Source organism: Micromys minutus, assembly GCF_963924665.1.
Source record: "Micromys minutus genome assembly, chromosome: 1".
NCBI lineage: Eukaryota > Metazoa > Chordata > Mammalia > Rodentia > Muridae > Micromys > Micromys minutus.
Window position 1 is genome coordinate 218,025,474 of NC_137969.1, and position 72,089 is coordinate 218,097,562.

General features: G+C 38.0%; 2 protein-coding genes across 2 annotated transcripts; one reads left to right on the top strand and one right to left on the bottom strand.

Annotated features, from left to right (window-relative positions):
- Nucleotides 1-11,828: 11,828 nt before the first annotated feature.
- On the bottom strand, nucleotides 11,829-46,410 carry LOC308416554 (protein SIX6OS1; the record flags this gene model as incomplete). Its single annotated transcript, XM_080911591.1, has 17 exons — nucleotides 46,359-46,410; nucleotides 46,201-46,257; nucleotides 44,428-44,554; nucleotides 42,540-42,629; nucleotides 39,209-39,396; nucleotides 39,074-39,116; nucleotides 37,330-37,450; nucleotides 35,892-35,980; nucleotides 33,540-33,664; nucleotides 32,661-32,737; nucleotides 28,496-28,581; nucleotides 28,273-28,319; nucleotides 24,716-24,777; nucleotides 22,135-22,310; nucleotides 20,100-20,238; nucleotides 15,957-16,014; nucleotides 11,829-12,025 (listed from the first exon to the last, which is right to left on the bottom strand). The coding sequence occupies exons 1-17, from the start codon at nucleotides 46,405-46,407 to the stop codon at nucleotides 11,829-11,831; spliced, it is 1,731 nt and encodes a 576-aa protein (XP_080767717.1). The 5' UTR covers nucleotides 46,408-46,410.
- A 15,766-nt stretch (nucleotides 46,411-62,176) lies between these two features.
- On the top strand, nucleotides 62,177-63,903 carry SIX6 (SIX homeobox 6; the record flags this gene model as incomplete). The annotated part of the gene is made up of 2 exons (XM_080921092.1): nucleotides 62,177-62,748; nucleotides 63,735-63,903. The coding sequence occupies 2 exons, from the start codon at nucleotides 62,177-62,179 to the stop codon at nucleotides 63,901-63,903; spliced, it is 741 nt and encodes a 246-aa protein (XP_080777218.1).
- Between the last annotated feature and the right edge of the window lie 8,186 nt (nucleotides 63,904-72,089).

The following is a 72,089-nucleotide window of genomic DNA, read 5'->3' on the forward strand; positions in this document are numbered from 1 at the left end:
GTGTCAGGATAATGGGGGAAATTCAGTTAAATAGTGAACTGCCTTAATACCCATACGGAATCAAGAGCTTAACCACAATCAAGTCAAGTGGTTTCTGCATGGAGACCATATGGTTTGGAAACTCTAAAGAAAGTTAATCCAATTGAAGTGGACATACTTCAGTCTAAGAGCCTCAATGTGACATGAAGTGTTAATGTCAAAGATAAATATTTCCAGGGATAAAGAATCCAGGAGAGCACAGCAGAGATCATAGTGAACATTCAGCTTTGCTACTGAGCACAGCTCCAAGTCCACTTCAGTGAACCCTGGTTCCAGGATGACTTGGCAACCCCACGTTCCATTCCAAATCCCAGGAATCTGAGCTACAGATCTATCCCAACACCTGCAACCCAGGTGGCCTCAGACTGAAAGCCTATTATTTGGGATCCAGTCTGCACATTCTCCCCAGCATCAGGCCAGTGCCCACAATCCGAGGCTCCAAGTCATCCGAGGCTGCTCCAGCCTGAATATTATCAAAAGACGAGATAAAAAATGTTAGCAAAATTGTGGGGAAAAAGAGAGCTTGTGTCCACTGTTAGTGTGACTGTTATGGAAAACAGTGAGAAAGTACTTTTAAAAATTAAAAATAGACCTACCCACTAGAAATGTCACTTATATATGTGCACAGAAAACGAAATCAGGATTGAAAATATATCAGCACACAACCTTCACTGCAGCCCACCAACAACAGACAAGACACGGACATTAAGTGTTCAAAGATTTGAATGGCTGAAGCAAGCAAGCATGAATGTTTGAGAGAAGGAAATTCTTCCATTTGTGACAACTGGAAGGCAATATGCTAAGGAAAATGGACTAGGCATACAGAGGCAAAACACCTGGAGAAATTTTTGCTTTTTCATCGAAAGTAAAAAATCCAAGTCATAGAAGCTAAATGAAGTGTTTGCCAGGAAGGAGGGAGACAGAAAAATAGAGAGATGTTGGATGAAGGATACAAAGTTTCGGTTTAATAGGAAGAACCATCTAGCTGCAGTAAATAATAGTTTGCTATGTATTGGAAATTGCTAAAGAGAGAGATCTTGCTAAATACCTAACAAACAATTATCAGAATCAGTTATGACACAGACCTTGGGATTGTTAAAAAAAAGTTAAGGTGCAATGATCAGTGTGTTAGGGCTAACATTTAAAATATAGATAACATGCAGCACCTAGACCCCTATACATATGTAGCAGATGTGCAGCATGGTCTCTGTGTGGGTCCCTCAACAAGTGGAGTGGGGGCTGACTTTGACTATGTTGTCTCTCTTTGGATTCCTTTCCTACCTGGGCTGCCTTCTCTGGCCTGTGGGTGAAGATGCCCTTAGCTCTGCTGTGACTTAATGTGCCAGGGTGGGTTGATACCCATGGGGAGCCTTTCCTTCTCAGAGGAGGAGAAGAGGGAATTGGAGAAGACAGGGTGTAAGGATGGGACTGGGAGAAGTGGGGACCCAAAGTCAGGATGTAAAATGAATGAGTAAATAAATTAAGGGAAAAATAAATAAAATTTAAACACATAAGATCAGGTTAATTATTTCAGAAAAGAAAGAAAATCTTTTAGAAAGAATAAGGAAATCGTTAGGAAGGGTAGAACATGGTAACAAAGAAGAAAATACTTTTTTCTTTCAAAATATCCATCCATCCACCCATCCACCCATCCATCCACCCACCCACCCATCCATCCACCCACCCACCCACTTATCTATCCATCCATCCATCCATCCATCCATCCACTCACCCATTTATTTTGAATAGAACATGTTGCTTTGTAATCCCGGAAGGCCTGGCACTCACTGTATAGACCAGCCCAGCCTCAATCTCACAGAGATCCACCTGCCTCTGCCTCCTGAGTGCTGGGATTAAAGGCATGTGCCATCTATCCCAAGGCTTTTCTTAAGTGTACCAATTACATTTATTAAGATACCAGGCCATAACGCAGTCCCTAACAAATATAAAAAGAAACGTGAAGCCGATGACAAGAAAATCCCGTAATTACATGAAAATAAACAATAAGCCTTTACATAATTTAAGAGTCATGGGTGCTCCCAAGGAAAATGTAAACATACTTTAACAATTATTATTTTATGTGTATGGGTTTTTGCCTGCATAATGTCCATGCCTGGACATCAGAGTTGACCGAGGAGGCTGCCGGCACCCCTGACAAACTGCCCGTAACCTCGGGCTATGGTGGAGCACCTCTTGGATATATGCTCAGGAGCAGTATAGTTAGGTCTTTAGGTAGAACTATTTCCAATTTTTCTGGGAAACTGCCAGATTGATTTCCAGAGTGGTTGTACAAGTTTGCACTCCCACCAACTATGGAGGAGTGTTCCCCTTGCTCCACATCCTCACCAGCATGTGCTGTTGCCTGAGTTTTTTTTTTTTATCTTAGCCATTATGATTGGTATAAGGAAGAATCTCAGGGTTGTTTTGACTTAAAATTCCCTGATGACTAAGGATGTTGAACATTTCTTTAAGTGCTCTTTGACCATTTGAGATTCCTGTTTAGTTCTGTTATTTTTTTTTTTGATTGAGTTATTTGTTTTCTTGAAGTCTACCTTCTTGAGTTATTTATATATTTTGGATGTTAGTTCTGTCAGATGAAGGGTTAGTGATGATCTTTCCTAATCTGTAGGCCGCCATTTCGTCCTGATGACAGTGTCCTTTGCCTTACATAAGCTTTTCAGTTTCATGAGGTTCCATTTATTAATTCTTGATCTTGGTGTCTGAGCCATTGGTTCAGGAAATTTTCCCCTGTGTGAGAGGAATGGGGGGTGGCAGGATCAGGCATAGGGAGAGACAGGAGAGAAGCCCAGAGGGCCAGGAGAATGAACAGAGATATGCAGTTCCCAGGGGTGTAGGGAGGGTGTTAGGGGGTTCTCTAGGAAATATTAGAGACCCGGAATGAGGAAGGCTCCCAGGAGTCAATCCAGGTGACCTTAGCCGTGGGGACAGAGCCTGAAGCAACCACCTCCAGTATCCAGACCCCAAACTGGTCCTGTTTAAAAGAAATGCAGAGACAAAGACGGGGCAAAGACTGAAGGGTTGGCTGACCAGTGACCAGCCCATTGTGAGAGCCATCCCACAGGCAGGGACCAGTCCCTCAAATTATTAATGATACTATGTTCGCTTGCAAACAGGAGCCCAGCAGAGGAGCCCTCTGAGAGGCTCTACCCAGCAGCTGACTGAGACAGATGCAGATACTCACAGACAAACATTGGATGGAGGTCGGGGACCCTTATGGAAGAGTAAGGGGAAGACTTGAAGGTCTTCAAGGAGATAATACACCCCCACAGGAAGACCAACAGTGTCAAGTAACCTGGACCCTTGGGAGCTCCCAGAGACTGGGCCACTAACCAAAGAGCATACATGGGCTGATCTGCGCTTACCCCAAACCCCTGCACAGATGTACCAGAGAACTGCCTTGTCTGGAGAGGATGAGCCTAATCCTGCAGAGACTTGATGCCCCAGGGTGGGGGATGGCCAGGGGTGGGGGTGGGGAGGAAGAGTCAGGACAGCATTCGGGATACAAACAAACAAACAAATATAGTTTAACTGGAACAAAAGAAAAAGATTATAAGACAAGGCAATCTCTGTGAGTTCTAGGAGAGCTCTGAGGTCAGCCAGAGCTTCATAAAAAAACTCTCTCCCAACAAACAAAAATTAAAAGAAACTAAGAGAGAAAATTAAAGCTAAAGCAAAGAGAAGGTAAGAAATGATGAGTATAAATTTCTAAAATTAAAAACAATATAAGTCAGAAACTAAATTTTCATAGAGTAACAATAATAATCTTGTAAGACCCTTAACATTAAAAAAAAAAAAGTCAGCTGGGCTTGGAAGGGAGAGGCAGGTGGATCTCTGAGTTCAAGGCCAGCCTGGTCTACATAGTAAGTTCCAGCACCAATAGAACTTCATTGAGGGACCCTGTCTCAAAAAAATAAAATCAATGTCACTTATAATATATTAAAAGGAAAAGCAAAAGGATTGGATTCATACAGAAAAAACAAGATCAAAGCCAGTCAAAATAAAAACTCAGCAAACTATGTCGTGAACTCTGTATGTAGCCCAGGCTGGTCAGGAATACATGACCGGCTGCTTCTGGCTTTTAAGCACTACATACATCACCACATCTAGTCAAACAGCTTTGAAAACATTTCAGCTGATAATACTAACTGCTGTCAAGGCTGGAATGCTCAGAGTGCTGGCGGGATTATAAAATGATGCGATCCCTTTAGAGAACACCCCTGGCCACTTATATATGTGAAATAAACACATATTGCTTTAGTCAGGAGCCTTGTATCCCTGTAAAGTCTGTGCACTGACATCTTAGTCCCAGAGGTGACAGGGTATGGGGGCCTCATCAGATCAGAGTCCAAAGAAGACAGATTCTGCCTACCATGTAATGGCACAGCCACAAGTTAGACATCATTAGAGGGCCAGCCTCCACCAGACATCCAGCCTCTCCATGTTGAATGTGGTCTTCCCGCCTCCAAGGCTTTGAGTAATACATGCTTGTGTATAAGCTACCTAGCTGATGGTAAGCTTCTAGAGACAAGGTTTTGTCCATATGTTGCCCAGTTGATCAGCTTCTAGAACCCATAGACTAATCCAGCACACACAGACTAAGATATCCACATAAATCCTGAACATGGGTATTTATGAAACTTTGTAATTATCAAAAGTTACAAAAGCTGTGAAAGTAGCCTACCTATCAACAGGCTGACAGATAAGATATACTGTAAATATACAGTGGACCAAACCTAGCTATAAAAATGACCTGTCTATGAATATGCTAGAACTGTAGAAAGGCATAAATGCATTTTGCTATGTGAAAGAAGCCAGATACTGAAAGATGCATATTCTATATTTCTATTACATGACATTCTGAAAAATATAAAACTAAACAGACAGGTAATAGATACATGGTTTCCAGGCATCGGAAGTGGAAAGAGGAGTTGATTTAAAGGGTTTAGGGGATTCTGGTGTGATGGAACTGTTTGCTGTGACAGTGGATAAAAGATTCTTTATCAAAATTCATGAAACTACATGCCACAAAGAAAAAAAATTGACTGTATATAAAGAACCCCAAACTGGAGCTGGCTAGATGGCTCAGTGGTTGAGAGCAGTAGTTGCTCTAGCAGAGGAGCCGGCTGGGCTGGAGCACACTCATGGTGCTCACTACTATCTGGAATGCCAGTTCCAGGGGATCTGTCTCTGGCCTACATTGGTATACATGTTGTACACATACATACAGGCAAACATTCCTAAGAAAATAAAAATAAAAATAAATCTTTCAAACACAGGACTGGAGAGATGGTTCATTCATTAAAGGCTAATACTCACATCAAAATGATAAAAATACATAAAAAATCTAAAGTCAAACAGGAAGTTGGGTAGACAAAGGTGGGATGTAGAGAAGCAATTAATCTACCCACACATAAGTCAGTGACATAGTCATGCTTAGAGAGTTATGGGGCAGGAGTTAACTTAAACAGTAGAAAACATTTATTTTTCACAAGACTGAGGACCAAAAAATATTGTGCTCTAGGCTGAAAAGTGGGTCCCTCCTCTGAGATAGACACAACCTATTTCCTGGAATTTGTGAATGTTACTTCATATGGTAGTAAATATCATTAACTTGAGGATCTGGATCTGGGATGATAGTTTGAATCACTGTCAAACAGATCCTAAAGGCATTGCCCACAGCCTTATAAAAGGGCAGCAAAGATTTCATACACAGGGAAGACACACCAAGGAAGAAAGCAATCTGAAGATGCCAGCTGTGATAGGTAATCTTATTAACCAAATATAACAATCAATGGCCAAACACCTCTCTAATTTGTTGTTAAGAGTTTTTTTTAAATGAGATTAACATTTGTTTTTCTTTTGAGGCAGTCTTATTATGTAGCCCTGGATGGCTAGAACTCACTATGTAAGACACGCTGGCCTTGAACTCAGCCATCTGAAGAGATATCCCTACCTCTGCTTCTATAATGTCCAAAGTGCTGGAATTAAAGGCCTATACCAGCATGCATGGCCCCTTCTTCGCACTTTTAAGAGATCATGTCTTGTGATGTTTCCCAGGCTCCTCCCAAACTAGGCTGTAAAGTGATCTTCCAGCCATAGCCTCCTGAGAAGTTGGGACTGCAATTGTGAACCACCAAGCTTGTTAGTGATAAATGTTGATCGATACAAGTTCACATACTATGTGAGTGGGCCTTATCCAGTCAATTGAAGATCTTAAGAGCAAACTTTGTCCTTTCCCATAGAAAGAGATTTTAGCTTCAAGAACACAGTATAGAAACTGGGCTTCAGTTTCCTGCCTGTCCTGTCCTGTAGGTTTTAAACTTGATCCCAGAATCAGATTTTACCTGAATATTCAGCCTGCCAACTCACCCTACAATATTAACTTTCCATTTCTTCAATCCTGACCTCTAACTCTTTAACATAAATCCAGATGGACATGTGAAGGAATGCACGCCACTGGTCCTGTTTCTATACAGTGATGTACCACAAGCTGAATGTCAGCAGCGATCAGAAGATCAGGAGGCACAGAACAGATTCTCCTTCAGAGCCTCAAGAGAAATCAAATCCTGCTGACTAAATCTTGATTCCAGCCCACTAAAATCAGTTTTTGTACTACAGACCTCAGAATGTTGTTTAATTAAAAATTGCTGTGATAATTTACTACAAGAGTCACAGGAAACTAATATGCTCTAGTTAACACATTCATTAAAATATTTTATACATGAAACATTAAATATTAAGATTGAACAGGAAAATATACATTGTAGATAATGACATCCAGTAGTTACAAATATCAGAAGACGGCTCAGAATCATGAAATGGCTAACTCAGAAGAAAGGGGTTATTGAGTTCAGTGTGGAAGGTCTACGTGCAAGCTCGGGCAGGCACGTAGGAGAACTATTTCATTCTCTGGTGAGGAAGCAGATGGGTATACCATGCAGGAGCGTGTGTAGATACAAATGAAAACATTTTCATTAAAGCACAGTAACTCCCATCACCTCATATAGTATCTACCCTGGGAACTAAGCCTTTAGCATATGGACCCTCGGGGTTTAACATACAAACTCTCAAAATACAAAGCACACACACAGGATAAATGCATGCTGCTGAATTACTTGTATAATTCATGTTTCCTCTCATTTTTATCAGACACTGACATGTACACACATAGGTAGAGGTGTGTATATGTGTTCCTTCAGCAGTGATAATCTAGAAGCTGGTGTATGATTAGACATATATGTACTTCGAAATTTAGAGTCTTGACTACTTTTAGGAAGTATTATATTGTTATAAAATCCTTCCTAACTAGAGACTAGATTATCCTGCTTCTATTAAAGTAGCTTTTTCCTCCTTAAACAAAATTAAATATATAGTGATTATTTTTCTTCCAAATGTATTAGCAGACTTTGAAATTTACACCTATGTTTCTGAAATTTTACTGACTAAAAACAGGGACACTCGTTGAAAGTGGTAGCATATGCCTATATTCCCAGTACTTGGGAGATAGAAATAGGAAGATCAGGAGTTCAAGATCACCCTTGACTATCTACCAAATCAAGGCCAACCTGGGCTAAGTAAGACTCAATCTCCAAATTGAAAGCAAGTTTGCAATTTTAAGACAACAACAGATTATTTTTTAAGAAATAAAAATAAACTTCCTTTTAAAAATTTATCCTAAGTGGACAGTGATTAGGAAAGATAACCAGCACTAAGCTCTGACTACCATAGGTATTTGCATACATGTGCATGCACATAGGCATGCACACAATTATTTTTAAATTAGAAACACTGCTTTCCCTTTCTCCTTTACTGATTCAGTCCAACTCTATTGTTTATTAAAATCCTGTTAAACATTAGTCACTAGAGTTGGCCAACAAAATAAGCAATGCCAAAATGCTATCAATTGGGGCCTGGGGGATAGCTTAGTGGCCAAGAGTATTTGCTATGCAAACATGAGAATGGATGTAAGCTCAAATCCCCAGCACCCATGCAAAAGGCTGGGGTGACTGCATATGCCTGAGGATCCTGGGAGTTCAGTGGCCAGCCAGCCAGGCTAGCCAAAACCAAGAGCTACAGGTTCAGTGACAGACCCTGTCTCAAGACAATTCACTAGAAAGAGATTAAGGCACATGCATGGGCATAAGTACCTGAACACTAGCATGAATGTATCATACATATTACTCATACAACACAACAAAGAAGTAAACAAATAAAAATGCCAGAGATTCAGAGTTGTAGATGTACAGAGTAGTAAAGTCTATATCAAGCCTCTAGATCCAATCCCTGAATTGAATGAAGACCTCAGGTGGACTGAGAAGCAGTTGACTTGACTGATGGCCCTTGTGGAAGCTTTTGATCAGTAGATTAAAACACCAAACCCCACTGGGATCTACCATAGCAAGACTGTAGAGGAATTGACCTACAGACGGACATTTCCATCCTCAAAGTTCCCCTTTTTCCAGTCTATAAATCCCCCAAGCTTCTTGGTACTAAGTGTACATAATCTTTATTTCTGCAGAAAGGGAGCCCCCAGCTGTTCTAATGAAAGGACAAATTTTCCTTCTGGAGATCCCTGTCTTTCTTTTATTTCCAGGGCACCTCCATCAGTCATGACCTATCAATCCCTAGTGCTCAATTAATTAGCTGATTAATTAACAAAAATGTATACTTAACAGTGTCACCTTACTCTTGAACATTTATAATCTACATAGTTTTAAAGCCCTAATTACAAATCTACTTCTTCAAAGAATCATTCCTTAGGCTTCTCAGTTCATACCTTAAATTTTAAAAGTTATTTATTTATTATATATAAATATACTGTAGCTGTCTTCAGACACACCAGAAGAGGACATCAAATCTCATTACAGATGGTTGTGAGCCACAGTTGCTGGAATTTGAACTCAGGACCTCTGGAAGAGGAGTCAGTACTCTTAACCACTGAGCCATCTCTCCACCCCTACCTTAATTTTTTTAAAAAAAGAAACCGGTGTCTTTTCTACAACACATCAGTATAGTATATGAAAAATATAACTATTTTATTGTAGTATTATTTTGTTAGTTCTTGAGTTTTGTCTTCTCAATTATGTTATATGTTCCTGAGTATGAGACTGGACTATTCATACATTCTCAAAATGACATGTGCACATGAATTAGATATTTTTAAAACACCATTTGTTTTCCTTTACTTATTGATATATAATAAACCATACAAGTGGTTTACATATTATTAAAATAAAAACAAATTCTGAATCTTTTGTTTTGTTTTCCAAGACAAGATTTCTTTGTGCAGTCCTGGCTGTTCTGGAACTCAGTCTGTAGACCAGGTTGACCTTGAACTCACAGAGGTATGTCTGTCTCTGCTTCCTAAGTGCTGGGATTAAAGACATGTAGTACCACCACTGCCCGACTTTGAGTCTCTTAAAACAACTCTTAATTCCAAATCTTTTTTTTCTCACACAGATACAATATCTTTATCATATCAAATCTATGGCATGCCATATAAAAGGTATCTGACACAATACCAAAAGCCCCAGAGTTTTAAAGTATATATGTATTATACAGATGAGTTCTATGACATCCTCATGCATGGATATAGTGTGCTTAGATCATATTCACACATAGAGACACACAAAACACGGTATCTTGTAAATTTGTAAAACTTTTTAAATATATTCTTTACAAAGGTATGTTTTCATTTATTCTTATCTTTATTCAAAGAATATCATATAACTGTAAAACTCTAAATTTTAAACTAGAATTCTCTCCATCCTTTAGTCAGCTATTGAAGGTTTAGATTTTTAAAAATGTAAATCCTGAGACTGGACAGAGGGCAGAGGTTAACAGCACTGGCTGCTCTTCCAGAGGACCTGGATTTGATTTGCAGCACCTACATGTCCCCTCACAAGTATCTGCAACTCCTGTCCCAGAAAATCTGGCACCCTCTTCTGACTTATGCAGGCACCAGACATGGACATAGTGACATATATGCCCAGAAAACGTTCATACAAATAAATAAATATTTAAATACTTAAAATATCCAGCCTAAAATGGTCTTAAGTTCTATCACTCATTAGAACAGTACCCTGAAGTCTTTGAAAAGGTTTAATTCACTAAACTGTGACAGACCTTCATTCAAATTCTGTCTTGTTATGTTGAAAATGATGATTCCACATACATGTACCATGATCTAGTAAGAAACAATTTTCTCCTCATATAAGACACATTTCTAGGGAGAAAAGTCCATGCTTAAAATGTCCTGAGAATGTCTTTAGAAAGCATTTGAGTTTTAAATAATGATTAGGTGTGAGGGATCTATAAGTTTTGAACTTCCTATTGGCAGCAAGGAGAAACCAGTCAGATTTTCTCTGCAGTTTGACCAGATGTAGGGAAAAAAAGATGATGGCTTAAAAACCTGTTAAGTCATTATTACTAAGGCTATGGTGTGCTCACAAAAAGGGGCCTATCATAACTGCTCTCTAAAAGGCACAAAGGACAACTGAAAAAGTCAAATGCAGATATGAACACCCAACCAATGAACAGAAGCTGCTGACCCTGTGTTTGAATTAGAGAAAAGCTGGAAGAAGCTGAGGAGGGGGACAACTCTGTAGGAGGATCAGCATGCTCAACTAACCTGAAGCCCAAGATCTCTCAGACACTGAGCTACCAATAGGCAGCAGGCACCAGCTGATGTGAGCCCCTTAACACATATACAGCAGAGGACTACTGGGTCTGGCTTCAGTCAAAGATGATACTGGAGGCCCCGGGGAGTTTAGAGGTCTGGTGAGGGGGAAAGGAGGGTATGGAATGTGAAACAGTCAGAGGATGTAATAAAATCTGGACTGCAAAAAAATTACTTTAAAAATGTAAAAAAATAAAAATCTGTCAGTAATTATACATCAAAATATGCAGTTATACTCCTTTAATTACTTGATAACTTAATTTGAAAAGCACATAAATTAAGCAATATATATGTAATTCCATCAAATTTTAAATATCTTAATTTAAGCTATATAATTGACAAATATAGAATATAAATAAGAAACATGAAATACAAATGTGAAACAAAATATAAAAAATGTTAAAATTAAATGTTTCTTGTTGAAAATGGAAAACAAAAAAATTTGATTCTCCCAAAAACGGTTTAACCAGGCAATCAGTGATATAACAATATAATCTTCAAATATTTGTCTTTCTTTCACTTTTCACTTTCTTAAAGACATCCTAACATAATGGACAAAATTGGAATTTTACTGTTGTATTTTAAAAAATAACATAAATTTTTACTGTCATTTACATGAAGTTTTAAAATTATAATCAGAATACCATTCTGCATCCTGCCAAAAGAAAAGCATAACTAAAACCCAGCGATTTCAAAATGTTTAACGGCTAAAGTGTGAACTCTGCACAGCTATCATCAAAAGGTCTTCTGATAGTTCAAAGGCGAGTGCTACTGGACTAAAACTCAAGTTCCAGGGGACATGGACCTAATATTATTTTAAAAATTTATTGAAGAAGTATTGACATCTCTAAAACAAAAAGGATTGTCTGACAGGGCCTACAAAGTCAAAAATCAAAATAAGTAATGATTAGCTAGTGTCACAAGTAGAAATATTCAATATTTAAATAACTTCAAATAATTCGGCTGTAGTAACAATTACTATTTTAATTGACAAAAGTGTATCTTGCATTCAGTGATAATAATTCAATGTTTTACAGTTATCAAATAGTTCAAATAATTAAATAGCATTAAATAGTTCAAAAATAATAATTCAAAAAAACATAAATTGTGTTTTATTTTGTGAGGATGAAAATTCTTTTGAGGAAGAGGAAGACACTGTGTTTTGATCCTGTTCAAAAGAAAATGGAAAACTAAAGTCATCTTTTCCAGCTCCAAATGTGTGAGAAGAGTCTGATGAAAAAGAAAATGTGAAGGCATCTTCTCCTTCTGATTTCCCAAATAAGTTTCCTAAAGAATATAAATATAAAAATATTATTGTATTCATGTTATATAAAACAACCTACTAGATTACAGTGTACTGCACACAATAGATACACTTACATTAAATCACCTATCTACTTAGTAGGCATTTAAATGTATTCTTCATACACATGAGGCATTGTCCTTGGTACCATGGAAAGGTAAATTCCAGCTTATAAACCACACTTATAAGTAATTTGAACTCAAGTGTACAGAACAGAAACTAGGGTAAGACATCTTAAATAAAGAAGAGGAGAGCACGCATGTCCAGAGACAGATCTGTATAGCAAACAGTAGGGTAACATAAATCCATTCAAGTTATTAGGTTTGGTGAAAAATAACATTTTTTAATATTAAGCAAGAGTTCATGAAAATGAGCTTGCAAAAGCTACTGAATGTCTCACTATAGAATATAGACTTAAATAGGAGGAAACCATTAAGAATTGTCACAGGCTGGAGAGATGGCTCAGCAGTTAAGAGCACTGACTGCTCATCCAGAGGTCCGGAATTCAATTCCCAGCAACCATATGGTGGCTCACAACCATCTATATAAGGAAATCTGATTGTGTGTCTGAAGACAGCCACAGTGTGTGTGTGTGTGTGTGTGTGTGTATGTGTGTGTGTGTGTAACATAAACAAAAAGAATTGTCATGTACAGATATAACATGACTTAAAGTGCTCTATAAGGTTACTTCGGAAAACATGTACAGAATGGATAAAAAGAAGCATCTAGAAGTAATAAAAACCAACAGGGGAACGATATACTATCCAACAGAGAGAAAATGTCTTTTACCTATTACCACAGCAATGGATACAAAGAGGAAAATGCTACAAAGGTCAAATTTATCCAGCTATTATTTATTGCAAAATTACAAAATATGGTTATAGCAGTGTTCAAAATCTTTGACAAATATGTGAGAAGAGTTTTCCACAGTTTTGAAAGAAAATTTATCAATCAACTTCACTCATAGATTTGCTTGTCAACCCCAAGCAAATTTGAATAAGAAAAAAATATACCAGTTTTCATTCATTATTTAAAACTGAAAGTAAAAATACTTTCACTATCTCTCTAAAATCAACTACTACTCAACAATTTAAAATCTACAGCAATAAAATGGCTTATCTGAAACAAGTGGCATAAAGCATAAATATTTTCCCATATACAGAGCTAGGTAATTAGTGCCTTAAACAGAAAATTTTCTTTGTCCCACTTGGAAATTTATAAAATTTAAACACCCACTATTTCACTGTAAACAGAGCTCAGTGAGCCAACAGTCAGACGGCTGCACTAATTACAGATGTTTGAGTTCTCCCACTCTTTTTAAAATTTTTTTCTTTACCAACTTCATTTTCTAACCATAAGACTTAAACAGATAAAAATACATAGATTCTGAAATAAGACCTTGAATCGCATAAACGAGTTTTATTTTCTTTTTAAGAGTTTCTGTGAATTATTCATAAAATTCCTAATCACTCAATAAACAAAAGTATATTGCTGTATAAAACAGTATTTTAAGTGCTCTAAGAAATTCCAATGTAAAGATAAAGCTAGTCCTTATCTTAAAAGATCCAGAGGATGTTTCTTATATATTCTAAACACTTAATAATATTATGTAAAATATAAACATTATTTTTTTTAAAAAAATTCAGAAAAGTAGAGAGATTTTTTTGGGAATGGAAGGTAGAAAGTGGAAATAAAAGTTTTATGGATGAGATGTTACTCTTCAAAGATAAAGATGAAATTTGGGGGTTGCAAGAAACAAGCAGGTAAAGAAAAAATGCTTGAGATATGCTGATCTCTTCAGTCTGACCAAAGACAGGTAATCTTCCTTTAAATTGCTTATATTGATGTTGATTTAGAAAAGTAAAAAGATAGTAAGTGACAGTCAATGAAAGCAACTTAAGTGTTTGACAATGGCAGATGATAGTCAGCATAATGCTTAAAGAAGGTGATGTTGTGACTTATAGGCAAGCCAAGAAGACAAACCATCAATGAGGTCATCATTACAATATCCCATGGTTATGAGTTGGAAATACAGTATCACTAAAAATAGAAAAATAAGTATTTCTAAAAACTGATAAAGCTTGACGCCTAGTTGAATTTAATTATAACAACAGAGAGAAGTTAAAATTTATTGCTGACACTCTGAATCTTGACAAGCAGAATAATGGAGATATAAGAATAATCAGAGATATCAAAAGGAGATATACTGGGTTTTTAATGTCAAAAGATATATATAAAGCGCTTATCACTATCTAATCAGAAATTCAAGCATAGAGTTTAGAAAAGGTTTCACAGCTATCAGTTTCTACTTAAATCATTTTAATAGCATGCCAATCATCTTTCTACATTTATCCTAGTTTTTTATACAGCATGTTCTCCATAGCAATCCACAGAATCTTAAAAAAAACTGTCAGATTATTTCAGTCATTTGCCCAAAACTTTCCAGTGGCTTCCTATTTTATTTAGAAAAAAAATCCAAATATTTTAATGGTCAAAGGGTCAAACATGAATTGTTCCTTCTCACAATTCTGACTTACTTTTTCTGCACTATTCTTCTTGCTCTCCATTTAAATCTATACAATCTGCCTGCTTTCAACTGAACATACCATGCATGTTACCATTCTTTGAAAAGACCTTTTCATTCTTTGCCTAGAAAACCTTTTCTAGTAGCTACTACATCCATCTCCCCATGCCTCTGTTCAAATGTCTTTCATTGATGTGTTCCTTAATGCCCCTTTAACACAGCAACCATTTTCCTAAACCAAGTATTTTCTAGTCTTCTATTCTGGTTTATTTTCCTTCTGAGTATTTAAGGTTAACTCAAGCCAGGGCTGAGTCAGACCAACGTGGAAGAATGACTTAGAATTTCACTTCTCATAATACTATTATTTTAGAAAACATAGGATTGGGGTAAATATTGAATATTATCCCTGCCAATTGTGCTGTGTAAGAATACACCTGAATTAGAGAAGCTATCAATTGGCATGTAGGCATGACTAAAATGGAATAAATGACTGATAGGAAACTGATAGTGTAGCTTTTGTGTGTCAAGGTAACGTACAGGCTCCATGTGTCTTGTCCATACAGCATGACATACTCCATGTGGATGAGGTAGCAAAAGAGATATTATTTGAGTAACTAACAGCTTCTCAATAAGACAAAAGAAACTGAACATGCTGTTATTTCTTACTCCTCATCTTTTTACAAGGTAAATATATTAAATTCATAATATGAATCTTACTACCTCTTTAAGTCCACAAACTATTTAGTGCATTAATATCATATACATAATTAACATCATATACATTTATTTGTCTATCTTCTGTCTCTCCCAATGAAATACAAGCCCTATAAGGATTCTGAATTCTTGCCAATGTTCTGTCACCAAAGACAAAATCAGGACCTGGCAACAAATGAAATACATACACATATACAAATATTGACTGAATCAAACAGTCAAAGAATAAAAGACTACCCAATAAAAAAGTATTCACCAAGATAAAACAATTTCAAAAAGAATGAGAATAATTAATGTTAAATTATTAAAAAGGACTAAATATGATGACAAATGTAAGATACCCATACGTTTGATAATTGAGAAGTCAGTAATATTGAAGAAAACAAATGTTGGCAGAGTTGTGAAAGATGGTCAAGTGCTGAAAGAAGAAGAGGGCAGTAGGAAGGGAGACGAGAACAGAGAGCAATTACCACTGTTTCTTGGGTGATGAGACTGCAGTTCTGTCTACTGAGTTTACAGGGTCTACAAGCAAATGTTCTTAAACAAATAAACCGAGTGCCCCAAAAAAGCAATTAGAAATAAACCAACCTACTTTTCAAACAAACAGACCAACCTACTTTTCATCCCGCAGAGGAAAGTTAACATGTTTTACATGTAGAAAACTTCAAAACACTTACCAATTCCTTGTTGTGATGAAGGAGGATTTAGATTTATTTCAGAGTAATGTTCATTAAACTGGAAAATAATTTCCATTAACTATTACTTGTGAAATCAAAAGAACAGTTTATATAGCATTATTTTTGACACTAGAGCCTATACTTTTAGCATATAATATTAGGGTAGATATAACAGAAACTTTCTACATAGCGTATTAAAAGACTTAAAAATTTTCTCTATGGGCTCAGGATGTAACTCAGTGGTAGAATCCTTGTTTAGCATACATAAGGTTCTTGCTTCAATCTCCAACATTAGATGAGTAAACTTATCATTTACTTATATTAAACCAAGGACTGATCTGGGGTGTGACTCAGTGGCAGGGTATTTGTCTATAGTACTCCTGAGGCCTAGGGTTGAATTTCCAGCACTGCAATAAATGAATGAATGAATGAATGAATGAATAAATAAATAAATAAATAAATAAAGCCTACTAACTTGATTATAACAATATATAAAATATCTGCACTTATAGAATATTCCATTTACATTTCTTCTGAACATTTTATGGTTAATATTTTTAATTTATCTGTTAGGTTTTATTGATAAAATGTGGAAGTTCCTAATTGATTCTTACTATTAATAGTCCCAAATTTATTACATTCTAAATTCTTTTATTTTGAGGCTTTTTAGCCTACATCACTGATTATTTAACCAATCCTTATACCTTTCTCATATCATTTTGAGTACACTTTAGTTGATACTGTTTGCTGAAATTAGTTATTAGTATGAGTGTATGTGCAGGTGCAAATGTGCATGGTGTGCATGTGGAGATCAGAGAAGAACTTGTTGGGTTGTTCTCTTCATCCACCATGTGGGTCCCAGACTTGGGTTGAGTCATTTCACCCACCCTATACACTGTCTTAATGTGTAATAAGTTTCTTTCACCAATCTACTTTATAATATTTAAAATTTTAATATTATGTTTTCTTAATTTACAGTAGAGTTAGCTCATCTAGCTAGGCTTTGTCATCTTGTCAATTATTTTTTAAGATTCAACTTTGGCTTTGTTCATTTTCTTTGTTGTTTTTCCAGTTCATTGATTTCTAACCTATTATTTCTTCATTCACTTTGGAATTGCTTTGTTGTTCTTTTCATAAAGAAGTAAAGGTCATTAATTTTAGAGCATTCTTTTATATTAATTATTTATTTCATTAACTAAATTATTTAACTACCAACTTTGCTCTGGCTGTTACCATTCTTCAATTTTGATAAGCTAAATTTTCATAATAACTAATTTCAAATTTTTTTCTGATTTCTTTCATGACTAGTCCCTTGACTCACAGCCTAAATGTTTAGGATTTTTCTAGATATTTTATTAACTTTGAATTGGATTGGATTGTTGTCAGAGAATACATTCTGATTCTAATGCTTTTGTATTCATTAAGATTCATTAATGAGGGCTGGAGAGATGGCTCAGTGGTTAAGAGCACTGTCTGTTCTTCCAGAGGTCCTGAGTTCAAATCCCAGCAACCTCATGGTGAATCACAACCATCTGTAATGAGATCTGATACCCCTCTTCTGGTGTGTCTAAAGACAGGTACAGTATATTTATATATAATAAATAAATCTTTAAAAGAAGATTCATTAATGAATTGTGTAGTAGTGGTGCATGCCTTTCATTCCAGCACGTGGGAAGCAGAGGTAGGCAGATATCTGAGTTCAAGGCCAGCCTGAACTGGTCTATACAAATTTCAGGATAGTCAAAGTTACAAAGATATGGTCAATTTGACCAAAGAGATTGACTGTATCATTCAGATCTTACAGGGTATGTTTCTTGTGCTGTTTAGTTTTACCAACTGTTGAAAAAGGGAGTTTAAAACCTCCATAGCTGAGTCTCTATTTATCCTTTATTGCAAATTTAATAAGTTAACTCATTAGTTTTATTACTTGAAATTGAACCCAAGGCACTGTGAACACTAGGCAAACATTCCACTACTAAGCTCAATATATAGCACAAAGTTGCACATTTTAAAGGTATTGCTAGACATAAACCATATTTGTGAGTGTCATATCTTTCTTATGAGTTGAACTTCTAATTTTTATAGATTATCTTTAATTTCTAACAATGTCTTTATCATGAAGGGTACTCCCAAGTAATAATATAGCCACTGTGTCCTTCTTAGGCTTAAAATTTTTCATTAAATATAATTTTACGTCTTTAACTTTCAACCTATCATCAGCTTTAATGAAATATGTGTTAGCTTATATTTGGGTCTTTCTTTTTTATCTAATTAAACAATCTCTGCCTTTTAATGGAGTATTTAACTCATTAATATTAATTCATTAAGAAGTTTATAATTTATGCCATTTATGTTTTTCTTTTATGCTTTCTTATTTAATTTCTTCTTTAGTATCTTCTCCTGGTTAAATACTTGTTTATTATCTTCTTCTGGTTAAATAATTTTGAGCTTTTTCTTGAATAATCATTTTTTGCCCTAGGAAATGTATTAATAGGTTAGTCTCCTTCCCCAACTCACTATAACAAAACAGAATGAAAGAAGAATTAAAAATAAACAATCTTCCAGGATTCGTGTTTGTTTGGTTTTGAGACAGAGTTTCTTTGTGTAGCCTTGGCTGTCCTGGAACTCACACTGTAGACCAGGCTGGCCTTAAACTCAAAGATCAGCCTGTCTCTGCCTCCCATGTGCTGGGATTAAAAGTTTGTGCCACCACTGCCCATCTAATTTTCCAGGCTTTCAATTAGATTAAAATTAGATTATGTTTACAAATTGCATTGAAAAGAAATCTATCTTCCTAATATTTCTTTCCTATGTAAATACTTGATGTATTTACTATTTATGTTTTAATAATTTTTAGTGATTTTATAGTTTTTTTATTCAAAATGTATGTGCTTCCTGCCAAAATTATACATATTTAAGTTCATATTACTATTGTAAAAGAAAATTGAATTCTTTTGGTCTATTTTTCAAGTCTAGCATATTCCTTTTAGAAATTACTTGCTTATAAAATAAGTGTATAAATAACAACAAAATCTAAACATATTAAATACTATAAAATGTAAAACACCATATCTTCTATCAATAAATTCATAATTTTTCCAATGTAATATAACAAAAACTTAAGCCACATAAAATTCTTAGATATAGATATTTAAATGAAAAATAACAAGAAAACACTTACATTCTACTATACAGTATTAGTAAGTGATTTTTCTGAAATGCTTTATGTGTATAAATTCATTTAATATTTATAATCTCTATGACAGCCACTGTTATTATTTCTATTTTGCATGGGAAGTAAAAAATTTATGATTATTTGCATACCTGAAGACTAGAAACATCAGTGGAAATTCCTCAGAACTTTTAAAATTAACTAATGAAAGTATTACCATGTACATACAAATAGCTGAAAATACTAATATTGATAACATTATGAATGTAGTTTATTTTTATATTGAAAACATGTAACACATTCATATAACCAAACCTATTTTAATCTATCTTTAACAACAATTTAGATCATTCCTACCTTAAGGGTTTTGGTCTTAGATCTTTTTTTAAAAACTTTGATTTGATTTGATTTGGGTGCTGGAAATCCAGCTCAGGACCTCATGAATGGTGGGCAAGCACCCTACCACTATGTGCACCATATCCCAGCTAAGATTGACTCTTATGATTTTTATTTATTTGAATTTGTGTGTGTGTGAGTATAGATGCTCTTGGAGGTTGGAGGCTAGAATGCTGTTGGATACCCTGGAACTGAAGAATCATCTGACCTAGGTGCTAGAAACTGAACTCAGGTCCTCTAAAAGGCAGCAAGTTATTCCTAGCTGCGGAATCATCTCTCTGCTCTCAAGATTTTCTTTTCTTTTAATAAAAACATGAATCTTGGCTATCTGAAGTTAAAGTGAGAACATCATAGGGAACTTTGCTGTATTATCAACTTTTTTCACATTGGAGGTGGGAACCATGCCTCAAGGACACTAGTCAAGCACTGTACTGCCAAGTTACATCCATAGACTTCTTTTTTCAAAGTTGCCCCTGTAAATAGTACGTCCCAAGAAAATTTGGTACTAAACAACTAAAATTGCCTAAAGCTCCAATGTACAATTTTTAGAAATAAAACTTTGATTCTCACTTTACCTTATCTGATGAGATTTCTGAATCAGATACAGAAGAATCAAATAAATTTAGTCCAGGTGATCTAGAGGTAAAATTCATAAGAAATGAAAATCCAGGAGAATCCTTTTGTTTCTGTCCTTCAGATGCTGCATTTTTAGTTCTGTAAAGAAAGATTTAAAAATCGTCAAAATGTTATAAATATATTACTTAACAACCAAAAGCAATGGTGTAAAAGGTAAGTTTTTAAGGTGACAAATTTATGAAAAAAGGACATTTGAGTGAAGAATATAAAAACAAATTTGGGGACAATAATTGCAAATACCAACTAAGAATATGTTGTCAGGCACTATTCTAGGTACTTACAGAAGTGTAATTCATTTCTCTCCACAATCCATCTAAACAAAGCACTGTTAATATCATTTTCATTTAGAGCAAATGCTTTTGAAGTTTAGCAATATTAAGAGATTTGCTTAAAAGAATAGCAAGTAACACTGAAATTCGGATGTAGCAATTCACACTGAAAATCACAACTCCCAACTATGACACTGTCGTCAAGACCTCGCAGACTAGTCAGAAGAAATGTTTTAATGAGAAGTCAGACATTACAGAGTGTTAAGACAAACTATAAATGATCTGGAATAAGTAGGCAAGACAGTATAAAATATAAAGCCAGAGTAATATAATTTAAAATCTCAACTTTAGGCCAGGCAGTGGTGGTAAATACCTTTGTTCCAAGCACTTGGGAGGCAGAGGCAAGTGGATCTCTGAGTTCAAGGGCAGCTGAGTGAGTTCCAAGGCAACCATGGCCACACAAAAAAACCCCTGCTTTGGAAAAAAACAAACAAACAAACAAAAATTTAACTTTAATACTGTCTGTTTATGACCCATGATCCCATTTTGTAATCTATAAGATAAAAATAATAGTGTAGCAATAATTCATAAAGTCAATATTAATATAAAAAGATCATAGCATAAAATGCCCAACAGTTGCTTGTACACAGGGCTCTCTCTACAAAGTGGTTTTGCTTTTGTTTTCTATGGATGGACTGTAGCTTAGGTCAGAGTGTGCACTGAGAATGAGTGAGACAGATTTATTCCCTTGCCCAAGCAACCCACAAACAATCATGTTTAGCTATATACTAATATGTCAGCCAGACAATACTGCCACAGTTATCCCTATAATCATAAATGAATAATATACCTTTACAGATCATAATGTTATCATCTAGAGAATGAACAAGATTCATTCAATTTTAGGATTTGATGATAAATTCTATTTTGAATACTTTCTTCTTGAGTCAAATGCATGACATTCAAACATAAAATTTTGCTAGCAATTTAAAATTACAGGAGTAGAACACAGACGAGAGATACCTGATGAAGCAAAATCTGATTTATGTCTTAGGAGAATTTAGGATTCAGTGTTAAAGAATAGACTGAATGGAACCAAAAGATTAAATGCAGTTTGGCTACAACACAAAAATCAGTGTTTTTCAATATTTATATTCATACTGGAGACACTTATTCTTAAGACAATGGGAACCTGGGGCTGGAGAGATGGCTCATTGGTTAAGAGCCCTCACCGACTGCTCTTCCAGAGGTCCTGAATTCAAATCCCAGCAACCACATGGTGGCTCACAACCATCTATAATGAGATCTGATGCCCTCTTCTGGTGTGTCTGAAGACAGCTACAGTGTACTCACATACATGAAGTAAATAAATAAATCTTTAACAAAAAAGACAAAAGAAAAAGAAAATGGGAGCCCTTGCTTCAGATACTACACATGTGGAAACTGACCACTGCAACATTACTCCTTCAGTAGTCTTTAACTATGTGACAGTAGTTCTTGACTTGACATTAATTTCTCCACATCTCCTATCCTTTGTAGAATCTTAAACCTCCACCATCTTCACTTTAACAACAAACCACAACCATCAAAAGGACAAACAAACAAACGGACAAAAAACAGGGAGTCTTAAGTAATTATTACTATAAATTAGTTACATAACCCAAAATACAAATAAATAAATTAAAATTATTAATAAAAATCATACATTTCAAAGAAGGGGCTTTTAGGGAGCTGCATTTTCTCCACAGACTCAGGTGTCTTCAGAGCTTCAGGAGTTCTCAGAAATGAAGGAGTTTCAGGAGTTTGTGGAAAATCCTCAGCTCTTTCCTCTTCAACATTATTATTTTCTATTGACTTTCCAAAGTGTTCTATGTATAGGGCCTGGAAATGGAAAGCAACAAAAAAATTTTAACATTGACTGTTACTTAAAAGAACACACAAATACTGCATAAGGTAGAATGTACCACATTATTCTGTTATCACTTCACAGAGAAGTAACATCAGAACTGGTAAAGTGATAATATGTTCAAAGATATAGAAAAGTAGTTATTTAATAACTAAATTCTTCTCTTATTCCCAGCTCCATTTCACTTAACACTACATGAAAAAGCAAATGGTAACCAAAAATACTGAAATTGAAGGAAAATATTTAGGAGTGGTTTTCTTTTAAAAATTTCACGGTATACTCTGCTAACTCCTTAAAAAGGAAGTTAAGCAATTTTGTTTGTTGCTTTATGCTATAATCTGGGTCTGTGTTACAGGCTTAATCCCCAGCTTGTCATTACTAGGAGGTAGTAAAATTTTAGGAGGTTGTGTATGAGAGTCCTTTAAATCATGGTAGGTAGCATGCTCTGAAAGAGACTGTAGGATCTCTTTTTTTAAAAAAATTCCTGGCCATAGATGAGGTATGAAGTAGAAATTTCTAGTTTCTTTGGAAACTCAGTTGTGTCATGATTCTTTTCTGGAAGCTGTCTTGTGAGAGGATGTTTTGCTGAAGCAGACTCTTGAGAGGGCTCCTGATGTTTAGAGTATAAATGGAACCCAACAGGCTTGAGTAGATGCTCTTACATTGTTATGTCTTGTAACACTTTGCTGGTCCTCACTGGCTTTTGCTTGTCATGACTTTGTAGAGAGAAATGCACCAAAGAACTCATGGTATTGCTTGTTTCTGCTGACTTGTGCCACCACTACTGATTTGTATTTGGTGTTTGCTATTGGACTGGACTACTGGCATCCTGATAATGAGTGGTGGAATCTCCTCAAAGAACTACTTCTAAACAGGTCCACAACCCCTTGTCCCAGTAACCATTTTTCTTCTCTACAGTTGGTCAATGTGCTAGAAGGGAGACTACAGCATTAAGAACAGTCTCACTGAGGCTATGGACCACTCACAAAAAGGGACCTATCATGACTGCCTTCTGAAAGACCCAACAAGCTGCTGAGAGAGTCAGATGCAGATATCTGCACCCAACCAATGGACAGAAGCTGCTGACCCCTGTGGTTAAATTAGGGGAAAGTTGGAGGCTGAGGAGGAGGGCGACCCTGTGAGAGGACCAGCAGTCTCAATTCGCCTGGACCCCTGAGATCTCTCAGGCACTGGATCACCAACCAGGAAGCATACACCAGCTGATATGAGGCCCCCAACACGTATACAGCAGAGGTCTTGGTTCAGTCAGAAAAGATGCATTTAACCCTCAAGAGACTGGAAACCCCAGGGAGTTTAGAGGTCTGGTGGGGTAGGGACATCAGTGTGGAGACAGGGGCGTCAGTGAGAAGGTATGGGATATAGAACAGTTGGATGGTGGATCAGAGTGGAATAAAATCTGAAGTATAAATCTAATTAATTAATTAATTAAAAAATAAGTAAAATAAAATAAAGCTTCATACTCCAAAAAGAAAAAAAAAAGAACCCTAAATAAAGTAGGCTTTTAAAAAAATCTAACCTACAGAGGTGTTTGACTCTATTATGAGCTTTTTTTTTTAATGATGTGTGTTACTTCTGACCCAAACAATGGGACCAACTAAGAACTCTCAGACAATAAATCTTTCTTCGCAACTTATTTCAGGTAACTGTGTTTAAGATAAATAGTAACACATAATTGCCTACTTTGTCTTTAATTTTTTTTTGTCATTGTAATTTTTATACTAGTTTATTTCTAAAGATTAATAACCTGAATACTAACTTTTACTTTATCTTATTTCTAAACACATAACACACATACCACACATAAACACTCACACACACACACAGAGTGAGAGGGGGGGGGGTTTATCACGTATGATTATACCAAATCCTATTACAGAAACAATTGAGTCTGTGTGAAGGAATTATAATGTACTCACTGCCTGTAATTCCTTTATAGTATAACACTACTTAGTCACTTCTCATTTTATTTTAACCCCTGGTAGCTCATTTGCATCCGTTATCATTAAAGCTTTCCACTATACAGAACTATTATCAAGAAACGTTCCTATCCACTGGTCTTGAACTGCCATAACAAATCATTAATCTTGCCAAACAAATTTATTTTCTTCAATTATGTGTTGGTTTTTATCTTAATATGTATCATCACTTATGAATGACAACTGTTGACATTTGTTCATATAAACTTTTTAGTTTTTTTTAATCTGAAAAAATATTTCTAACTTTCTATAACCTGAGTTTCAAGCTAATAACATCTTACATAAGTAATCTTCATTGTAATAAATCTAAAATTTCAATGAACACTGAGCATTCAAATTAGGATGCTCTGCTTAGAAATTAAAACATCTAACATTTGACTTACCTGTGTACTACATTTTGATTCTCTTAGTTGTCTTACTGTCTCTTTATCTCCACATTCAGCATCTATTTGTTACATAAGATTTAATAAATTTATTAATGTATTTCATTCGTGTGATCTCATTATGAAATTAAATAATTTGCTTCAACTGTACAAATATTTTGTAAATATCTATTTATAAAAATGCCAAGTTCATACGGTTTTACCCAATACATACATGTATGAGCACAAGATATAATAGTTATATATACAATAGTTAACAGTTTAACCAAGGACATTCATGCAACCATCACCCAGGTGAAGAAGCATCTTGAACACTCCAAAAGTTACCGTTTCCCAGATCTTCAAAGGTAATCCCTATCCTGACCTGAGTGATCACAGTTCCCTAGAATGTTTTATCAGATGGGCACTGGAAACAATGTAATGATGTTTTTTTATCATGTATTCCATATTTACTTCTATTTCTCTAGGTATGTATCTAAGGTGGAATATTGAGACACAGGGTATGGGTGTCTCCCAATATCAGGTGTCAAACTTTTCTAAAATGGCTGTACTAATTTTTTCTGAGATAGCTAACCATTGTAAAAATAAATCTAGAAAAATTAGCTCTAGGTTAAGGTGGATTCATTATACCACTGTATCACAATACTATTTATTAATGCTAATATATATTATTTATTATTTTTAATTACAGTTTATATCACTAGCTTGTAAGGGCCCCTATTGATCAAAACTCTCAAGTAAATATTAATACTGGTAGACATTTTAGATTTGCTAGTCTGGTAGATGTGTAAGAGTATCTTACTGTAGCTTTACACGTTCATAATTTGCTAAGCATAATTTCATGTTTATCTGCAAAAAAAGTTTCTTTTGAAATGTTAGTTCACATATTTTTACTTTTCAAGTTTTAAATTATTCATCTTGTCATGTATGTATGTGTGCATATTCATGTGTGTGTGAGTGTGTGTGTAGACATGTGGAAGTCAGTCATAGTGCCCTACATTTTATCTTGTTTGCAGCTACCTATGCCAGGCTAGGGGACCTACAAATTTCCAGGGATTGTCCTGTCACCACCGTCCATCTCACTATGGCACCTCTAAAATCACACATACACTACTGTGCCTAGCTTTATGTAAGTTTTAGAGATCTGAACTGAGGTCCTCACACTCACACACCTAGTGTTTTACTTACTAGGCTACCTGCCACACCTCTATTCTGAAATATTCTAAGTGTCTTGCCTGCATGTATGTCTGTCCACTTAATGTGTGCAGTGCACAGAGAGTCCAGGAAGGGATGTTAGATATTCTGAAACTGGAGTTAAAGGTGGTTATTAGTGGCCCTGTAGGTATTGGGAACCAAACCCAGATCCTCTGCAAGAATAAGTGTTCTTAACCTCCAAGTTATCTCAACAGCCTTTTTATTGTATCTTTAGATAAACAATGTTTTATTTTAATATAGCCAATCATCAGTTTTTATTAATTGGGCTTTTAACTCTTGTTTAAGAAATCTTTACCTTGGGAGCTGAAGAGATGACTCAATGGGTTAAGAATGACTATTACTCTTTTTTAAATTTTTATTGGTTATTCTATTTATTTACATTTCAAGTGTTATCCCCTTCCTGGTTTTCACTCTGCAAATCCTCTATTCCATCCCCCCTCCCCCCTGCTTCTATGAGGGTGCTCCTCCTCAACCCCCACTCCTCACCCCCCTGGCATTCCACTATACTGGGGCATCAAGCCTTCACAATTCCAAGGGCCTCTCCTCCCACTGATGCCAGATAAAGCCATCATCTGCTACATATGCAGCTATTACTCTTGCAGAGGACATGAAGTTGGTTTCCAGCATACATTCGAGGCAGCTCACAATTGGCTTTAACTCTAGCTCTAGGTGATCCAATCCTTCTTCTGGTCTCTGTTAGCACCTGCACTATTGTTCACATACCCACACTCTGACACACACGCACAATACATAACTAAAAAGAAATCATAAGGTAAATAAAATAAATCTTTTAAAAAAATTTTTAAAATGCTTCTCTTGAAGTCATGCATCTATTACCTGAAAGCTTCGTATACTTTGCCTCTTGCATTAAATCACACCTGTTATTTTTTATCACATACTAATTTCCTCAACTTTTAGATTTAGAGATTGTTGAAAGTCTTTGGTTTTTCTCTAAAATAATTACATGAAGAGCATGAAGAGTCACTACACATGCTCAGCACAAGTAGGACTATGCCAGTTATATGCATTTCCGAACATCTCTATGTCAAAGGTGCATTGTTCTTAAGAGATTAGCTATTCATCCTTGCTTAATACAATCAGCTTAGTTTATTAAGAGGATTATAAGCATAATGGAGTAGACACATAAACAGGAAAGGTATTTTTCCCTCTTAGAAGAAAGCAAAGAGAGTATTCAGCTGTATAGAATACACATGTTGTTTGAGTTGATCCATATATGAGAAGGGAGGAAAATAGGCTGATAGACTGTAACTATTCTAAAAAATGTATATAGCTACAAATATTTTACAGATATGTTTTTATTTATGTATATGTATCTATGTGAGTGTGTGCCATATATGTGCAAGTCTGAGGAAGACAGAGAGAATAGCTGGTCCCCTGGAAGTTGAATTAAAAATGGTTGTTAAGTTGTCATTGTGGGTACTGCAAATTGAACTTGAGTTCTCTGAAGAGCTAATGTACTCTTAACCATTGAGCCATCTTTCCAGCTCCAATTTACAAAATTGTATGGTTTCTAAGTGATTCGCTGCAATACTTCAAAAAGTCAAAAGGTGATGGCTTTCATATAGCATGATACAGGGTATAATGTGACTCATTAATAAGTTACCAATATATATCTGTGTATGATATACATGTGTGTGTGCTTATGTAACTACACATCCATGCATACATATCCACATATAAATAGAGAAGTATGTCCCATTGTTTGCCACAGTTGCAACATTTTGCTGATCTTGTGAAAATAAGCTCATACATATATCCTATGACTTTTCTATGATGTTCAGTTAAAGAAAATAGTCAAGGCAGCAAAAATTAATATAAGAAAATATAAAAACATTATATACACTTTCAAAAATGGAAACAAAAAAGATATTAAATGTAAGAAAATAGCTGAAATCTACTATATTTGTTCAATGGAATACTATATAGCCACTGTAAATAAAGTTAATAATATAAAAAGTAGCCTCATCATTTTTATTTGTAATGACTGTATATAGTCAAATTAGGAAATGGAATTAAATTACATATATTGTATAATTCAAATGGGTGACAGAAAACAAAATTTACACATGTATTAAAAAATTAAGAGACTATACAACAGACTGAATTATTTCAGTTATGTCTGGTTAGTTACATTTTGTTTCCTTTATATTTTTTCTTTGCTTCCCAAATTTTCTATAAGAAAATGTATTTCTCATTTTCTGATAAAAATATATTATTAAACCACATATATACTTTCATTAGTGAGTTTGAAACATCCAAATAATTTATTTAGCATAAAACTGATATAATTTATTATTTAGAAAAAATATAAACAGTAATACCTGTAGTTTCTTTTTCAATCCATTGATTGTAATTTGGTTGATTCAATCTAAAATGCAACAAATATAATTTTTATTACTTCAGAGTCAATATTTACAAATTACCTCAGAGACGAAAATGTTTCTATTCTTTGAGGGAGGCAATGCTAGAAACTGAAAGCAGACAAATACACTAGCACTGACATATATTCCAACACTTTGGCGTTTTTTAAATTTTAAAAATTACCTGAACTGCGTAAAACCTTGTGAACTTTTAACAGCTGGAACATGTGAAGATTTTGAATTACTATCCAGACCAGAGTTATTAAATATCTGAAAAAATTAAACATTAGATTGATATTATAAAATAATGACATGTATCATAGCCACACTGAGATCTCTAATTATATTATCATTTCATTCCCATAATCACCATCATTATCAATAACTACAACTACACACACTAACTGAAATATCTATAAAGAAAACATAAAGGCAACTATACTGAGAAGCAAAAAGGTTTAGGATTCTTATATAATTTGATGGTTTTGATAAGTATGGTAACTATTTGTAGTAGTAATTTTTCATTTAAGGTAAACTTTAAAATTTTTAACTTATCTATATTCACTAATCAAATGAGTATTAACATTTTCTTTATTAATGACCTGATTCTGTTATTTTTCAAAAATAAATGAAGTGATGCAAATACCCTGGAATTGACAGTTCTGCAACCTGTACACTAAAAATCATTGAACTTACACTTTGAAACAGCAAATTTTGTAGTAAAATTATGTAGAAGAATGCCTCAAAGAAATATATTTCACTTTTTAAGAAAAAGGTGAATGATTTTCAACAGCTGGCAGTATTTGGTTCTTTAAATTTTTTTCTTGGAGGCCACAGAGATGGCTCAGCGATAAAGACACTGAATTTGATCCCTGGAACCCACCCACAGGGTGGAAGGCAGAACTCATTCCTAAAGGCCAACCTCTGATCTCCATGCATGTCAAGGCACACACCACTCACAGCAAATATCACACACATACACACAGCTGGAAAACTGTTCAGCAGTTAAGAATAACCTGGGTTTAATTACCAGGATGTACTTGGTGGCACATGTACCCACATGACAGATCATAGTCTGTAACTCCAGTTCCAAGGGGTTGAATGCTAAAATGTTTTACTAATTGGTAAATGTAATGAATCATATTAACAGACTTTTAAAAGTCCATTGCATGTCTCAGAGGTGTTGATAATTATTATGCTATTAATGTTAGTCTACTAAATTTACTTTGCCAATTATTTGGGATTTTTACAGCTATGATCATTCTTAAAACTGATTGCATAAGTATTTTTTCCTATTCTTGTCTTTGCTATCTAACAGGTTTGCTGTGATAATTCTTCAAATAGTCTCCCTTTTTTTGTATTTTGAAATTGTTTAAAGAGTTTTATTTAAAACAGTGGTCCTCATCTGAAGACAATCTTGCTGTCAGAAAACATCTAAGAATGTATGCAGATATTTTTGATTGTCATTAACTTATAAGTAAGATGCTTCTGGCCTCTACCTACAACAAAGAATTTATCTAGTCAAAAATATCAATAGCAGCAGGGCACGGAGCTGCATGCCTTTAGTCCCAGCACTTGGGAGGCAGAGGCAGGCAGATCTAAGTTTGAGACCAACCTCATCTACAGAGCAAGTTTCAGGACAGCTAGGGATGAACAGAAAAAACCTGTCTTTAAAAAACAAAAACAGTCAGTAGCACCAAGGCTGAGGGTCTTGATGTGATCCCAAAAACTTTGATGAACTTCACCTGAGACTCTGAATCTAGGTATGTATGATGGGAGAAGACTAAGGAAGAAATATAGCAAAAGCTGTTAGAGAGAGAAAACTATATGCTTATGTTTTTTCTTTGATTTGTCAGTTTATTTATAATTTAAATTGTCTCTCTTTCTTTGCCATTTGTATTTTTTCCTTCCCCCAAATTTTTTAATTGGAAATTTCTGCATTTATATTTCAGATGATATCCCTTTCCCACAATCCCATTCCCCCTCCCCCTCCCATTGCCTCCAGGAAGGTGCTCCCTCTCCCAACCACCCTTTCCCACCTCAGCACCTTGGTGTTTCCCTACACTGAGAAGATGAGCCTTCACTTGACCAAAGGCCTCTCCTTCCATTGATGTCAGAAAATGCTATCCTCTGCTGCATATGTACCTCAGGCCACCGGTCTTTCCATGCAAACTCATTGGTTGTTTTAGTCCCTGAGAGCTGTGGTGGATTTGGATAATTGGTCATTTTGTTCTTCCCATGGGGTTGCAGACCCTTTCAGCTCCTCCAGTCCTATCTCTAGCTCCTTCATTGGGGTCCTCATGTTCAGTCTGATGGTTAGCTGCAAGCATCCTCCTCTGTATCAGTGTGGCTCTGGCAGAGCCTCTGAGGAGGCATCTATATCCTTCTTACCCCACAGTTATTTTTAAAGGTCTTATATGGTATTCTTTCAATATTCTAAAAAAGTTATCTTCCACATTTAGAATGATCTTCTATTTATCTGGAAGATGAACACTTACTCATCTTTTGTCTCTTTTGCTCCAGCGGAGAAGGGTTATTTGAATTGTTGAAATTTTATTGATATTTAAGGTATGTTAGCTTTTGATCAGATTCATCAACCCAACCTTTTAATATCACTAATTTTTGCTTTCTGTTTACTAGTATCTATTGTGTAAATTTATTTTTCAATTTTTAAGTAGAAATATTTAATAATTTATAATTTTCACTTTTTAAAAAAGTATTTATTTCTTTATTTTATGTATGTGAGTACACTGTAGCTGTCTTCAGACACAACAGAAGAGGGCATCAGATCTCATCACAGATGGTTGTGAGCCACCATGTGGTTGCTGGGATTTGAACTCAGTACCTCTGGAAGAGCAGTCAGTGCTCTTAACCACTGAGCCATCTCTCCAGCACTAATTTTCACTCTCCAATGTTTGCTTTTAAATATATATTTTGCTCTGAAAATCAGTTTGTCCACATAATACAAAGTTTACGGTATTTTTTTTAATTTTATAAATTCTATTTTGATTTCTTCTATAACCCCAAAAATTTGGAAGAATGTGAATTTCTTTTTCCTTAGCAGCCTAATATATATACACACACACACACATATATATACATATATGTATAATAGACATACAGATATAGATGTATAGATGGATATCTAAATAGATACCTATAGATATAGATAGATAAAAATATATGTACGTATATATACATATATATATATATAGAGAGAGAGAGAGAGAGAGACAGAGAGACAGAGAGAGCGAGAGAGAGACAGAGAGAGAGACAGAGAGAGAGAGACTGGGTAGAGCAAGAGACAGAGATAGAGTTTTTTTTTTTTTTTTTTTTTTTTTTAAGGGCTAAGGAAAAGGCTGCTAGTAAGTGCACTTGTTGGGTAAGCATAAGAACCTGAATTTGAATTCCCAGTACCCACATAAAAGTTGTCCATGAGAGGCAGGGGTGATGGGCAGGTTCCAGAAATATCAAGCTTTAGGTTCAGTGGAAGACTCTGTCTCTAGGGAATAAAACAGAGTGATAACAACTCCATCACTGGGGCTCATAGGCTTTGCAGTAAGGAATGACTATTAATTGCTTTTCTTTCTTAGCAGTTCTAATAGTATCTCTGAATACTAAGAGAACCAGTCTTCAGTGGGAAGACTTCTAGGTCAGATCCCACATCAATTTCGTCAAGTTCCATGTTGGAAAAAATGTAATATCTTGAGCGGTAGGGTCAAGTTCTGGGAGTCAACAAAGAACAATAGCAATAATCCATATTGTTGTGGGAGTCACTTTTTTCTTTATAAATTGTTTCTGGTATTTTTAAGTGCCAGAAATCCCTATGAAACAGTGCTATAGGTACAGTCTGTGGAATTGGTCCTGTAATTAATAACTGGTTTAGCAAATACTTCTCAAAAGTTTTGGTAAACTAACTACCAGGCTTGGCATTTAAAAAATATTTTATATGGTATTTAGCCACAAAGGGGAAGTTTATACTGAATGCCATATTGACGCTTTTTCCCCCTGCTTTTCTTCTTTATTTCTTTTTTCTTTTCCTTTTCCAGAGAGGGTTTCTTTTTGCAACTCTGGCTGGCTGTCCTGGAACTAATACTATAGACAAGGGCTGGCCCTGAACTCACAACTGTGTCTGCCTTCCAAGTTCTAGGATTAAAGGCATGTGCCACCACCACCTGTCCACATTGAAACTCTTCAATGTTTTAGACTCTGAGGTAATTAATAGTAGTGGCTAATTTAATATGCATGAATACAGACACACACATACATACCTTGTTGTGCCCTACCTATCTATATGTATCATCTCATTTAAGCAAGCTACTTATGCTATTGAAAACAGAAATACATACCTGTGGATCATTTTCTTTTTGTCTCAAATCACTTCTAACAAACTTTGGCTGGTTAGCTGAACTTGTTTCTTTTTTATCTAGATTGAATGTATTATTTCAAATTAATTCCAAAGACAAAACCAAACAAGATCTCAACCTCACTGCCTCATATATATGCTAAGTTCACACTCTCCCACTGAGCTGTAAATCCAGCTCCACCCCTCATTCTCCAACCATTTGATCACAATTTATACTTTAAAAAAGTCAAATTTATAAGAGTATTTGACTTAAAATATGAAACATTTCAAACATTTTAGTTCACTACTGTACACTAGTTATTACATAATCATGAATGTGAAATAGCAAGATGACCAAGCAACAAACTACTCTCTTAAAATTGATTACTAAAAAAACAGTAGTAATATTAATGAAAAAATTGCCAGCAGACAGCTGAGCTCCCAAAATAGCCTCAAAGCACTCTCCCGCCTGAGCCCACAGGGAGGCTGCCACACAACCCACAGGCAATCCGGGGAGAGAATTAAAACAATATAGTCAAAGTATTCAATGTGATTAATCTGCAGACTCTTGAATGAAATGTGATTGAAACATTTCAATAACCAGCACTATAAACATAATACAGAGCTAGTCATCCTCATCTTGTGTTTTTACTACCAGGCTAGAATACTTCTTTAAACCATTACAAAATTGATTTGTTCAAAAATGGAAAAGGTGGTATACAAGTCATATCCTATCTGTTCTCAAGGTTAAAGTGGTACTTTCCCATGTCTACAGGTCTTCAGTATCTTGTCCTTGCTTACATCAAATGATTACTAAAATTACCTTTTATTTCCTCTCTGTCAAGAAAAAATGAAGTTTCTGAATGATAAACAAAGTCTGTACCTGTAACTCTTGGTTCTGAAGAATTCATATTTATTAGTCTTACAAATTTCTGAGACTCACATGGCAGTAAGAACTGGCTATTTTGAGAGCTTCTGTTTGATAATTGCTCATCTTTTTCAAACATTCTGGAGAGAAGAATTTACATTCAGTATTAACTAAGTAAAGATTAAAATTTAAACCCAGAAGTAATTAGATACTATACTGTTAAACATCTTTGTTTTTGCAGAGTACCAGCACTGTCCTGATTAAGCCCAATGCTCTTCTCAGTATACCACACACTTCCTTACCACTTAACAAAGATAAAAACCATATTAAACACTTTCATTGTAAATAATGTGTTTTAGATTTCAGAGTACTTCAATCTTTAAAAGGTTTATTTAGAACAAATCAACTATCATGAATACAAACATTATTAAAGCAATATTATAGTTAAAAGGTAAATGTGTCTTTTAACTTTCAAGAATAACTTCACTTAGTTTTTTCCAAATTAAATGAATATCAACACTGTCAAAAATACATTATTCTCCCTTTGTGAACAGAAGATAGAGTCTATGACCCCCAACCCTCAATGGATGCCTAAACATAAAAGTTTATGTTTATTATATCTTTTCCTATACACAGAAGCATGCACATACTAAATATAACTTCCATTATAAATAACTACTTATAACACACTTTTTCTAAGTTCTACATTAAGGTATAACTGTAAAAGTGATATTTATTTCTTCCTTCTACCGAGTTTCACAGGTAAACTTGATATAACAGATCTTAAACAAAGTATATTGTTTCCTTTCTGTAAAAACTATCTTTTAAAGTAAACCCTATACATCATCCCTCTGACATATCACAATTGCCAGCATTGCTACTTTTTAAAAATTTACCTTTACTTTATGTGCATTGGTGTTTTGCCTGCATGTATGTCTATGTGAGAGTGTTAGATCTTGTAGTTATAGATAGTTGTGAGCTGCCATGAGGGTGTGGGATGTGAATCCGGGTCATCTGGAAGAGCAGTCAGTGCCTTTGCAGCTGAGCCATCTCCCCAGTCCAGCATTGCTATTCATAGATAGATAGATATAGATATAGATATAGATATAGATATAGATATAGATGCCATTTTAAATATACGGGTTACCCTGGGTTTATAGAATATGATATCAGTACATATGCTATGATAACTAAGATGGATACTAAGCAGCCAACAATGTATATAACACTGATTCACTGGACAAAGAAATGATTGACATTTTATATGGGAATGTTGTTCAGTTCAGAATGTTGTTCAGTTTGTTTATTTCTGGAATTTACCATGTGATATTTTTAGACCACAATTGGGCATGAATAACAACTATAAAAAGCAAAAATATGAATGGTAAATAATACATACTGAGTAAAAAACTGGCTAAGTAGTTATATAAGTTCCTTACAATATACAAAGTTTTTATAATTTTCAAGTATCCATAAAATAAGTTTATATATATTTACAGACTTCCCAATAAATTTCTTCATAAAATCAATGAAACAGTGTTATGAGGTAAATGTAGGAATGGATGTATCAACATATTAGTTACAAGAAAGTAGAATCAGAAAAATTAACTCAGGAGGAAAGTATGTTGGAAAAATAATTAGGATAAAGGTAATAGAGTCTGGGGAGTGAAATTTAAGAACAAACAAAAAGCTGGGTGGTAGCACCTGTTATTAATCCCAGCACTTGAGAGGCAGAGGTATATTTAAGTTCGCAGCTAGCCTGATCTATACAAGTTCCAGGATAGCCAAGGATACTTAGACAAACCTTGTCTGGAAACAAACAAACAAAGAATCCAGAAACCAAAGGAAGAAAACTGATTAGAGTGGAACAGTAATCCATGTGTTTTTCTCTCCCACAATAATAGGTAAAATCAATATGTCTTAATTCCTCAGTGATGCCTTATAGTATCTCCACAAGGACAAATGAAAATATGTTATAGTGTAGACTCAGAAGAGTCTCATCTTCCTCTGTGGTAAATGAAGAACCAGTCACACTGGTCACCAGTCAATTGAAAAAAGCCAAAGACACTGCTTCTCTGGTGTTTAACCTGGTTTGTAACTGCTGTGGTACTACCACAAAAACTGGATAGATTTTACACTCTGGTAAGTTCTAGAACAGATGTGCTGCTGTTACCATTTTTTTAACTTTATGAATCTTTAGTCTTCTTAAGCAATAAGCAGCTTTGGATATTAATTAATAATATTTAAAAATATTTTCATAAAAATTAATAGAAAAATAATGCATAAAATTATATCAGGTACAGACTCAAAAATTTTAGATGCAGAATATCTGTTCACGTTAAATTCAGTTTTAAAGTTTACCTATACCTCTCTTCAAATTCTTTTCTCTTTTCTGTATTTTTGTCCTTTTTGTCTAGAGCTTCTGAAACTTTTTTACTTTCGAAAAATCTTGTCATCTGCTAAAAGGAAAAATGAGAAAAACAAAAGACTTAGCTTCACGATGACTCACACTTTCAATCTTTAGCACTTAGAAGACTATGGTAGAGGAACTGCCTGGCATTTAAGGAGCGATAACTTAGTGGGTAAGGTGCTCACTCTGGAAGCATAAGGACCTCACTTCAGATGTCCAGTACCCACATACAAGCCAGGTATAAGATTATGAGCCTGGAAACCCAGTACTGGGAAGGCAGGGACAGAAGAGACAGAACTGAGGAAGATACCAATGCTGACCTCTGGCCTCCATGGGTATACACACACACACTGACAGAAAGACACACAATATTTTTAGAGCAGTCAGATATATATTTCTCTTAATAGATATATTTTTCTATAAGTTTTGGTAGTGTTTACCAAAAACTGTCATGTCATAGCTGGAGGGATAACTAATGGTCAAGAGCACTTGCTGCTCTTACAAGGGATTTAGGTTTAGTTCCCAGCATTTACATGGTAGCTTACAACCATCTATAACTCCAGTCCTAGGGAATGTGATGCCTTTTTTCTTATCTCCACAGGCACCAGACATTCATTTAGTGCATATACATGCAGAGAAAACATTCATACAAATAAAATATATAATTTTTTAAATTAAAAAACCCCACAACTCAACAAATACTAAAAAATCCAGAAAAATCCTAAAACTAAGTTATTTTTTATCCTAGCTTTCTAAATATTACAAACTATAAGGTTTTCAGATTAAGTCCCTAAGATATTTACTATTATGTTCCTTCTTTCAAAGACACTATTGTTCTTTAAGCTCTGGCTGAGGGTGTACTCAGTGATGTATTTGTCTAACAAGTACAGTGCCTATGTTTGATCCTTCAACAAACAAAATAAATGGAATCTTATGACTAACTTAAATTTTGTTCTTTCTTCATCTTCTTTCCTCAGATCTCAAATAACTCTAAACTATTTCCCAAAGAAAGAGCTAAATATATTCAGGACCTGAAATACATTTTGACTTCACTATGGCAAAAAAAAAAAAAAAAGGAGGAAGAGAAGAAGAGGAGTCTCTCTCCATATTTAAACTGTCTTTAGAAACAGCTCTTCTGAGTTAGAAAGATGGCAGTTTAAGCAGCGGTTAAAAGCACTAGCAGAGGTCCTGAGTTCAATTCCCAGCAAATCACATGGTGGCTCTCAACCATCTGAAATGGGATCCAATGTCCTCTCCTGGCATGCAGGTATACATGCAGATAGAGCACTCATGCATTAAATAAATAAATAAATCTTAAAAAAAAAAACTCTTCTAAGACTGTAGGCTAACATCATACTTATATATTAACAATATATTAAAGCATAAAATATATACCTTATTTAAAGAATTTATTTCTATTTCCATATCATCTGCTTCTTTCTCCAATTCAAATGATCTTTTTGTAAAATTGTTGGCACATTTAAGAATATCTTGTGTTTTGTATCTCAAATTAACTCTTTTATGTTAAGGAATGGGCGTGAAATAAATTTTACATTTATTATATAGTTAATATTTACCATTTACATGTATGTTCTACAAAAGTAGTATTAATTGGTATCTGAAAACAAAAATATGACTAAGATAGTTCACTTACAGTATATTGGTGAACTTAAAAATAATAACATTCTATAAAGAACAGTTATTACAATTTTTCTCTTTCAATAAATTATTTTTACAAGGTAGCATTCTGATCTTTTTCTATGCCAGTTCATTCTGTTATTTGGCATAGCTAATAAAACATTAATAATAATTTCAAGTACAAATTAAATTTCTATCATTTGTTCCAGACAAAGTTAAAAATCTACTCAATTTATCTTTTGTTTATTCATAATGCTCATCAATATATTCTATATAACAGAAAAATCTGGATATTCTGCTTGAACTGGATTTATTTTTATAGAGTATTTTTTTATTTATTAATAGACATCCTATGCTGTTATTAAATGATGCAATTTCCCAAGTTACTGTACAATCTATTTAGGAGAACTAAGAACTGAGTAGAATAATAAACCGTGAATGAAATTCTTAAGAAAGTTTACTATTCCTTTCCTTTCTTACCTTAAAACATATAAAATTTGCACGCTACAATACAAAGCATTTGGTGAATGTTCTATCAAGCGTTATTGCTGAAAGTATCAATTTAAAGTTTTACATATAAACAATTAATCCCTAATCTTTGATTCTTCCTACCTCTATCTACTTCTCTTTATCATTCAAACTTTGCATGTCAGTCCCAAATCATACGGAACTCTGGCTGTATCTTAAAGTACATACTAATCTTTGACGCTTCCCACTGAGAATTTAATGCACAGCAAAAAAAAAAAAAAAAAAAAAAAACCCATAGTCTAAAACCAAAATATAAAGAAAGCAGGCAGTTGAGGCATTAAAAGAATGGCTTAGGATGAACTGGGAACAAAATGCATGGATAAGAAAGACAGCACAAATGGTGGAATTACAATCTGCTAAGAAAGCATATAAGGATTCTAGAGCTGAAAGAAGATTAAAGTTTAAGTTCATCATCAGGAACAATCTCTGTGACAAACAGGTGAGACTTAAACCACTTATGAATTACTTAATTATCTACTATGGTGGTACTTATCAGATTTATTTATGCTAAGTGTCAAGTTCTTTCTGTTTGTGCTGTCTTCTTTATCCATGCATTTGTTTGGTTCCCAGTCCATCCTAAACCATTCTTTTACTGCACCTACTGCCTGCTTTCTTCAATTCTTCAATGCATTTCAAAATGAATACTTATGACTCCCTTCTTACACTGTTCTATCCTAAAGAACATTTAATAATCAATTCATCTGCAATGTTTTGAAAGAAAAAATGTTTCATAATTTAATAGTCACCTTGAAGCCAGATGCCTATACCATCCCATTTTCTCTTAAATTGCTTGCTTGTCATTACATGGGCATATATGAAAACTAACCCCAGAAGACTTTTAAAGTAGTCTTCAAAAATCAGACTTAAACTGAAAAGCAAGGACATAAGACTCTCAACATGAAAACACATTAACAATTAAAAACACAAATTATACTTATCTAATAAAATTATAAGTGAAATCTGTTGTGGATACATGTATAATGTCCATTTAGTAAGAGACGGGAAAGGAGCAGGCACTGTAAAACAAATTTGTAATTGAGAATGATTATATATTCTTTTCAGTGTAAAAATGTTGTAACCAAAGAGTATATAATAAAAATGTTAATACCTAGAAATTTCATAAGAATAGTTTCATTCAATTTTAGTTGTTCAGTACATGCCAACACTCTATTTTTAATTTCTTCATGTTCTTTTTTCTTCTCATAATATTTACATGAAAAACGTGTTTCTGAGTATTTTAGTTGGTATTGTTTCAAAACATCTTCATACTGACATATATAATCATGATACATTTTTCTGTTAAAAATTAAGAGAAAGTATGTAAAAATCTACAAACTTAGCAAATATTATTTATTAAAGTCTATTCCATTAAGCACAAATGGCATTTACTCATCTTTACGTCTTTCAACTCTGTTCTTCAAACTCTCTTTGACTCTTCCACTGAACCTGTTCTATTACAAGTTAGTCACCGCACTCCTTAAGCCTCTTTAATTTATCATCCATCCCTGCCATTTTAATACCATTCTTTGAGAATTTCATGCAACACATTTTGATCTTATTAACCTTGGACTCTGCATAGATCCATCCCCATCTTCTCACCACCCCAACTTTGTGTCTTCTTTTTGTTAATTACTAGCCCATCTACTCCAATTTGTGCTGTCCATGTATTTCTGGGTGTGGAGGAATCCACTGGAGCATTGTCAACCTACCAGCTACATGCTTAAAGAAAATTGACTCTCCATACCCATAGGAACCATAAGTTATCCATAGCTCCTCAGTTGTGGATGGGACTAGAATGTTAACTGGCTCAACAGTGTGCAGGCAACCATAGCTGCTATTCATAACTCTGGCTTCCTGTCATGTCTGTAAGACACTATTACTAAATTCTGTCCTTAACAAGATACTGAAATTGAGCCCCCAAATAAGCTCCTTTTCAAACTGTGCATTTGCTAATTAATCACTTACCACTTGTAGTAACTTGGGAAAATAGTCTTAGGAGATACTTTTAAAAAAGAAGATACCTCTAAGAAGGCTAACATACCATGTAAGATTAGCACATATCCATCTTGTTAATAATATATATGTATGACTGTTCCAAATAATTCAGCCAACCATATAACTTTCCTAAGTTATCATCCAAGAAGAGTCATTATTATCTAACCTATTAGTAGCAAGAGTAGTTTTCATGAATACTTGGACAAGAATAGGAGATTAGAGGTAGCAATTAGTAGACTGACAGTAAATAATTTAAAGTCTGAATCAAGGATAGGCTTTAGCAAGTTGAAAGCTGGTTAATAGTATATAGTGAAATCATGTCTAGAAAATGAGGTGAAGAAAGAAGGCAAAATGACTGGTGCATGATTTTATTTCTTTTTTAAATGACTGATTTTGAGACATCAATTTATCTATGTGACTGGTTTAGAAAACCACTGTTTCCACTCAAGTACCACTATTTAGCTTGAAAAGTTATCTACAATAAACACCATAAAAAGATATATATTTGAATTGGTTTGCTTTAGCTTGTCATAGAAACATTTTTCTTAAAACACACACACACACACACACACACACACTTTAATGGGGGCTACAGAGGTAGCTCAGCAGTTAAGAGCACTGGCTGTTCTTCCAGAGAATCCACATTCAGTTTCCAGGACTCACATGATACTTTACAACAACTCTCTGTAATTCCAACTCTGGGAGATTTGATGCCCTCTTCTGGCCTCCAAGGACACCAGGTACACTTTGCAGTACACAGACATGCGTGTAGGCAAAATATCCATATATTAAATAAATAAATAATAAATTCTTTTAAAAATCTTAAATGATGATGAATTACACTGGCATAAGTGCACATGCATATGCATGCATGCCCACATATAATTTTAATTATTTCATTTTTTATTTCTTCTTTTTGAAGACCCAAGAAAAGTTTCTTTGAAGCATCAGGAAAATCTACTTATCTTAGGCAACTGAACTGATTTTTAAATAAATGGTATGAGTCCCAACCTAATCAGATTTCTATAATGACTTGACTATTAGGAATTTCAAAATCTAGTCTACGCCTATACGTAATAAGATATGCAGGATCACTTTGTATAAATTTCTAACTCAATCAAAGGTTTCCTACAATACTCTTACTTCCTGGAAGCCTTGATTCTAAAAGCCATGTATTTTTCTATAAATCATTTCAAATTCTGTAGGGAATAAAGCAGTGTCCATAAGTGATAGCTTAGTAGTCTCTTTTCCATTTCCTGCTTTCAGATGATATACTCTAGCTTCCACCTCTTAGTTATTTTTCTATTGTTTTGAAGAGACACCATAACCAAGGCAACTTATAGAAGAAAGAGCCTATAGGGGACTTACAGTTCCAGAGTGAAGTTCATGATTATTATGGAAACAACCAGCAAAGCAAGGTCTTGGGGCAGTAGCTGAGAGTTCACATGTCTCATCCACAAGCACACGACAGAGAGAGAAAGCTAACTGGGAATGATGTAGGCTTTTGAAATCTCAAAGCCCACCCCTAGTGACACATCTCCTCTGGCAAGGCTTCAGCTCCTAATTCTTCCCAACAGTCCACTAAGTATTTAAATATGAGTGTGTGGTGAGCATTCTCTTTCACACAATCATACTCCTGGTTTTGATCAATACATTTCCTTGAGAAATTTTACAAATTTCCTTGAATCCTAATGACAGTTAAGTCTAAATCTATAACGTTCAGCACTACTTCTTTTAGAGTTCATTTTCAAAAGTATTGCATGATTTCTTATATGTATAATGTATTTTTTAATTTGTATGTGTTCATGTGTGTCTAACAAAACTAGAAAGAGGAGGATGAGGTGAGAGGCAAGTCTAGATCTTAATGGAGATGGAAAACAGTAATGTTTTAAAAAATGTAGGAGAAAAGGCTAACTAGTGGAAGAATAGAAACCAGCTTGAGGTGTGAGAGGGAGTGCAGAGGAGAGTAAATGAGGAAAGGATGCAAATGAGAGCCAAGGATGACACGCATGTGTGAACATGCCATAAAAAATACCATTATTTTGCATGCTAACCTAATTATATTAATATTATTAATCACCCAATTATGGTAATATTATTTCCAGCATTGCAAAACAGTCAATATCCCCAAATTGTCATGAATTAATTCTACATATCAGTATTTCTTGAATAGTATTATAGAATAACAATTCTATAAAGATCATTATTTTAAGAATTTTGCTACAGTAGTTGTTGCTGAGAAGTAGTTTATATCTGAGAAAATATCTAAACACACAAAATTAAATGAAGATTTATAACAGACAGACTTACAATGGTACACAGAATCTGTTAACTTAAAATTCTCTCAGAATACAAACTTGCTACATTTTTCAATTATCATTCTTACACAACATGCTCTGATAATACAAAATTATGGAACTGATACAACATATAAATTACTGTACTTGTCTTTCTCATTGGTTTCTTGGTAAGAAGTAAGTTGGTCTTTTATATAATCTTCATGCTTATGAAAAACATCACATGTTTGCTTCCAGCTAAAAAAAAATTATACTTGTGATTACCATCTCAAAATGACAAATTGATAGCTTAAAAATGAATATAATGGGATGAGTATAAGAACAAAAAAGAATGTAATCATTTAAGGAGCAATGAATCTTTTTGTTAGGGAATACTGTGTGAAGTTGTGTCTCTGTCCTTCCACACGCCTACCTAAGGCATTCTCTGATGGGTTTTAATAAAAATATGATGGCCAGTTAGCTGTTCATGAAGTGGAAGGCAGGACTTCCTGGGAAGGAGAAAAAATTCTGGGAAGGAAAAGGAGGGAAGTTTTTTAACCAGGAGACATTAGAGGATGTAGACATTGACTACAGGTCTGGGGGTATAGCTAGCAATGTGGCTGGACAGGGCTAGGTGGTCAGGTTAACTTAGATGAACTAATTGAGAGTCTGCCCAGCTAAAGCCTAAGCTTTGAAATATTAAAAGGTCTCTGTGTTGTTATTTGGGAAAAAGCTGGTTGAGGAATAATTGCCACTGTATTAATTTCCAGCATTAAATATATACAGAACATAATAATGATTTAATCTAATTTTTCTCTTCCTAGAAAAAGCAAGTTCACATTAAAAAATATGGTCATATCTTATCATCACCACTACCAGCATTCACATGATCATAGTATTTTAAATGATCATAGTATTTTAATGATCAAAATCATTAAATTTTACAGAAGAAAAATGGCCCTGGTTACTAGGAAAGTATAGGTTGGATTGTGTACCTCTATGGCATTTGGAATACATATTCTATTAATGCTCTTGTATTAGTACTCCAGCTTTAGTCATCATTACTGTTAACTTCTTCCCATGTCAAATATACATGTCATAATTTCACCCATGGTCGAACGTTTAGTAATAAGTATGTGCCTAAATTAATGAAACCCCTAATGTTAGATATTAGAAGTCTTCTACCATGAAATTTATATGTGTATGTGCGTGTGCGTGTGTGTGTGCTTTGCATAGGATCATCTGAGACTGGAATTACAGCCAGTTGTGTGCCACCATGTGGGTGCTGGGAATTGAACCCCAGGCCTCTGCAAGAGCAGTTAGTGTTCTTAACTGCTGGGCCAGCTCTTTATTCCCTAGGGTGAATTCTTACAGAAATCTAAGACCTTGACAATCCAAAAATCAAAATGACTTTAAGTTTATTTAATAGCAACCACACACCAAGCTCATACTCAAATCATCTATTTGTTTTCCATAGACAGGGTCTCACATATCCCCACCTGCCCGGGAAACTCATGTAGCTGAGGTCAAGCTTGAATTTCTGACTCTTCTATCTGTATCTCTCAAGTGCTAGGATAAAAGCAGATGCCAACACTATTAGTTTACAAAATTCTGTAGTTAGATTAAGTGCATCTGAATTTAGTGATATCTTAAAACCCTTATTTCTGTTTTCTGTGGAACCTTCTGTAAATCCTCAGCAGTGTCACATAACTAGGCAATTTGACTAATTATTTGCTAATATGGATACTAACTTGGAAGTTGGGGGTTAGTTCAATGGGGGGAAAGAATGGACAGGGCTTTGGGTTCAATTCCCATGGGAAGAAAAAGAGGAGAAAGAGGAAGAAGAGGGGGATAGAGAATACTGTTACTTTAAAAGGATTTTCACTTGTTTGTGGCAATCAAAAAAAAAAAAAAAAAAGGCCTTGAACACATGTTAGGTAGGTGTTTTACCACTGAGCTACATTTCCAATTCAACGTTTTTCTACTATAAACTCTAAACCCTTGAATAAAAATATCAAATGAGATTAGTGGGTGTTTGTTTCTGTCAAATACTTACTTACTACAGCTGTCTTTGATTTCTTCACTATGTTTATAGTAAAAAGCAATGTCCTCGTCTATTTTGTTTATAGCTTTACATATTTGAGAAACATTTGCTTTGTTTTCTTTAATACTTTCAAGGCATTCTGAAAAAGAAAATGTTTGTTTTATATAACTAGATATCATAAAAAATAAAGTATATGGCAATATACCTAAAGGAGGAGAATCAGAAAATGGAAAGGAAGAGAGACCTGAGAGATAGGCATCTATACTAAAAATCAAAAGAACCAAAGTCAGGCCTATTCTAGCTCCAGACGACAAAAAGAACAGAAGACTCTAAAAACAAAGGCCCCCTCATCTTTTACAACAGGGTTAAATTAGAGGGCATTTAAAGCTAATCTGGCTTGCACTGCTATAAATTCATGTAAACGTTTACTCATTAATAATACTACCAAAGGGGACTGGAGAGATGGCTCAGCAGTTAAGAGCACTGACTGCTCTTCCAGAGGTCCTGAGTTCAATTTCTAGCAACCACATCTGTAATGGGATCTGATGCCCTCTTCTGTGTGTCTGAAGACAGCTCAGTGTACTCATATACTCATATAAAATAAGTCTTTAAAACAAAATAATACTACCAAAGATGTCTTGACAAATATGAAATTTCATCCATTGCACATCAGTTATTAAATACCCCAACACATTTGTTACTCAGTAAATACAAAAAAATACAATTTTAAAATTGAAATAATTTTTCAAAAATTTATGTGTCTGAGTACTTTGCCTAACTGTATACATGTGTACTATGTGTGTGCCTAGTGCCCATGTCTGAGTACTTTGCCTGACTGTACACATGTGTACTATATGTGTGCCTAGTGCCCATGTCTGAGTACTTTGCCTGACTGTATACATGTGTACTATGTGTGTGCCTAGTGCCCATGTCTGAGTACTTTGCCTGACTGTACACATGTGTACTATATGTGTGCCTAGTGCCCATGTCTGAGTACTTTGCCTGACTGTATACATGTGTACTATGTGTGTGCCTAGTGTCCGTGGCTGAGTACTTTGCCTGATTGACTGTATATATGTACTATGTGTGTGCCTAGTGTCTGTGGCACTCGTGTCCATAGAAGAGGCAGTCATATTCCTTGAACTGGAATTACCGGAAGCTGTGAGTCACCATGTAGGTTCTGGGAACTGAACCTGAGTCTTCTACAAGAGCAACAAGTGTTTTTACCTATTGAACCGTCTCTCCAGCTCTGAAATAACTTATTAATATACTATTTTCTTTTTGATTTCAGAAAAATAACATTTTTAGAATACTAAAGAACACAATGAAGAATACTAAAAATGCTAAAAAGTTAACAGTTCTGTTTTCAAAACCAAAACTAAACCATTTTAATGTATTTAATTTACCCTGCTAGTTTACTTATTATTTTTTAGAATCATTCTTCCTGACAACGGGGCAATTCCCAACTTCTGATTTTTTTTTTATTTCTAGGTAAAATTTTCAATATTTGAAATGACTCTTACTTAAAAGAGAAAAACAAGAGGTCTTTGAGCTGTATATAAGGGGTTATTTCTGAGAAATTCTTTACAAAATGATGTTGAAAACAAACATTATTGCAGCACTGTTTCAACTATTATTCCCCAAATAAAGAGTTCACTGTTACTCAAAGGAAAGATCACCCTCTCACATATAAATTATACGTTACCCTAAGTAGTGTAATTATGCATTATGCTATATAAATAAAACTAAAACACTAAAATAAGTATTTCATGCAAAACTACTTACTATTAATTCTTTGAATCATGTCTTCTTTAATGCTTCTGTCTTGCTCATACTGGAAAACTAAAATAAACATTTCTTTTGTGATTTTTTTTTCTTCATGGTTAAACATCAAATGTTAACAGGGATAGCTATTTCCTTCTTTATTTTCATTTTATACCTACCAAATTCTAACAAAAGCCTATCCAAACTGACAAACAGGCTGTCATTCATCTTGGACACTGTAAAATAAATAATAAGAGTCTCAGAAGTCATACATAAAACAGCATACATAAAGTAAGAACCTTTTAAATATAGCATTCTTGAAAAGAAAAAAATAGGTGTAGTAAGAGAGGGGAGACAGGAGTCTCTTCCAATTATCATCTAAATTCCTAGGCAGGGCTTCCAGAGCCCAGATACCAAACGGAGTGGAGACTGGAAGGGTTCTGCAAGATGGAAAGTTCTGGAAGTTTTCTTTCGTGACTGTTTATATGAGGTGCTGCATTAAGTCTTTGAAAAACAAACGAGAACCCGGACATCCAGATTTCCTGATATATATTCTGAAACTTCTGTGTCAACCGTAGAATTTTTATAGAGAAAGTGCTCCGTGGAAGGGAGCGCAGAGAAAAGGAGCAATTTGATGTGTCTGGATTGACCGCCATGTGTTTTGTTTTGCTCTTCAAGGTTTTCCACAGCTCTCAGCCCCAGACCGGCTTAGACTGGCTTCGCATGGCTCCCCCCCCCCCCTACGCATTTGCGGCGGGAATTCGCGGACAACACCCCTTCCACACAGGCTCCCCTCAGTGCGGCCCTGGTCCCTTGGTGCCAGGCCCTGAAACGTGGCTCTGTGGGAGCAAGGCCCACACCACCGCCTCCTCCTCAGACCCGCCGCCCTCTCCTCAGGCCATGGCCCTCGAGTGTTCCCTCCCCTCCGCGGCCTACCTAACAGGGCCCTGCGGATCCCCGGACATGCGGCTCGCTCTTCTCCGGGTCCCCAGTGCCGGTTCTGCAAACGCCACCTAACCTTTAAGAGCCTAAGCCCCTTGGCGCTGGCCTTGGAGACCCCACACACCACGTGGTCAGTGACAGATCTCGCGAGATCACGAAGACAGGCCTCAGTGCTGTACTCAAGCCTTCCTGAGGTAGAGGCGTCAAACATCCCCAATGTGGAAAGCAATGCCAAAAGGAATCCACAGCCCTCTTAAGGCTGGTGTTCTTCAAACACTACCCAGACCTAACAAAAATGTCTTGGAAATCAGGAAAATGGACATTAACTTTAACAGAAGAAACTTGAACTCAAAATTCATCTTGAATTCAGAGTTTCTCAAAACTTGTTACAAAAAAAAAAAAAAAAAAGACCATCTCATTTGTTTTGTTTAAAAACAAAACAAAATTTATTTTTAAAACTACTCTCCCTAGGTAATTTATTCATTTGAACTTTATATATCCAAAGCAAACATCCAGAAGTTAAAAAAAAAAAAGAAAATTCCCTACATTGCGTCTGTTTTTATGTTTTAATTGACTAGTAATGGGAGCCGAACCCACTGAGTTATACCATTTCTCAGTTTTATGTTACTAATGGAAGTGGTTCTATTATCATCCTAAATCATCTCAACCAGTGTTTTCATAAATTAATTAAATTTAAAAAAACAAGCATACATAATTTTTTTCAAATATCTCAAGTTACATACTTATACATGTAATCAATTTTATTATTACATGTTATATTACTCACTGGTTTTAATATTACCAAGCCATCAAGGCTAATAAGTTTTGATGATATAAGTTTAACAAATTTACTCTTTTTTTTCTGTATATGTGAGAATCTGTTTTTCCAGATTTACCAAAGTATAACTTACAAATAAATTTGCATACATTTGCAGTGTGTAACATAGAAACTTGAATGCATTAATGTATTTGCTGCCTATTGCTAAAAACAACAATACTACATACTAGTAACTTTGTTTAAAGCTCATTCTTCCTGAGTATCCATTTGCAGAGTATATGATCTTGATGTATTAGTGTATCCTGTCTGATTCTAATAGTACAGTACTACAGACTAGTAAATTTGTTTCAATGAGGCCTATTTTGGTTCATCCTTCCTGAGGCCCAAGACTGAGGGGCCACATCTGGTGATGGCCCTCTTGGCAATAAGGTCCCAAAGCAGTGCAAGGCATCATGCCACAAGATATCAATTAACAGCGTATACTGTGTCTCTTTTGGTCCCTCGCCTTCTTTTTATAATCTATCAGCATTCAGTTATGAAGGTCCCATTCTAGTGACTATACCTAATTTTAATCTCATCCCAAAGTCCCCACTTCTGAATGCTGGAATCGGGTTAAATGCCTACCACCTTAATATCTCAAAATGGGGATTAAATTCCAACACAGGAAGCCTTGAGGGAAGCCATCGAAGCATATATAAGCCATAATAATTATGAAAGACTGAAAATAAATCAATGCATGTAGCGTACCCATCACTTCATACAATTTGTGTGGTGGTGGGGTCATTTAAGATCTACTCTCTTACCAGTTCAAAATAGTCTTATTGACTATAGTCACCATAGTGCACACTAGTTTTCCAGAATTTATTCATCCTGCCTAGCTGAAATTACATGCCCTCTGACTAAAACGTCCCCACCTCTATCTTCTATCCCTCCTAATCCTAGCCACCTCAGAACTGCCCTCTACTTCTATGATTGCAACCTCCTAAAACATTATTTGATATTATAATATAATCACAACATTTCTCTTTCCCTTTCCCCCTTCCAACCCTCCCATATCCAGCTCCTTGTTCTCTTCCAAACTCATGCCCCTCCTTTGTTGTTATTGCATGAGTATATTGTAGAACGTCACTTGTTTGTGTGTTTTTAGAGCTGATGATTTCATACCCAAGTAGCCACCACTGCCACCACCGCCACCACCACCGCCACCACCACCACCGCTACCACTGCCACCTTTGGTCTGCTTAGGTACATCTCTTGGTGGCATCTTTGTTTGTTTCATGTTTGGGCAGTCGTTATTAAGAGACAAAGTCTCATAGCAAACACCCCATGTCTCTGGTTCTTACTGTCTTTCCACCCCACTTCCACAATGTTCCCTGGATGTGGAATGTTTTGTGGATGTGTGCATTGGGATTGATCTGCTGTGATTTTCTGTAGTGGTCACTCTGTTGCAAAAAAAAGTGAGGAGGAGTAAAACCTATACTTAACTGTGGGTATAAGGGCACATGTTTAGATTGTTAGATTGATGTTAGGATTCATGCTAGCTTAGTGAAGTGTGGTTGTAGGTTCCCTTCCAATACTCATGACTTCACTGGCACTTAATGTTTAGCTAGATTTCCAGTATTAGGTGTGCTTTGCCTCTTTTTGTTTTTTTTAAGGATTATTTATTTGTTTGTTTTAGGTATATGAGTGCTCTGTCTGCACATACACTGCATTCTAAAAGAGGATATCAGATCCTATTATAGATGGCTAGAAGCCACCATATGGTTGCTGGGAATTGAACTCAGGACCTCTGGAAGAACAGTCAGTGTTCTTAACTGCTGAGGCCCAGTGTTAAGAGCCCCCAGTATTGAGCAGGTCGCAAGTCTTATTGGAGAACTGTTATTTACTGCTAAGTTTGCCTCTACTGTACCTTTTGGGTTATGTGTCATGCTGTTCACTGATGTGGTTCATAGATGTGAGGTGGAAACGTAAGGGTTCCTTGGAAAGTCAGTTGGATGGTGTTTTGCTGGGACAAGCACAAAGGAACATTTAGCTGAAGTGGACCAGGCTAAGGCGGCAGAACATAAAGAAACACTTGGTTGAAACAGACACAGGAGAGAAGATGTTCTGCTAAAGCAAGCACGTGAAAGGACACGTGATGAAGAAGTCTTTGCTAAAGACATGCACGTATTGGGCCCCCTTACATTGGGTAGTTGAGTTTCATTTGTTGGGACTCCATAGCAGGAAAAATGCACCAAAAAGAAACTTCTGGTGGAGTGCTTGCCACTTTTGTTTCTGCAAACTCCAGCTGATTGGATGCATGTTCTATGGCAAGACCTACGCTGATGCAAAAGCCATGCTGAGGCAAGGCACGTGAAGGACACTTGATGTTTTGAGGGTATAAATAGGACTCCACAGAGTGACAGAGGCAGAGCTTGGCTTGCTGGCACAGCTGGCTATGCAATGATTGTGGGTCTCCAGTCTTCCCTGATCTTTGCTTCCCTGAGAGAGGCACAGCGGAGAACTTCTCCTGGTGTCTCTCTGGGTCCCTCCTGCTGAGTCCCTCAAGGCTGAAGCCTGGCTGTCTCTGCTCGGTCCTGTGACCACTGTTGCTGACCTGACTCTACGGAACTGGACGGCTGGTGTATCCGTGAGGTGTTTGCGAGTGGACTGAGCTGCCACTTTCTGCTGACCTGTGAACTGAACTGCTGATTTCCACACAACACAGATGGGAGCTGCTCCAAAGAACCTTTCTAAACAGGTCCACTCCCTCCATATCCTTTCTTTTCCACTACTTCTGGTCGGTGGTGGGCTACAAGGGAGGTTAAAGTGTTTAAGGATCTCCATTAAGCATAGGATTTAAAAATTAAAGTGACAAAGGTGTTGTAGCTAGGTAGGACTGTTGGTCACCTCACTCCTTTTGAAGCTTGCATAGAACCTTGTAGTACAATGAAAACCAGTCCTCAGGGAGGAGGCATTCATTTTAGTTGCAACTCAAGGGTCTTTGAGCCCCAATTCAGAAGCGCCAGGTGTCTTCAACAATAGGGGGTTATTTTCTACTTCTGTGGGACAAGCAAGGACAGTGACAATAAGCTATATTTTGGAAATCTCTTGGGACAGCCCTGGCCCACAGCTCAAAAGTGGACTTCTTGTGTCTGGTATTTGGGCTTTTGGGAGGTGGGTGTCTTTGGTTCTTGGAGGAACCACTGTCAGCCTACAGGAGAAAAATTTATTAAAACTATATTTGTAGGGCCAGGCATGGTAACAAACACCTTTAATTTCAGCACTTGGGAGGCAGTGGCTAGTGGATCTCTAAGTTCGAGGTCAGCTTAGTTTACAGAGCAAGTTCCAGGACAGCCATCACTACACAGAGAAACCCTGGTTGGAGAAACAAACAAAACAAAAGCCATTTATGTGCACACCTCTCCCCAGAATTGTATGTATTGCAGGTTTTCTTAGGTGAATAGTTAGTGTGATTCCTTGTGCCTTTTTAAGCATCCTCACTGTGATCTTACCCAAGCCCTGCTTCTTCTGCGCTCAGTCTCCCTAAAGGGCTCTCTTTCCATTTCCCCAATTAGTTCCCTTGCACCCGACTATTCCCTTCCCCTACTGATCCCAAGCCACCCCACCCGCCCCCTTTTGGCACTGGTCCTGTTGTATTTTCCTGGTTTCTGCAGTTATTTTGAGCTCTGTCCTTATACCTGAGCATTTGGACCTAGGAACAGCTAAAGAGAGAGAAAGTGTGACATTTGACTTTCTGGGTTACCTCACTCAATTCAATCTTTTCTAGTTCCATCCATTTACCCATAAAGTTTATGATTTAATTTTTTTCTTTATAGCTGAATAGTATTCCATAGTATGTGTCTGTGTGTGTGCATATAAGTATGTATGTATGTATGCATGTATTATGCTTATATGTATGTATATATGCATGCACGTGTGTATATATACATGCATGTATGTATAATATATGTACGAATGTGTGTATGCATGCATGTACTCATGATCGCATGCAAGTATATATGCATATATTATGATGCATGTATGTATGTTTGTATGCCTGTATTTAGTTGAGACAAGGTTTTGCTAGCAGATCAGACTGGCCTAGAACAAGATCCTTTAGCCTTAGCCTCTGCAGCACTGAGACTCCAGTTATGTGCAACCACACCAGGCTCCTCTCTTTCAACTTCTTTGAGGAATCTTGTTGGATTTTTCTATGATGGCTACACTAATTTACATTTCCACTAATAGTGTACAATGCCGCATCTTCTAAACATCATCACCAGCACCGTTGCCTTTTCTTTTAAAATCATAACTATTTTAATGCGTGTAAGGCATTAAAATATCTCATGGGCTTGATTTCATTTACTTGGTAATTAGTGATGCTGGACATTTTTTTATGTACCTGTTATGATTAAGTGTCTTTTTAAAAAATTGTCTACATGGGTCCTTGGCTTCCTTTTGGACCATACTATTTGTTTTCTTGTTACTGTGTTCTTCCAATTTTAGAAAATTAACCCGGTCTTATACTTCTTATCTTTGATGTATTGTATTTAAAACCTACTCCCTCTTAGGAAAGTATATGAGAATAAATACTGAAAGGGTGGGGGGTTGTTTTTCTGTTATTATGTTGCTATAGCTTCCAAGAAAGTTTAGTAAGTCAAGAGCTGATTTGCTTTGACTCAAGATAGTCTAATAAAATTTTACAAAAATCTAGAAACATCACCCTACTGTCATGTAAAAACAAATTTATTTGCATTTAAATTCATATTCTTGCATAGCTCAGACACACACACAAGGTCCTGAGTTTTACCAACACCACCATCACTTGTCCCATGCATGAATAATCAAATTATTTAAATGTATCAACTAAGCAGATCATCTTCCTTGCCCTTGTAGAAGAGATTTTTGGAATGGGGCAGGTACCAGTTCACAGTCAGAGGCTCCATTATGGGTAACTCTAACCTGGAACCAAGACTCACTGAATCTGCCAGATGCTGCATTTGCCAGCCTAATGGTGGGTTCCAAGATAATGTCCTACACTGACTTTCCCACAGTGTCACCTAGCATGGAGTCTCTGTGTGCAGTCTGCTCCTCTGGTCATGAGCAATGCTGATGGTGGAGGCCTGGTTTGTGAAGCTTCAGAGGGAAGCAGAGGCTCTCCCAGGGTCATTTATGTGTTATTTTAGGTTAAGAATTTGTAGAAGTAATGGGTCTGGAGAGATGGCTTGGTGAAGGGTTACTAGAACCAGGTGAATATGACAAGGATGCAGTCCACCTAACAAACACAAGAGCTGTGTATCGATAGTCGACTTTTTGCCACCAGAACTCAAAAATCCACTCGCCTCTGCATCCCCAGAGCCAGGATTAAATGTGTGAACCACTACCCATCTTATAGTGAGGCCTTAATAGAAGAGTTTTTGCTTGAATAATAGTTTATACCCTTATAATAAGAAGGGAAAGGAAGATCTGGGTAACATAACAGACTCACAGCTAAGGGGGGGATTCTGCTGAATCCAAAGAAGCAGCTCACTGCTCTATACTAAATTATGTACATTATATTGAAGAACCAACTCAAAATTCTGTCCCAAGATTCTTCTGAGACTTGGTGATTTATTAACAGAGACCAATTACATATATTATCATTTTAAAAAGGTAAAAATTGTATTTCAACTCTCTGAAATAAAATACAAATAACCTGCAGATTTCTTCTTATAAGTGCATTGTACTTTAAATCTGTAAAATTTAAATCTATAAATATTTAAATCTATAAAATTTAAATAAAATATTAAAATCTATAAAAACAGAAAATGAGAGAGGTGGAATCTTCTCTCATTTATTTAATCCCAGGATATGAGTCTAATAGTTTGGTTATTTTTTCATATCAATTATTGTCTTAAGGATAGCTAACAGTTTCAAATGAAATGAAGAAATTAATAAAATCTATTTTTGATTGGATTCGTCCCAATCTTCATATGGAATAATTTGAAGTGAAATTAAATGATTTATTTTAAAGATAACATAGTCAAAAATGGTTTTCCTATTTCTAATTTGATCAATTGTAATATTCTATTTTTTCTGTTTACTTCCAAAACATTTGACTTAAATGTATGTCAGGTACCTGGGTGTGTCTGCTGGAGAAAAGATTGCCAAAGATAAATTCACCTTTTCACCTCCAGAATCCGTGACCCTGACTTTATGTCGTAAGACGAGTGACCAGGTTAAAGATCTTATAAGGAGAAACATCCTAAATACACAGGTGTTCCCTAGTAAAACCTTCTTTATCCTTATAAAGTATGGATGTTTTCACATACACACAAACACACACACACACACACCACTAACACAACACATACACACTCACACACACACTACTACCACACATACACACTCACACACACATGCGTACATACAGACACATTCACACATGCTTACATTCACATTCTCATACACACTACTGACACACAGGCATGCACACTCATACACGCACCACACACACTCACACAGACATATACATTCACACATAGACACTAACACCCTCACATGCATACACACACACACACACACACACACACACACACACGCGCGCGCGCGCGCGCGCGCGCTCGCGCTCGGATGAGAGTGATACAGAGATCAAAGCACAAAGTAGAGAGAAGCAGCTACAAACCATGAAATGCCTGCAGCCTAGAATGGGAAGAGGCATTCCTCTGGAGCGCTAGAGAGTGCTCTGCCAACACTTTGATCCTGTGTGGCCTCCAGACCTGTGAGAGAATACATTTCTGAGTTTTGGTGGCACCCAGCTTTGAGGCACTGTTACAGCAGCCCCAGGAAACAGGGGAAGCATCTAATCTTCTGAAACAGAAAATAGGAATGCTTACCTCGAAGGAACCGATTGCTCTGAAGGTTATTAGAGGCTGAAAAGATGACTAGGTGCTTAACAGCATTTGTTGCAGAGGACCTGGATCAATTCCCAGCATTCACAGAGTGGTTCAAAACCATCTGTAACTCCAACTGCAGAGGACCCAACACACTCTTCTGAAGTTCTATAGCTGTCAGGCATGTGTGTAGGCAAAGTACTCATACACATCAAATAAAATAAATCTTTTTTTTATTTATTTAAAGAATGTTTCCAGGAATCCAAAGGCAACAGCAAATGAAAAGTCAGACATCATGTAGACAACACTAAAGGCCTAATTGCTAGACTCAGTCAGTGGTTTGGTCACAAAAGGGGAACTAATTCTGGTTGAAATGTGTGATGTCAGGCACTGTGCAAAACATACTCTGTCATATCTCATTTGACCTTTGCAGCTCCTGTCTAAGGATTACTTTGTTAGATAAGAAAACTGGGGCCACAAAAAAGTGTGGTTAGTGCATTGGCATAAACTCAAAGTATCAAAAGTCCCTGGCATCCTGTAAATGTTAGTGTGAGAGCATCACTATCCTAAAGCACCGGTACAGTGACTCTCTTCCTCCGCTCTGAGGCCCTCTCCTTCCTCCCATCTTTTCAGGAATGAGCATCTTGTTTTTGTCTACTTCACAATGTTAAGCTTAGTCTACTGAGGAGGTTCTTAGCAATGGAGACTAGGGGGCAAATGGAAGGAGCTATGGATCAGAACAAGCAGAAAAGAGAGAAAGTAATGTATTATTATACTACCGAAAATAATCATTAGCACTCATTAAGGAATAAGATAATACACACACACACACACACACACACACACAGGGATTGCTACAAGTAAAAAAAGTAAAGAAATAGAAAAGATATAAAAGAAAATTTACTAAAGGAAGAATAAAAATAAATATTTAAATTTATAAATCTCAGTTCAACACCAGTGTTAATAACTATTTTAATAAAATTTCTTATGTTATTTTTTTCAAAAAAGAAAAAAAGGAGGTTTAAAATCTTACAGTCTAAAGGACCCAGGGTGGGTTGGATCTGTTCTTAAAGAAACACACACATATTTCTCCATCCTTTAAATTTTTTTAAAATTCTGTTTCCCCTGTCTGCCTATATAATTCCCTGCCAGAGCTTTGCAGCTGGTCCTACTGAGGCTTAAGCAGCCTCCTCTCCGTGTTTCCATTTGAAAATCTTTATTTCAATAGGTGGGCCTGGAGCATCTGCACTTCCAGAATTACCACACAACTGATCCAAAATGATTGAAACAAAATTGGTTTCAAAAATTGCCCCGAGGCTGAAAAGAAGATGAAGGCTAACATTTCAGACCTAAAGAAACATTTATCACAATTCTGAGGTCTGTAATCGACTTCTGTAAACGCAATAGAAAATGTTGACAGCTTGTTAATTATAGAAATGCTTGTGAGCATCGCTGCTATTCTTTTGAAAGACCTGACAAAAGAGTTCACTTAAACCCAGCCTTACAACACCTCAAGTCCAATCTCTTGTCCCCCGAGGCTGCATTCAGTTCTCCTTTCCTGTAAGTGGACAGTGTGCTGACTGGGGGAAAGGCTCCTCCACAGTGCCAGCCCCACAGACTCCAGCAGTTTCCGGTCCGAAAAAGACAATGGAGTCTCAAAGCCACATTTGGTTCAGGGACTCTTTGAGGGGTGGCAAGGGTTATATCCAAGACAGTTTAAATCTACCTATGCTCTTTGGACTAGAGTGCTTCAGACACTGAAGTCACAGTGCAGACCTTTACCTATGGAGGGTCAGTTATACCTGGGTGTGGCTCAGATCTTCTGCCCTGTCCTCTGCTAGAATCAAATCATCTCCCTCGAGTGGAAAGAGCAAGGCATGCAATGGTTAGAAATCTGAGTGTGTTGTATTCCTTTGTCTGCTACTAATTAGATGTGTAATATGGGTAATCTTTGGTTTTTGTAAAATGGAGAGAAAGACCTACCTTTCTCTGTCCTACCAATTACTCAAAGACCGTAGATACTGCCATGTCAGAAAGAAGCCTCCATTCTGACCACAGGTCCTTTGGCGTATAAATATGACTACAGACAACAACTACAGCAAATAAAAAAAAATAGGTCCTACAAACTGATGTGGCTTACAAACAAAGTAAGATGAAAAGTACACTGATTCCAAGGCTAGAGAGATGGCTCAGGGGTTAAGAACACTTGTTGCTCTTGCAGAGGACCCAGGTTCAGCTTCCAGCACCTACATGGTGCCTCCAGTTCCAGGGGATCCAACATCCTCTTCTAACTTCTTCAGACCTCAGGCACAAATTTGGCGTACAAACATACACATAGGCAAAACATTCATACACATAAATAAATTCAGGGTCGGGACGGGGGGCTTGTACTGATTCCTTTGCAAGCAATTCACCCCCATAGTAAACAGAATTTTAGTAAGGCTTCATACAATCTTTGTTTATTTTCAAAGCCCTTGACGCTGGAGTTTTTAGCAGCAATGTTACTGTTATTTACTGTCCAGGGTTCTTCTGTTCCAATGTTAAGATGTTAGCACCTCCGGTTCAGTGACTAGATGACAATTTTGGTGATCCAAATGTCTTCGGATATTGCCAAGTGTGTCCTGGAAGCGGTGGGAGGAAGGGGTAAGATTACTTTCGGCTGAGAGTAGTGGCTACTTAGGAGGTAAGATGTCATATAAGTGTATTTTTATAATGTAATTTTTTAAAAGTATATTTCAACTAACCAGGGAGATTAATTTAGAAAAGTTAAGATGTTTATTAACGATTGTGTGTGCATGCGTGCACACATGTGTGAGTGTGGACACACACTGCCTACTGCATGCAGCATGTTTCAAATCTCAGAAGACAACTTGTAGAAGTTGCTTCTCTCCTTTCACTCTGTGGGGTCTGTGGGGTCTGGCGACAGTTGTCAGGCTCTGTGGCAAGAACCTTTATCCAACTAGCCACCTCGACTTCCCGTCAGGAGTATTTTTTTTTTAAAGTATTTTGATCTGGATTTAAGAATGGTGAAAAAAAAAGAAAGAGCTAATGTTAATAATAATGGAGAGAGTGTTAAATTATAACGGAGTGGGGGAGTATGTTCCAGCAAAGAACTATGAATTAATGATTCTCTTAGTCAGTCAATGTGATGTTTATAAATTATAGGCTAGTCATATAGCTAAGCACTAATCCTTCAGATCCATTTGATGCATAGCCTTCAATAAGCAACAGTGTGATTAGCAAAGCACACTTTCCTTAAAGAAGCAGGAGAAAGGCATGTGCATCTAAGCTATTCTATTGCAAGGAAAATAACTAACAATATACTCTTCAGCTTAAATTCAAATTCACTTGCAAAGATCCTGAGTCTGCCACAAATGAGAACTCAAACTGCACTTGGATGAGCAGCACATTTCAAAAAAGATGGCAAAGAGAGCATCTGTTTATCCTCAGGAGTAGGTGATAAAGGGGTCTCTTTGCTCTTTGTTACCAGATGCATCCTTAGAGAAGAAATGCCTGCAACCTGCTCTGGAAGGTGTTTTGTTTTAGGATAGTTTATGTAGATTTTTAGGATCTAGAATTCACACCATAATAGGAGATCTGGACCAGCAAAGGCATCAACAAATGCACACCTCTCTGAGGACAGTCTCATCGTGAATTCAGAATAGTAAGGTAAGGAATAAATGAAATTTTTATACTGCCATTTCAAGGACTACAAAATACTTTTGACACTTTCTATATTATTTTTTCTATAGATGAGATTTTTGAGTAGTTATTTTTTATAAAAATTTAGAGATATGAAAGATTAAATACAAAACAAAAAGCAGACTTTTTTCCCATCAACATCAGGCTTTGAAAGGGAAAAGGAAGATAAAGATCTCCAAAAGTCCAAATGGACACACAAAAGACTGGGCCTCATTGTACTCCAGCCTGTGACTCTCACATGCAGCAAAACGCCTTTAGTAAGGAATTCAGATAGATTCAATTACCACATTCTTAAAGCCTCTGACTATTCAGAGTGTGGCGAGGTTGGGGGACACACCATTATTTTTCAGGCATTGCAGTTAGGAACAGTTTAGAGACAGGCAATACAAAGCTAAGATTGGGACTCAGTAAGAGTGTTGACTTCTAAGCACTGAGCTCCAACCTGAGTGTGAGCGCCAGCGAGCATCCGTGTCTCTCTGCCCCAAAGGAAAAAAACCAAAAACCTAGTGCAGAACCAAGGCAAGCCCTATGTACACAAATTCGGAAGATTTACCGCACATGCTGGTGGAAAGAGTCCTATCTAAATCTGGACAGTTAGAATCTGCCCTTGGGCGTTGGCTCTATACATTTTCCTGGACATCCTGCCCTCAAACTAAAACTGACAGCAATCAACATCTCTGGATCCTTGGCCTAAACTGAACGTTTGCAAGTCTCCCTGTAAAGTATGGTGTAGAAGGCACCCCAAAAGGCTAGCTGAAAAAAAATAAAACTGAATAATGAAATGAAGACTGAAGGGGTGTCACTAGAGAACTGTCACAACACTCCCATGAGCTTCTTTTTTAAACACCTTATTTTAAAAAATCAAGAAAAGTCAACTGGACTGTGTAGCTTTCTGCCTGGTGAGGTCAGGCTCTGAGTGCTTGCAGGAAGGGTGAGGGCTTCCGAGTCTTCTCTCTGTCTCTCTGTCTCTCTGTCTCTCTGTCTCTGTCTCTCTGTCTCTCTCTCTCTCTCTCTCTCTCTCTACCCCCACCCCCGCCCCCCAAAGTGTCCCTCTTTCTCTTTCTCCAGGGTGGGATTGACCCCCTTGCCTTCCACTTTTTCTGCAAGCGAATCCAGTAAACAAAGAGGCGATTCCAAGGTGACTTAGGCCTGTTTACTAAATTTAAATTAAGTCCCTAAAGAGGACTGAAAATCTCATCTCCGGCCCCAGAGCCTCTTTTCCTAGGGCTTTGCCTGCACCTTCTGGGTAGCTTCCCACAGCCAGCCGGACCTTGAGCCACAGCTTCCCGCTGGGACTTCACACATGCAAAGGCCAAAGTGTCCTTTTATCTCATATTTATGGAGTTGTTATTCAAGAAGTGAGCAATAGGATAAAGATTAACATTTCCCGGATGGGGCGTCTTGACTCAGAAAACTAAAACGACTCGCTTGCAAAGGTTAAGGGGGAAAAACTCAGTTTTAGTCGCCCCTGCCCGCAACCTGCAGTTTTTAAATTTTGTTCACTTGCAAAAGGTGCTGGGGGAGACACGGTGACCAGGCTGGGCCTGTAGGTCCGATAGAATAGCTGCCTGGTTTCCAAGAATGCAGGATAAAGATGAAGCTATTCCACCGTGCGAAAAGAGAAAAAGGCCTGCAAACCGAGATAGAGTGCGCTTTTTTTCCCCTGACCTGAGGGGAAACTTGTTTCCCCGAAGGCCTACTCGATCCTGCTTTGTCCTCGAGGCCCCAGAGCTTTTTCTGCGCCTTGAGTTCTCCCCACACCCACCCACCCACAAGAAGACTAGGACCCCTATATGCCACGTTTCTCACTAAAATGTGTCCCTGGGGTTGATTTAGAAGTCGCTCCCGGGCAGAGAAGGTTTGTGTTTTCTCACTACCTCATCGCCCTCATTTTGCCCTTACCCTGTAGCACTTCAAGAAAATGAGCTCTTCAGAAGAAAGCAGCACGGCTGAGGCGGCTGGCAATCTCACAGAAATTATAGAAATGGTTGCAGGGCTTCCAACACCCCCCAACACTCTTCCTCTCTGCTTCTCCCCCCCCAACCCCATTGAACTGTGAAGATCTGTGAAAATAATATCAGGGTTTTCCGTCAGAACGAGCTTTACCCTGCACTCAGGCGTGGTGTGATCTGACCTGACACATCCGACCATCTCTGTTATCTATCTGCCTTCTGATTTACTCAATCTCTACAAGCCGCATACAAAGTGTACTTGATACTAAAGAAAAGACAGCTAGGCCCAGTCCAATTTGGGGATAAACCTTGTCGTCTGATTTTCTTGGAGGGGGTGGGACACCTGTACCCAGTATTTCCTTTCTACCAAATAATAAGCCTCATCAATAGCGACATGAGATCGTGGTTTCCTTGACAGAAGCCCCAGAAAGCAGTATGATGTAAATGTCAATTGGGAATCAATAAATGTCGTCGATTCAATCTATTGGCCAGAAAGCAGAGTGCCAAAAAAAAAAAAAAAAAACAAACCCATACGGGAGTGCCCTGACCACTCTACGTTGCCACCTTTAACTACATGGTATTGTGGGACACCCCTTCCTCTTTATCTTGCTGGCATTTCTGATCTAAAAAGCCACGGTTTCTATGTCCACCCCAGGAGCTGTAAGTTCTAGGCAGAGACAAAAATCAGCCTGCCACCAGAGAACCAAGTCTGTTTAAAAATGATCTTTGAAGTAGGCTTTTAAGTCGCTGTCTTGACCTAAGAATGGCTTCTCACTCTCCCTGTGGCTGCTGCCCATTTGTTCGAGTCCACTGAACTGGAGAGGGGGACTGTGAAGTATAACTTTATTTGGGTCAGAAGCCCCTACAGCTTGCCGTTCTTGGAGTTAGACTCTGTAAATAGCACCTAGTTGTCAAGGTGTGTGTGTGTGTGTGTGTGTGTGTGTGTGTGTGTGTGTGTGTCCTTGCCGCGATTTAAAATAGTTTCAGGAACCTTTGAAGGGACTGAAGTTAGAGTCCAAACTGACCTCTTCTACAGACCTCTGGTCCCGTTCCTTCTGTTCCAGGCTTGGCCCCCCACGCAGCTGCTTTGGCAGCTGGAAAGTGGTAAGCGGCAGACAGGCAGGAACGGATGCCTGGGGTGGGGGGCGGTTCGATCCACTTCCCTCTCTGTCCCTTTCCTGGGTGCGCTCCCCTGGGGCTGCCGCTTCCCTGTGTTTAAACTTTCGAGTTCTGGAAGGGTTTGTTTTTCCCAGTCCTCTTTTGTCCTCTGGAGTCCTTTCGACCCGGGCACAGGCTCGCTCCCAAAGTGAATTCCTGCCGCATCCTGCCTCTCGGGTGGGAAAACAAGAGGGAGGGGCCGGGCAGGGGGAGCCCCGAGGGTGAGGCGCCGCGGATTTTGTGGGTGTTCCAGCCACTCCTACCTCTTTTCCATCCTGCAGGTTCAGTGAAAGGACTGTTCAGGAGAGTGGGCGCTGTCGATTCTAGGGAGGTGCTGAAATAGCCTGGGCGCGCTAGTCGCAGCCTTGATTGGCAGAGCTGCCTAGTGACTGACAGGGGGTCTCCATGGCGCCCGCGTCTCCAATCCGCCCACCCCAGTAGCGGCGCGGTCTAGCTGGCTGGCGTGTCCTAGCTGAGCAAGCGCAGCCGAACCCAACCCACAGCTCTTCCAGGAGGGAAGGCTCCCCCCCGACTCTGTAACCCCCAGCCGCACCCCGCTCGGCCCGCGGGCATCTGCTGCGTGTCCCGCCCGGGGCGCCCGCGCAGCCTCGATGTTCCAGCTGCCCATTTTGAATTTCAGCCCCCAGCAGGTAGCCGGGGTATGCGAGACCCTGGAGGAAAGCGGCGACGTGGAGCGCCTCGGTCGCTTCCTGTGGTCGCTGCCCGTGGCCCCGGCAGCCTGTGAGGCCCTCAACAAGAATGAGTCGGTGCTGCGCGCGAGAGCCATCGTGGCCTTCCACGGTGGCAACTATCGCGAGCTCTACCATATCCTGGAAAATCATAAGTTTACCAAGGAATCGCACGCCAAGCTGCAGGCACTGTGGCTCGAAGCTCATTACCAGGAGGCAGAGAAGCTGCGCGGACGGCCCCTGGGGCCAGTAGACAAGTACCGGGTAAGGAAGAAGTTCCCGCTGCCGCGGACCATTTGGGATGGCGAACAGAAGACTCACTGCTTCAAGGAGCGCACGCGGCACCTGCTTCGAGAGTGGTACCTACAGGACCCATATCCTAACCCCAGCAAAAAGCGAGAGCTCGCCCAGGCAACCGGACTGACCCCCACGCAGGTGGGCAACTGGTTCAAAAACCGCAGACAAAGAGACCGGGCAGCTGCAGCCAAAAACAGGTCAGTACCAGGAGGCCTCTAGGCTTGGTGCACACCGGGATGGGGCAGGAGGAGGCATTCTTGGGGCTCCCTTACCTGGTGTCTGGGGACTCAGATTCAGAGGGAGTTGGGGCTGTAGTCTGTCTCGGTTTATAAGCCCACCGTGTTCTAGATTCCTATGCAGGCTCCTAGCTCCCCACCATCCCCCTGGTTCTTGGAGCTTTGGGGGGGGGGGGGTCACTGCAGCAGCTGGTGTGGGTCACCAAACTAAGGTGTCGCTGTAGTTGGGGAAACGGGGGCGGCGGGGAGGGGGAGAAAGATTAAAAGCCCAGGGTCAATCAGAAATCCAGAGGCCCAAAGCTAATTTTACTAGCATGGACCCAGGCTCTCATCAAATGAAGCCTATCTAGTTAGCTTCATTTTTAAATCCCGGCTGCATCCTTCCCCGATGCTCTGAGAAAGGTTCAGTTTTCGGAGGGTCTCAGATTCTAAGAGGCAGAAAGACGTTTCCTCGTCACACAGCAACTATCCTGTCTCAGCTGAGCAAGCTAGTCGGCCTGTGCGTTTCATTCTCCAGCGTGTCAACTCAGGCCCAAACTCTTCAAGCACCCTTCCAGTCTCAGGCGTGAGTCGTGGGGAAACGTACTATTAGGGAAGGAATCTCATGTCCTGCAGCCTTATCTGTCCCGTTTTGCACTGGAGGATTTCTGACAATCCTCCGGTAAATCTCCCAACGACGGGTGACTAACGAGAAAGATTTGGGGAGGCTAAGGCGGAATTCATAGAGAGCCGGAAAAGAGCGAGTGGGGGGCAACTGCAGAGTTCCGCGAAGGAGCTGCTTGCTGTGCAGTGGTCCAAACCCGGTTGGTCGCTTCACCTACCCCAGCTTGTCAAGGTCTGAGGAAGAGAGTGTCGGAAGAGGAGCTGGGGGTAGACGGGTCAGAGGGAACAATGTGGCGGCTTGTTTTCTTGCTGTGACCGGTGTCCCTTCCTTCCCCACCCTCCAGACTCCAGCAGCAGGTTCTGTCGCAGGGTCCCGGGCGGGTGCTACGCTCCGAGGGCGAGGGCACGCCGGAGGTGCTGGGCGTCGCCTCCAGCCCAGCTGCCAGTCTGTCCAGCAAGGCGGCCACTTCGGCCATCTCCATCACATCCAGTGACAGCGAGTGCGACATCTGAGCTGCCCTCTCATCACACTTAGAAACAGAATCCAGTGTAAAAATGAGATACACAAAATAAAAGAGAGGATGGGACCAGCAAATACAGCGCTGGCAGAAGCCCCGCAGCCACAGACCCGGGGCATCGCTACTCTGGGGCACGTGGTGAGGCCTGACCCAGCTGCCATTTCTCTTCGCATTGCTTTTCCTGGAGGATCTGGCTGCAAAGACTCCTTTGGAACAGAACTGCACGCTGACCGCCTGCCCTTGAGTCTCCTGTGGGTATTTCACGTCGAAAGGACGCTGTTATATATATATATGTATAACTTTTGCTTTGAAGGTTTCTTTTTTAAAAAACAAAACATATATATGCTGTTTATTTACTTATTTAAAAGACTTCCATGATAGGTTTCTCTGTAGCTTGGGGAACTTGCTGTTCTAAATGAGCAAGCTCACGCGTTCTGGGCGAAGAAGCCAAATAATAAAACAACTTGGTGAATAACCTTTCTTAATTAAGGGAGCTGCTATCTCAGATTTTTTAAAAAATCACTCTTATTCACTTTACCGGGCACGCAGGATGGAATCTTATCCTAATAGTCTCTCCGACTTCTCTATATCCTTTGATGTCTCGGTATATATTTTTAAGCAGCACAGAAAAACCACGAACCACCCGCCACATCGGATTGTATAAAAATGCATGCATATGTATACATAAACATAGGCATCGTCATATTAAGCCCTAAATTTGGAACACGAACACGCCGCTTATGACAGCGCTTTAAATTATCCACACAGGTGATGATGCTTTGTCCACCTATCATTTTTGTTAAGTGTTAGTGATTTTCAAGAACAATTTGAGAAGACAAATTCTAGACTCAGGAAATGAGTCCTATTTCACAAAGATGCAAAGACAGGGGAGCTTTAAGATAAAAGGTGTTTCCGTTTTGTTTGAGACCCTCTTCCACTCAGGCAGCGGGCACTCATAGCCATTCGAGGTAAGCATATCTTTTACTAATAGTAGAATTTTTACTAATCACGCGTGGTTTTTTATTAAGACCATTAAAAAAGATTGGAGAGGTTGTCCTGCTTCAGAAATGGGTTTTAGTCAAGTAAATTATTTTCACCAAGAAAAATACTTAGATAGCAGTTTACAGGTTATATGTTGACCAGAAAGCAAGCTACAGAGAAATGACAGGCATTTTCTAAATCAATGCCCTACATTTAACATGCAAACAACCCATCAGGAACTTCATTGCCTTGGGAATAGCCTTAGTTAAAATATAAAAGTCTTAGCATGTAATTGTTTTTTTTACATATGCATGTATATACCACACCACTCACACACACACACACACACACACTTTCACTTTTGCACTACAAAAGTAAATAATATCCAGATAGTCTAAGATTTTGCTTTTCTTAGTGAAATGGATTGCACATTACAAAATTTGACATTGATCTTTAAATCACTTGAGCTGGACTTCTTGCCCAGTTAGAGTTCTTCTAATCCCCCTCTCTGTCCTAGAAGGCACTCCTTGGGTGAAACACCTGCTAACATTTCTGAAGGCAAAAACTGTGAAAGTACCAAACAAACGAAAACTGAAGGTCTTGAAAGACAATGGGTGGTCAAGTGGCTATTGGAAGCCCTGGATGTGAGAAAGGGCTGATGTATGTATGTATGTCTATGTATGTTTGTGTGTTTGTATGTGTTCATGCATGCATGCATGTTTGTATGTCACTTAAGCAGAGTTGGCTACTGTGGGTTTTAATATTGTCATCCCCATGTCCAAATGTTCCTTATTTAGAAACTTCTTGCAAATTAAAACTCATAGCAAAAGAGCAGTAGGTGGACAGGCTTGGGGAGCTTTTTGTGATCACACAGGTAATTCCCAAATGCTCTTAAGTGCCATGAAAGATTTCCATGGTAACCCTACCTCTTCTGATTCCTAAAGTCTCTGGGTGCCAAGGAGCAGTCTGGGGCTCCAGAGGAGAGTACAAATGTTAAGAAAGTGTTCTGGTCAAGTGAGTGACAAGTCCTAGTGACCTGAAACTGAGTATCTTCTTAATTTTGTAACCCTTGGTTGGTGGTGGTATTGTAACTCTAACTGGCAGACATCTGGATGTTTGAGGTCCGCCTGCCAGCCATGTCTACACAGCAAGGAGGATTTTGCCATGGCGAGGGTTTTGTTTTTATCACAGAGTGTTTTAGAAAAACAACACCATATTTCACCAGGGGTTCTTTCTCCTTACCCTAGTCTAGAATCAGCCTAGCAGGATTGTGATTCAATGATATGATATATAATAATATAATAACATTCATGGCTCTCAATAATATATGATATATAATAATAATATGTAACCCAGCTTCATCTCATCCTCATATCAGTTATAGATGATCCAGAGCCAGCATCTGGAGAAGTTTATTGGTAAATTTTATTTCTTATTTTTGTGATACCAGGTCAACTACAAAAGAAGGAAAGAACAAATTAGTAAAATAATGTACAAGAATTTGAGATTGTGTTTCAAAGGACTGAGACAGGAGACATTTACTGTCTCCAGAAACAGAGTAGGGCTGCAGGAACTAAGCTTTCTCTGTATCAAACAACGCTTAATGATACATGAAACTAGAAGTCCAAGCAGGGAAAGCTTTTCTCTATCTGCATTGGTGAAAACTTTTAAAGGCGATATATTATTTACCTAAATTAACAAGCTGCCCAAGAATTAATTTAAAGTAATGCTTTAATAACATGCAGATTTAGTCATCCGATTTCATGTTGAAATCTTGGGGTACTAACATTGTTTTTTTTTTTTTTTTTTTTTTTTTTTTTTTTTTTTTTATGTTTACCTGAAATCTGGTGACGCGTAATTGCTTTGTGTTTAATTCTTGGAATGACCCCAGATTGGAAATTAGCCCAGACCTTCAAACAGCGACTTATTTAATCACTCAAGTTAGTCCATAAGATGTATTATAAAGATTTTCTTTAAATTTTTATAACAATTTTATCCTAGCCTATACTGCGTTAAATTCGATGCAGTAGAAAGGCTCCAATAAAGGTTCTGAACGGAGGGAATTGGCCATAGAGCAGGTTTTCTTTCTTCTGATTCTCCTCTTACAATTTCCCCAAAAGCAATTAGTCCCGCGGAGACGAAAGAAGCCTTTTTACATTTCAACAGACCGGACCGAAGCCAGGATTTTACCTCGGCCTCAACTTGGCTCTTTTTTGGCATCTCACCATCCTCAACCACCCAAAAAGCTCTCCAAATACTCGGCTCTTCTTGCCTCCACTGTAACCACTTAGTCCTCCGCTCCCCCAGCGCTCCCCCTCTCTCCCTTCACCAGTTTGTTTATAAAAATCCAGAGGGAAGGGGAGAGGCTGGGGGTGGGGGAGGGCTTGCTCTTTGTTTACATTAAACAAATGACAGGCAAAGAGCTCCAGCAAAGTCTTCCTTGACCTCGTTCTCTCTCTCCAATTTTCACAAAAAGGAAAAAAATATTGTATCCGAAGTGCCGCTGAATGGGGCGGGCGGAGGGGAGTCGCAGCTTCTCGCTCTATTCAGCCGGGACCCCAGCGCGGCCGATTTCCGCTCCCATTGTGAGGCGGGCGGCAGGGACCCGGGGTCCGCGGGGAGGCCGGCGGGGCTGTCAGGCGGCTCAGCGTAATCAGGGCTAATGACAGCGGCCCGGGGCCCCGCGGGACAAAGCGCTGGGCCGCGGGGCTTTGTCGACCTGAATGGCTAATGGGTTTGCCCGCGGGCTGCGAGGGGGCGGCGGCGAGGGGAGCCCGGGTTATTGTCCGCGAGCCGGACCGGGCGCGTCCCCCGGAGCTCGGCGCGCGGCCGTGAGGCCCCCCCCTGCAGGCCTGCGGCGGCTCGGCCTGCCAGTCCGTGCGGAGACCCAACTCCGCGCACCCGCCTTTAGCGCACGGCGCCCCGGGAAGCTCACCGGATGGAGGCCTGGAGCCGCTCCCGCCACGCTCCGCGAGCTCCGCGACAGGACCTTCCCCAAACGTGGGGACCCGGTTAAACAAAACCGGGGTGAGGGCAGAGGCTCGAAGGTCCGCCACCGCGTGCGCAGGCGCGCGCCCTCTTGGGTGCCCCGCACGGCGCTGCGCTCCCGGGGCGCGGACGCGAGACCCTCCTGCGCGTCTGGGACGGCGCTCGAGGCTGCGGGGCGGACGGCCTGAGCTAGACCGGTCCGGCCTGGGCTTCTGGCCTCACGGAGCTGGCACCATAGTTCTGGACTCAGGTAACCAAACAGGGAGAGGAAGCGGGTGCCATCACCCACTGTGCAGAAACTTAGGCCTGGCAGACCACGGGGACTTCTTTAGGAGACTGCTACTTCCTCAGGCTTGATCCTGCCATTCAATGCCCCAGACGTTTTAAACGGGCTCCACCTTGAGACAACCGGCTGGTTTTGTTTTCCGTACCCCACCACCTCCTAAGACAAAGGGTTGTAAGCGGGATCCTAGAAAGGTCTCAAGTAGTTGAAAGAACCCTTTTTCCAGCTCTCAGGCCCCTCAGATTAGGTGGTTTGTCTGCAGGAATGTCACCCCATACCTGGACTACTAATCCGTCAACCTAATCATTCACACCACCTCCTCCAATTCTTTTGGGTCAGTCTGGGCTTCTCCTTTTATAATGTTTTTAAGCACTCTTTTCTTTATTTGAGTTTTATTTCTTTCCCCTTTCGGAGGAGAATGTAAGCCCTTAAAGGGCAAGGTTTGAATCTTGTTTCTCTTTGCCCCACTCCCCGCGTCTATCCTGAGCAATAGCTGCTCAATAAATATTTTTAAAATACTGCATGCATTAATATACCTTCCTTGAAACCATTCTGTTCTACACAGCTCTCCTCAGGAATGCATTTGAACAAGCAAAGATGACTGATTCTAGCTGGATCTCCAAGTTCATCTCAACCCCCAGATTTAGATGTCAGGCTATAACTTTTCAGATCTCTGAGATGATTTTGAGTGGCCCCTCCTTCCAAGTATGTGGTAGTTGGGGAAGGGGTGTTTGGTTTTGGAATTGTGTGGTTTAGGGTTCATAACATGAAACTGATCTTCACACATAACATTTTCCCAATTTTGGGTCTCAAAATTTCTTAGCCGTTATACTTTCTAAACCTGAGACGTTGTCTGATATTTTAATCTATAATAGGACGATAGGATCCATTATCTGACAACTGCTGAGCTCTGACTGTCCTTCAACGTTGAAACTTAAACCTCAGTGCAGTTGTATTGATGGGTAAGACCGTGCTTAAGCAAATGGGTGCCTGTGCCTTTGTTAAAGAGCTCCAGAGAGCTCGCCTGTGCCTCTGATCAGATGAGAGCTCTCGGCTTCTGCTCCAGCGCTATGACTTCCGAGGTGAGAGACTTACCCTCTGGAACCGTTCCTGAATAAATTATCAGTGGGAAGTTTAGGAAATGTTCTGAATTCGAAAGACAAAAACAGCTGTTTTTGGTGTGTAGAAAAGAGAGACTCATGACGGTGAATTGTATGCCTATTTTCACTACTCTACCATATGCACCATACACCTAGCTAGACATGGAGAACGGTAAAGAATGGAAGAAAGGCCTGCAAACAGCTCACTACCCCCCCACCCCCACCCCAAGCTCTGACAATGCTCATGGGAATGTGGCCTGGGTCAGCTCTCAAGTTGGTTGGCCTACGGCTTCCCCATTATTTATTACTTGTTATGACATTTTCCCTGAATCAGATTTCTCTTTGGCCTCTCAGCAAGGCTAGCAGGAGCCCACACAGGACCTTTATTCAAGTGGTGAAAAGAAACACTTCATCAAGACATTTTACTGTTAACTGCTGTACGGTTGTAATAAATATACAGAGAGAGATACCACTTTACAGTCTGAGGCAGGCAGTCCTCCCAAGACACAGAATCTGCTTGGCCTTGATCTTGGATGCCCCAGCCTCCAGCACTATGAGAACTAAAGTTCTAGTATGGATTGATTTCCCCAGGCTGTTTCTATTTCTGTTCTAGCAAGTGGTCACACACTCTTCTCTCTCTTCTTCCTCCCCTCTTCTCTACCGGCTTCTTGCATTCTCCCAGTCCCGACCCACAATTTGAAAAGCAATATATCCTACAAACAGAAATACATTTTCAAGATAGAGATTGATATCCCACTCCGACGCTTAGAACAAGACAGAACATAAACAGGTTTCAGGGAAATCTTACTTAGATCATGAAATCCTTATGAAAATCTACCTGATTAAAAACTCAGCTCAACTTTAAATTTTAATGAACAGAAGCCAGTGAACTGTATACTTTCAAATTCTGATAAAAAATATATAAGGCTGTCTATCTCCTGGGAAATAATTTTAACCTGAATCTGTCCATTTACAGCTTAAAAATAATTGATTTAATGGTTTTTTTCTAATGAACAGATTAGACTTGAGTTTTCTTCTTTTTTGTTTTAGATTTATTTCTTTGATGTGTATGATTGTTTTGCCTGTCTGTCTGTCTGTCTGTCTGTCTGTATGTATGTATGTATGTACTTATGTGCCATCTGTGTGCCTGGAGCCCACAGAGGTTAGGGAAAGGTATTGGATCCCCTGGAACTAGAGTTAAGGGTGTTTTTGAACCAACCTGTGGGTGTTGGGAACTGAACTCAGGACCTCTGCAAGAACAGTTAAGTGTGCTCTTAACTGCCGAGCCATCTCTCCAGTCCCTAGATTTGAATTTTGTAACAATAAAATCAGACACCCAATGTCAGGTGGCACACATTAATTTGGTTCATGAACAGTCTGGGTAGGGATAAACTGGTTTATTTTGCATGTCAAACCCTTTCAGGAATTTAGAATACTTACTAATAATTGTCTAAATTAAAGACTACACAAAGCATATTTTATTATAATGGGTATACCCCTGGCTTTCTACAGATCTGTGATAATTTGTATTTTCAGCTAAATATACAGCATATATACTAAAATATTTCTTTCTAAAATTATCTTTGCAACTAACTATGGCTATATGAGATGTAAATTGGAAAATACATCAACAAAAGAAGGGAGCTATATTTAAGCAGTCTGTGGCTATGACTTTGGACCTGACAAGGCCGATTCAACAAACCTGGTCTGAGATTCCCGATCATTATGAAGCTGGACAAGGCACTGGGCTCTCAGAGATTTGGGGTTTTACTCCCATAAAGTAGGGCTGATGGTATTCAGGAAGACTGTGCACTGCACGCAGAGCACCTCTCTTCGCCTTTCACACAGCAGATGCTGAAAGAACAAGTCTCTGCCTCACTTTTCCTGCTTAAATGTCGAAGAAAAGAAATGCTATATAACTTCCCTTTTAAATTTTCTCCTGTGTGTGTGTGTTGGGGGGGTGTCAGTATGGGCACATATACTATGGTATATATGTCAGCGGACAGCTTTGTAATTCTCTCTGCCTTCACCTCGGTTTGGGACATGGAAGTCAGGCCACGTGACAAATGCCTCTAATCACAGAGCCATCTCTAAGGCCCTCGTTCTAAAAATGGAGTTTTGAACAAAAGCACTTGTTACCACACCCAGGCCAGAAGCTACACAGCAGGATTGGACGGACTCCTTCCAGCTGTGCTCTGAGCCCCCATACACAGCCTGATGAGCAACTCACACATGTGCACACACACACACACACACACACACACACACACAAATTGATAGATAAAAATATAATAATTTTTAAATGGGGTTTACTTTTGTTTTGACAAAGCCTTACTGTATAATTCAGTCTGACTTAGACATTGTGATGTCCTGCCTGGGTCTCCCTAGTTTTTGGGTTACTGACATATATCACCACAACTGGCCTTAAAAGTTGTTTTTAACAGTCATCATCTACATAATTGAAATGTTGCTGAATTTTGTGCATAATGTAACAATGCTGGAGACTGAGCACAAAGCTCAAGTAAGTTTAGCACCTGCTCCGCTGTTGAGCCACATCCAGGCAAGCTGATACTGGCCTTGGAATCCAAACAGCTCCTGTTTGCCACCTCAGGAAGAAGAGTCTTGGCCTCTCAGTGGTGACAATGGATGCACACCTGTATCATTTTTCTTTCTGCCTGGAGCCACTTACCTTTCACAGGGAACTCTTCAAGAGGTCCCGGTCAATGTCACATGACCAAACTTTATAGGTTAAAAAAAATATACAATGTTCAAAATGTGGCTCAGTGGTAGAGTGCTTGACTAGTATGCTCAAAGCCCTGAGTTCAAACC